This window comes from Agelaius tricolor, unplaced genomic scaffold (assembly GCF_023055355.1).
Source record: "Agelaius tricolor isolate 1412-34295 unplaced genomic scaffold, bAgeTri1.0.p SCAF_12, whole genome shotgun sequence".
Classification (NCBI taxonomy): domain Eukaryota; kingdom Metazoa; phylum Chordata; class Aves; order Passeriformes; family Icteridae; genus Agelaius; species Agelaius tricolor.
The window spans coordinates 5,848,776-5,916,592 of record NW_027269272.1 but is presented as its reverse complement, the minus strand read 5'-3'; the positions used below and the strand labels follow the sequence as shown (position 1 = coordinate 5,916,592).

Sequence of the window (67,817 nt, the reverse complement as noted above, 5' to 3'; positions counted from 1 at the left end):
TACAGGGAGTGGCTCTGTTATGGTGCTAATGGAAGGGAGGTACTGGAATAGGGTGAGTCTCATGACCTTGGTAGAGCCTCCACTACCTCTGGGTCACAATTAGTCTTTCTCAGAACTGATTGCACCAGCCTATTTTATTTTTATTCATAAAATCCCTCCCTGGTCACCTCCAAGTCAGGATCAGCTCTGGAGCAAAGCCAGAATCTCAGACAGTCACCATCAGTGCACAGAGACTTCAGAGCATCACAGATTTGCTACAGGTATTGGAAACAAGTCTGAAGACATGAGAGAGGCCACAGTGGTCTCTGGGATCCATCTGCAGCTGAGCAGGAGGAACAGGAATCAGTGTCCTTGGAGATCTCTGCTCATCACATGTTGATTTGAGGAGCTGGAGAGGGAACGTGCAGCCACTCCTGCGTGCCAAGAGCATGGCCTCAGACCCTGCACTTCCTCATCAGCTGTTCTCCCTCTTGCTCTGTGGATTTACTTGCCAAGGTGCTCCACTCCCTTCAAATACCTGCCTTCTTTATGAGGAAAACATCTCCTTTTCTCCCAAATCCAGCCTCTGTATTTCAGCACCCATTTCTACCCTTCAGCACCCAAATGCCTGGGTTTTGGAGGTTAATTCCTAGGGTATGTTGACAAGACTCTGGACTGAGGCATCTTGGAACCTCAAGCAAGCCCAGTTTTCTTTCCCAGGGCCATTGGTTGTACTCAATGATCTTGGAGGGGGTTTCCAGTCTCTTTGTGTCTGTGTCTGTTGGTGTCATGCAGAGCTGCAGGATCTTTGCCAAGAATTGGCTCAACCTCTTTTCCTGGTGCCAATACTACAGGGAGGTGATCCTGAGGATTAAGTCCCAAAGATAACCCTGATATTCCTTTCTTCCAGGGGCAGAAGCTGATTTTAATGCACAGCTGCCCGTGTGTTGGACAGGTCTAAAACTCAGGAGCATCATGAGCAATTACAACCCTTACAGGTTTAGGAAAGCACAGGAATTCAGCATCCAGCCTTGGGAACTGATCAAGCTGAGCTCCACTCCTGCAATCATGACACTTCCCTGGATTTAGCACCAGGAGCATGCTTATGAAGCAGCAGCGGGAGAGCAATGACCCCCTAGGCATCTCCAGGAGCTAATCCAGTCTCCTCAGGCTGATGAAGGCTCCCTCCTGTGCCCTGAGCTCTCAATCCTGCACAGTTCTACCTCACAGAGGGCTTGGGGGAGACTCCACATCCCACTGCCCCCCCAATCCCAGCACAGAGCTCACAGCCACTCCCACACCCAGACTAGGACATGAGAGAGCTGATGCACATCACACCAAGATAAGGCAGAGGCTGAGCTTGAGAGGACAGTCAGGACACCTAGAGAAGGTGAGAAACATCACCTGTGATTGCTGGAGCATGGCAGACCCCATACACTGAAAGCATTTCATCATGAGACCCTTGTAACTTAAGGAGTTTTCCTGTGTATTCCAAGGGTTTGAGCAAATTATAACAGGCAAAAAAAGCACAGAGAATTGACTCAAATGAAGCCACCAAAACTCCAGTTAGAGCAGGGAGAAGTATGGAAGAGTTTTTCGTAAATGTAGTGTGTGTACTGCCATCTTTCAGGGAACACAAGAGCCAAGCAGGTAAATGCACATTCCCACCACCCTGACAAGCTACAGAATCTTTTCAGGACATTTTTACCTCTATGGCTGAAACATATCCTGTGATTTTTATTATTTAGCTGCTCTGCACTCACAAAATCCTTGGAAGCTCTTAAAAAACAGCACAGCAGGAGTCATCCTTCTCCAGACAACATCTTCATCCTTCTCCAGACAACACCACAGAACTCAAATGGCCTCTGTTCCCCATGGGATTCACCAAAAGTATAATATTTTGCATAACGCATTCACAAAAAGCAGCTGGATCATGAAAGCATGAGTGACACCATGTCCATGGGAGAAGTCAGGGCTCTCCATGTTTTAAACTAAGTAAGAGATGTTTGGATTGGATATTAGCAAGAAATTCTTTCCTGTGAGGGAGGTGAAGCCCTGGAAGAGGTTGTCCAGAGAAGCTGCAGCTGCTCCATCCCTGGAAGTGTCCAAGGCCAGGTTGGAGGGGTTTGGAGCAATCTGAGATAGTGGAAAGTGTCCCTGCCCATGGCAGGTGGAGGGACTGGACAGGGTGATTTTTAAGGTTCCTTCAACCCAAACCATTCCATGATTTTATGGTTGGATGTCCAACTCCAAATTTGCTTTAAATTTAGTTGTATTCAGAGCATGTCCCATCTGGATTATGTTTTTCACCCATAAGTTTCAAAGTAGTGGGCAGCCCTTAGTTTAACAACCAGCAAGTCACACACAGCAGGGTCATTCCAATGAGGTTGCACCTGTACCACACAGCAGGAAGCTCCACTGCTGTCCAAGGTGGGATGAACTGAGAGCCAAGGGTGATCCCAGAACAAGCAGGGCCCTCACCAAACTTGGCACAGCCCCTCAGCACCCACAGAGCCCATCCAGTGTTGGCAATGGACTCCTGACACAACAAAGGGCTGGACCAGCCCAAAGCCCATCCCAAGACACCCCCCAAAAGATGGGACAAAGATAAGCTCAACCCAACACACATTCCAGCCCTACCCAGGAGAAAGGCAAGGCTGCAGGCAAGCACACCTGCAGCAGGGCCTGTGCCAGCAGCAAACACCCAGGTCTGGGCTTAAATGGAGTTCCTGAGCCCATGGGCAGCTGGGTGTGTGTGGGGCAGGGTCCCAGGTGAACCTGCTCAGGGCAGTCAAGAGACATCAGCACACTCAGGGCTCTGGCTTTATGCCAGGGCTGTCCACAATACCAGGGCTGGCTCCCTTTTAAACAGCTTCTAAATCTATGAAAATGCACAGAGAGCACTGAAAAGTCTGTATTTCTTATTAAAAACACACCTGGGCACTGAGAGCTTGGAAGATCATCCTGCTTCAAAGTGTGGCACAGAAATGCCTCTTCCTTCTCAGGAGCCCAGGATCCCTACCCAGCTTCTTGCCCTCCTTGCTATGAAGGACAGAAAGACAAGGAAGGAGAATGTTTCCCAGCTCAGCCTCGGGGTGCTGGGGGAGCAGCAGGAGCCTCAGCCTCCTGTCCAGCCGTGCTGGCCGGGCAGAGCTCCGTGGGTGCTCCGGGACCTCAGGCAGCTGCCGGTGACTGCAAAGACAGCAGCAGCCTCCAGTGGCCAGCTGGCAAACAGCACCAGCGTGGCAGCCTGGACAGTGTCCCCCACAAATGCCAGCATGGCCTCGTGGAGTGTGTCCCATGGCCAGCACCAGCGTGGTTTCATCCCCAGTGTCCCATGGCCTACACCACCACGGCCTTGTGTCCAGTGTCCCATGGCCTACGCCACCGTGGCCTTGTGTCCATTGATCCACAGCCAGAACCAGGGTGGCATTATGGCCAGCATGGTTTCATCCTTAATGCCCCACAGTCAACACCACTGTGGCCTTGTGTCCAGTGTCCCATGGCCTACACCACTGTGGCCTTGTGTCCAGTGTCCTGCAGCCAGCACTAGCATGGCATTATGGCCAGCGTGGTTTCATCCTCAACACCCCACAGCCAGCACCAGTGTGGTTTTGTGTCCAGCTGTCTTACAGCAAAGACCAGTGTGGCCTCAGACCCAACACTCGCATCCGAGGTCCCACAGCTAAAACCAATGTGGCCTTGTGTCCTATGGCCAACATCAGTGTGGTTTCATCCTCAATGTCCCACTGCCAGCACCACTGTGGCCTCATGTCCAATGTCCCATGGCCAATGACAGTGTGGCCTCACTCCTGATGTCCCACAGACATCCCACAGTCATCCCATAGCCACCAGACATGGTCTCATGCCCAGCATGCCATGAAAATGCCCGTGTGGCCTCGTGTCTGATCAGCCACAGCCAGCATCAGTGTGGCCTCACACAGCAAATACCACAACAGTGTGGTTTCATCCCCAGTGTCCCATGGTGAATTCCAGTTTGGCCTCACACCCAGTGGCCCAAGGCCACCATCAATGTGGGCTTGTGTCCAACATTCCCTGGCGAACACCAGCATGGCCCCGTTCCTGACATCCCACAGCAAACACCAACACGGCCTCAACAGCACCCCAAGCCCCACGGCAAATGCAGGTGTGGCTGTGCACCCTGTGTCCTCCATGTAGCATGTCCCCACCATCCCTCCTGTCAGATCCAAGCCCTCAGGGGCTTACAGTTTGCCCAAAGCCAGAAAGGTGTCTATTATTGAATCATGGAATCACTAAGGTTGGAAAAGCTCTCTGAGATCATCGTGTCCAACTTTTCCTTCAGCACTGCCAAAGCCACCACTGACCCATGTCCCCAAGTGCCACATCCACAAAGCTTTTAAACCCCTCCAGGGATGGGAACTCCACCACTGCCTTGTGTTAATGTTCCAAGGCTGGACAACACTTCTGGGGATTAATTTTTCCCAATTAACCAATCCAAACCTCCCCTGGTACAACCTGAAGCCTTTCCCTCTTGTCCTGTCACTTTTTTCTGGGAGAAGAGACCAACATCCCAATGAAACCATTTTAACCAAAAAGGCAGCTTTTTATGATGAAAGATGACTCCCAGTCCTCAGTGCCACTGTGTCACCAAGGCCCTCAGTGATCTCATGACATTGCTGTGCCTGCTCCAGGTCCCAGGTCTTCACCCTGGTTTTCCTTCTGTGCTGCACAGGAAACACCTTGCAGAGAAGGAGCCCACCCAGGTGCCTGGACAAGCTGCAAAAAAGGAGTGGATGAGCTGTTTTCTTGTTGTCTGCTTTCCCTGAGTCCTTTGAAATAATCACAAACACAGCAATTATTGCAAAGATAAAATGCCAAGGATTACAGAATCCTCACAGGCAAAGCTCCCCATCAATTAACTAAACCAAGGCTTGCTGTAAAATATAATCCACTACAAGAAGCCACAGCAAGAGAGAATTAAATTTTTTTTAAAAGGCACAACAAATAAATATTTGGGGAAGAAACTGATGGGAAGGAGAGAGGAGGGATTTTTGTCAGAGATCAGTATCATTTTGGGTGGTTGTATGTCACATGCAAGCAGCAAAAATATCTCAGTGTGGAGCAAGCCAAGGCACAATGTGAAGTTTCAGGTGCAACGGAGGGACTTGGGGATGTCGTGAGTTTTGGGGTAGCACACACAAAAAAGATGGGTCAGGGCTTTTAAAAGTAGTGCATAAAATTGGGTACTGAGTCCAGTTTAGGGACACAGAGCTGGAATAACTCTATGGGATCATCAAGTCCATCCTCCCTCATCCTCTCCTCACTCCCCACAAACCTTGCTCCTCTCCAGGGAGGACTGAGTCTGGGGGATGGTGGAGGGGCTCCTCCCCAGGCCCCTGCTCTGTCCTCAGGAACTGATTGAAGGAGCTGAAGCTGAAGTTTCTCCCAGTTCAGCCCCATTTCTCCAGTTATCATCATCCCCTTGGATCCAAATAATCTGCCAACCACTCCAGTGCACTCAGTCTGGGAGTAGAGGAAGCAGCACCCAAACCTCCTGCCACAACCACAGGCTGAGTGATTAATTACTACTTTAATTAAAGTTTTGCCTTGTAACTCTAGTCAAGAATCAAACATCAATATCATAGGATCAGAGAATCATGGAATGGTTTGGAAGGTTTGGAATTATGGAATGGTTTAAAGCCCATCTCATCCCCTGCCATGGGCAGGGATGCCTTCCACTATTCCAGGTAGCTCCAAGCCCCATCCAGCCTGGCCTGGAGCACTTCCAAGGGGAGATGTTGACCTGAAGTGAACACATATCCTCCTGGAGAGCCCAAAACTAACATACCTGGCAATGGTGGGCACTGGTGAGCACCACAGGGCTTTGGAGACACATCCACAAAAAGCTGTGAGGTCCTGTGACACTTGGGATTGCACCTGTATGGGAGCCATTTGGGGTGGATGTGCCATACAGCCTCAGCACCAGGTTGGCACCTGGAATAAGGATAACTGACCCATGTGTGACCAGATTTGGGGTTATGGCTCTGATAAGCCTCCAATTTTTCTTTTTTCTCCATTTCTCTGTCCTCTGCCAGTGCTGAGCACAAAAGCCCTCAGTACCGGGAGAGCCCTGGGCTCTCCAGGCAGTTACAGCCACATCCCAAACCTCCCCTCTGCTTTGTCTTCCTTTGGAAACCTCAAGCTCTGCTGCTGCAGCAGAGACAAACCATAAGGAACAATCAAAAAGGTGAACAAAAAAGTTGGAAACACTCTTAAATGACAGCTCAGGCTGGAAATGTGAGTCTTCTGTTTGTTTTTCTTTGTAGCCCGCTCTGAATATCCCTGCTAATTTTCTGACTATTGCTGGCATGTACAGAAGAATTGCTGATGACACATTTTCCTAACACACACATTACACAAAAGGAGATTATATTTTAGCCTCTTTTAGGGGCTATAAAATCAGATTCATCCTAACGAAACAGCAAATAAAAAGGGGTTTCCCTTTTCTTCCTCAATCTCTTGGCATTTTTCCTCCTGTGGTTTTATTCCTCTCCTCCCCCCCTCCTCCTTCTCCCCGTTATCTGTGTTTCCTGCTCATTCCAACTTGATGACATGTTGCTGGGACAACTAAGTCTCGTAACCTTCTTAACTTTGCCATTGTTACTGCCTGGAGTGTATTTAGGAGGAGTGTTTTAATTTCTTTTCGAATGCAGAGCGCCTGCCCCGTCGGAAGATATTAGAAACGGGGAAAGGGGGGGGAGAAAGCTTTTCTTCTCTAAATGTCTGCTATTCAAATCATCTCTTTTTTTATTTCCTTTAAACCCATCATTTGTATGCTGTAGGTCGCTACTTTAAAACCCAGCTCGCTGTTGCTGAAAGGATCACCCGTATAATGATGTCATCCATATTCAGCTGGAATCTTGGCTCTGCTGGAGCCCAGCGCTTCCCTCCTCTCCCGCTGGAAGCTCAGCCGCAGGCTCCCCGCTGCTGCTCCGCGCTCACCTGGAATTTCCCAGCGGGAATGAGCGGGCTCGGATGGGTATTGGTATTACCAACAGTGCAGACAGGACGTGCCTTGGCTTGTCTTGCCCCTGTGGCTGAATTAAATAGTGGCAACTGTGGTGTTTCACCCCAGAGACACTTTTGGCTGGCTGGGTGGGTGGTGTTTCACCCCAGAGACACTTTTGGCTGGCTGGATGTTGCAGATGGGCAGCACTTGGAGACAAGTCCAGCGTGCAGGAGCTCTGGTGGCTGCAGGATGGAGCTTCCTCTCATAGAGGGTCTGCTCTTCAGGTTTCCCTCTGACAGAGAAGATTTAAGGCGATGGTGAAGGAAAGGAGTCAGTTCCAATGGAGGGTTTTAATCCAGAGCTTTATTATGGCCCACAGGCCTCTGAATGCAGCAACAGCTCCAACAGAACTCCCCAAACTGCGTGGTTGCTTGTTCTTTTACCCAGGGGAGGGGAGGAGGGAAGGGGTAGGGAGCCCATCATCCTGCTCTGGTGGCTGTGGGATGGAGCTTCCTCCCATGAAGGGGCTGCTCCTCAGGTTTCCCTCTGATGGAGAAGATTTAAGGCAATGGTGAAGGAAAGGAGTCAGTTCTGATGGAGGGTTCTGATGGAGGTGGGAAGGGATAGGGAGCCACCAACCAGGTATAAAGGAGGAGATCTCAATGGACAAAGGACACCTGGATGGCCCAATGTCCCCCCAGGGGTAGAGGGCATCCTTTGTATCTGCCCAATCACTCAGTGCCCTTCTGGAATGCCAGGACTGACAGACAGTGCTTGGAAGGGGTCAGGGAGGGGAAAGGAGGGATGATTGACACACCTGGGAGGGATCATCGGGGAGGGGCCCAAGGTTCTGAGGTAAATCCTGAAATCACAACGCAACAGATGGGGATGGGGGAGGAAGGGGGTCCTGGCGGGAGGGACATCAGGCACGTGGAAAAACGCAATGATGTACAGATTATAGAGCAGGAAGCAGTAAAACCACCTGGCTTGGAGACCATCCTGGTGGAGGGTCCTTCCTTGGGGTCATCCCACACAGGAGAAGCACCTGCTATCACTGACATCACAGCAGAGAGAGCTGGGGGTGCTCACCTGGAGAAGAGAAGATTCCAAGGAGACCTCAGAGCCCCTTCCAGTGCCTAAAAGGGCTTCAGAAGAGCTGGTGAGGGATATTGGACAAGGGCCTGGAGTGACAGGACAAAGGGGAATGGCTTCCCACTACCTGATGCTAGGGTTAGATGGGGTATTGGGAAGGAATTCCTGGCTTTTAGGGTGGTGAGGCCCTAGCACAGGCTGCCCAGAGCAGCTGTGGCTGCCCCTGGATCCCTGGCAGTGTCCAAGGCCAGGCTGGATGGGGCTTGGAGCAACCTGGGATAGTGGGATGTGTCCCTGCCCATGGCAGGGGGTGGAATAGGATGAGCTTTAAGGTCCCAACCCAAACCATCCTGGAATTCTCTGACTGGTCTGTACTGGCTGTCCCAGCCCTGCCAGCCTGGGAAGAGCCAGGTTTCACACATGGAGCAATATCTCAAACCCACCTGGATGCCTCCTGCCCACTCTAGCTTGTCTTTATTAAAATCCTAATTGTACACATGTCATGCACAAAATCCCCCAGCCCCTTCCATGTCAGCCCTGATGTTTCCCTGACACACTCATTGTACCTGGATCAATGCTCTGTTAGCAACTAATTGATCTTTTATTAACATATAATAACTTACTTATTAAATAGAAATTAAAGACTTAATTGCAACACTTAATCTAGAGTGGCTCAGTATATCACCCTCATAAGCATAATGTATCATTTAATTAATTGACAGAGCTGATAATTGCATGTCATCTGTCACCAGTTCTCCTGACCTGGGAGCTGGTTATGCAGCCGGAGGTGTTTGCCATGGATACAAACACAGGGCTCTCCCAGGAATGCTACCATGGGATTTGGGATATTCTGGCTCATTATGCCCAGCACAGACACCTGCAGGTGATCCCCATCCTGCCAAAATGCACTCAGAGAATGTGGCCACTGGCCAGGATCATAAATCCATTCTGAGGTTTATCTGTGGAGAAGGAGAAAGCTGATGGGATGGACCAGCTCACCCCAGTGCTCCCCAGTGCTGGTGGGGGAGGATGCAAGGACATGGCTGTGCTGCCTCTCTCCTCCCTCCAAGCAGGGATTTCTCTCCAAAAACAGGACTTGGGCAGCATCCCCCAAGTGGGGAGGTGGCCCCACATTCCTTAGACCAACCAAACAGGGATTTATTTTCCCACTGGTCACTATTCCTTCTGTGCCAGCTAAAATTTGGGTCCATGCACCATTTTTCATAGCCAGGCACTTACATCCTGCTCCCCCTTCCCCATCACCATCTCCCAGCAATAAAGAATTTCATTTTAAAAACTGAAAGATTTAATTTAAAAATACAAAATGGCAAAGGGAGGGTTTTTTAAATAAAAAAATAAAGGTAAAGAGATGATGGTTGGAACAAAATGTTCTAGAAGAAAGCTGTTCCCTTGGGGTTTCTTTTCTTTAAGCTTTGCATATTACAATTTGAAATTTTTGTAAAGAGATCCCCATTTTATATTCACACTGGTAGCCTGAATTTAAATATCTCTCTCACCTGAGATTAATACAGGCTTCACCCTGAATTACTTCCCAGCTCTGAAGTACAGCTCTGGAGAGCTCAACTCTCCACAAATTCACTTCTCTTTTAGAAGCATAAAAGCTTATGAAATATATGAAATATTAAAATAGCATGTGTGCCAGGGCAGAGAGGGGGAAGGGAAGGCTGGGTCAGTGCAGGGGGGCTCCTTTGATATGAAAACACACTTTTCCCTCAAATGAAACCACGGATCTGTTAGCACAGGACAAGAGCCCCATTAAACATTGAAGGCAAAGATTTGAGCCCACAGGATGATGCTTTTCTTTATTTTATTTAATTATTAAGCCCTGCAATCTGTGTGGTGTGGAACAGAAATCATCATTCCCCTCTGCAATAGAAAATATCAAGTTTCTCTGGAGCAAAACAAAGTATTCCCTGCAAACCAGGTTATAAACAAAGTTGTAAATGCTGGCTCCTTGTCAGGCCAACTCAATAATAACCAAATCCACCTGAAGGAGGGAAAATACCTTGTTTAGATGCTGAGCACCCATTAGCTGATTGCCACAGAAATCCAGCAGTTTATAAAAGGATTTAACCCCTGGGGAGCTGTCAGGCTGGTGGGGGAGGCTGGCTGGCACAGCAGCAGGGTGGGCAGGAGGACATGCTGGTGCACCCACATGGATCTCCTCTCCTCCTGGGCTGTGGCATTCCCTGTCTGCTATCCTGATTTTACAGACTGGAGGATTGTGGTGCTGTAAAACCAGCCCCTGCTCACCCTGAGTTTCATTTCATCCTCTGTATCTACAAAGAAATCAACTCCATCAAATTTGGAGGGAGGTGATCTTTTAAGTCCCTTCTAACCCAAACCATTTCACAAAAATTAAGCTGTTTTCTTCTCAAACACCTGCTGGTCCCTGGTAGCCCCTTTTGCTGTCCCTATCTCTCCTTTTCCCTTCCTTGGTGTTTTTCCATGTCTTTTCCTCCCTGGCTGCCCCTGCCAGCCTGCACAGCCCAAAGCAGAAGCCCTGTCAGTTGGCAGGGAGGACAGGAGCCGAGACAGGTAGGGTGACACAAGGTGGGACCTCCTGGACACCCAACACTGCTCAAATAAATTCTCAGGAGCTGGAAGTCCTCTAAATCCCTGTTTCCTCATGACCCATGAGTGGGAGATGGTGGAATCACAGTCACAGAATGGTTTGGGTTGGGAGGGATTTAAACTTCATCCTCTCCCACCCCTGCCATGGGCAGAGACACCTTCCACTGTCCCAGGTTGCTCCAAGCCCCGACCAACCTGGCCTTGGACACTTCCAGGGATCCAGGGGCAGCCACAGCTTCCCTGGCAGCTTCTTTGTGCATCTGCAGTGAGCACCAAGCTCAGGAATTGGTGGCCCATCTCCAACTTGGGACATCCTGGATGTCCCCAAGGTAAATATGGTGGCTGCCAACTGGACAGGCACGTCTTAGGAGATGTCATGATGTCAACACAAGGTTTGCTCTTGATAGGATGAGAAGAAATAGTTTCAAGCTGAATCAGGGGAGGTTCAGGTTGGATCTTTTATTATGTCTCTCCAGCCTTGGCACAGCTGCCAGGGCAGTGGTGGAGTCTCCACTCCTGGAGGGATTTAAAAGCCGTGTGGATGTGGCACTTGGGGACGTGGCTTAAAGGTGGCTTTGGCAGCGCTGGGGGAGCAGCTGGACTCACTGATCTCACTGGCCTTTTCCAAGCTAAACCCTTGCATGATTCCATGATTCTACAGTGGTTTCTCTTCACTGCAGCATTTCCCAGGTGCCCAATGATCCATGTGAGCTGTTCCTGGGGAAGGTCCCCAGTGCTGTGGCACGACGACTTCAGTGCAGCTGCTCCATTCTGCCAGCTGCAATAAATTCCTTTGCTGGCGCTGCTCGTCTGAATCGAATATAGTTTATTTCATTTTAAGAAGTCCTTTTTCTTTTTTTTTTTTTTCATTTCAGGAAAATGAATGTTAGAGCCAGATAAGAAACTATAGTCTGCTTTCAAGAAGGTTACAAGAAAACTGCATCTTGCATTACTAATCCTTTATCTTTCATGTTAACAAAAAGATTACTGACATATTTTTGAATGAAAGAAAATAAAATAGCAAACGCATCTAAAGAACTGTGTAACTTTCATGCAACACACAAATCGGTTGTTAAACGGGGCAAAAAAAAGGAGGAGAATGAAGGGAAAATTCATAATACATTTCCCTTTGTAAAGTGAGCAAATCAACTTTCTATAATAAGAGAAAACTAGTGGAGGACTAGAAGATGCTCCTTTCATGAGCAGAAAACCATGCTATTTTTGCCAGAGGCTGGATTCAGGCAGCAGAGGAGGAAATCTCGCTTGCCCAGGTTTTCCAGGGAGGGGATCAGGAGATGCCAGCCCTGGCACAGCCGTCCTGCTGCATCCCACAGCTCCTTCCAGCAGCTCTGGCTCCAAAGAGCTGTGGATCTGCCCAAACTCAGAGGTGGGGGGAACACGTCCCACCACAGGGACATGTCCAGGACAGACAGCCATCAAAGAGAACCTGGATGGTGGCAGATGGAGCTCACAGCAACCCAACCTAGTGGAAGGTGCCCCTGCCCATGGCACGTGTGAATGAGATGAGATTTAAGGTCCCTTCCAACCCAAACCATTCTGGGATTCCATGATTCCATGATCTCTGTACCCCCTGCACCAAATCCACCCGGTAGGAGCTCTCTGGTGCTTCTCTCCCAATCCCAGCCCTGATCCTCAGCCCTGCTTCTCCAGAAGAAAACATCCTCCTGCCTTGGCACAGAGTGCTTCATTAGGAAACCCATAATTGAATTCCCTGACCATTCAGTTCTAAAACCCCTTTGATCGAGAATTAGTTAATTACATTGGGCCCGGTCTATTCCTTGTCACAAATTTTGCCCATGTCCCCCAGATATGCGGCGGCAGGATCCGCTCCGCATTGTGTCCTTTGAAACGCATTTAGGAGCCTTTGAAGCTCTCCCCCCTTAATGACGCATTGTTCCTTAATAAGTTGCCTGTAACGTTTCCCCATTAGGAAATAGCTGTCTGCGGCTCGCTTGGGCTTCAATGAGGAATAATAATCCAAATGTAATTGATAATGTTGGAGAATAAACGGGGAGAGGCGCTACCTGGGGAATGGGCTGGAGCGGGGCGCAGGGGGAGAGCGGGGTCCCCGCAGCCTCCCCGCCACCGCCCGACCTTGGGCGCGCTCGCCCCGCCAGAAAATCCGTTTGACTTTGAGACAGGGGCTCGATCAGGACTCAGGGAGCCTGATAAGAGCCGGGGAGATCACAGGTGGGGAGTCTGGGCAGCCGGCCCTGCCCCCAGCACGCTGGCTCTCCGGGAAGGTGAGAGGAGATAAGGAGCATCTGGAAGCGTGGCAGCAGGGGAGGCAGATCGGGAGATAACGCTGAGATGGGCAGATCGCGCCGCGCTCGTCTCGCCAAGGACGGCCTTAATGAGGCGCATGAGGGGCTCCGCAGAGGAAGGTGGGGACGACCCTTCCTTCTTCTCCTCTAAGACCAGAGCCCAGGTGTGCTCTCTCCAAGCAGCAGCAGCTCAACAAAAACGCCGCATTCCCAAAAAAATATCTTTTTTTTTTTTCCTAAGGTCGCACCCCGCAGCAGCAGCACTCCAGAAACCCCCAGAGGTGCTTCCTGGGGTGTCAGGTCCTCCTGAGCATCTTGCATCCAGGCCATCTGCAGCTCCCAGTCTCAGAGATTTGACCCTTCCCTTTGAAATAATTGTTGTTTTCCCCAAAAAAAGACGAGGTCTCAAGAGGGAATCTTCCAGGAGTGACTTCCCCCTGAGGCTTTGCAGATCCCCTGTCCTGGCTGTGAGGGCAGCTGTAGGATCATACTCCTGCCATGGGACATTTTCCATGTTAAACGTCCCTGTGTGACTCCAAAGAATTTGGACCCCAAAAAAAGCTTAAAAACCATAGGGAGGTGACCTGGATGTGTAGGAAATCCAGTTGGGAATACCTGCAGGGAGCAGGAACAGAGAGCAGGAGCAGAGCTCCTGCCCAAGCTCTGTCCCAGCTGCAGGAAGGTGGAAGGGGATGCTGTTCCCAGCTCTTCCCTGCTGTTTTCCCCCACAGCCTGCCGTGGTTTTCCCTCTGCAGGGAGGAAGGGAGCCCGTGGGCGCTGCCAGCCCTAGCCCAGCACATCCCTCCTGCCAGGGCTCAGGCAGCGCCCTCAGAAGGCTCCAGGCACACATGGAATTTGGTTTCCAAGAGAAACTGAGCTGGGCTCAGTCACACAATTAACCAGGTGGAACATAATCGGGGCTGGGAATTCTCAGAGCCTTCCCTCCCAGCATCATCCACTGGAGGTGCTCAGCCATGCAGCTTTTCATAAAAACTGACATCAAATCCAGAAAGTTTAAACAAAAGGGTTAAATATTTCCCTTTCCTTCTCCATCCAACCCCAAAGCACTGAATTTAGGAGTTAGGAAAGCATCGGTTTGCTTTAACTTCTTACCAAAATAACCTTTAATTGCTGGTTTGCTCCTTCAGCACCCGCCCCAGCCCTGCTGCCCGCACAGCGCTCCGGGCGCACGGTCCCTGCTCTTGCACATCCCTCAGTCCCTACATCCTCCTGCACATCCCTCCTGCACATCCCTCCTGCACATCCCTCCTGCACATCCCTCCGCTTCCAGGTCGCTCTGCCTTGGAATCTGCTCCTGCCGCGCATCCCTCGCAAGGTCTCGTCTCTTCCATTTGCTTCTATTGCCCTCTGCTGGGCTCTGGCAAAGGGAAGGATGGCGTCCTGGGAAGCGCCCTCTCCTCTCCTCTCCCTCTGCAATTCTAGGGGATCTCAGAGCCCCATTTGGTGTGCCAGCATCCCTCAGTGCACACAATGCTGGAGAGGCAGCTCCCTGCCGCGGCACCACTCACACGCTCACAGACACGGCCAGCCCCGCACCTCTGGGTGACAGGACATGTGACAGTGGCCAGACACTGATGGAGTCTCCAGAACATCTGTGTGGGACAGAGAGAAACCAGCTCCATCTCTCCCCGCCCAGATTTGGGCCAGACTTTCTCCATGGTGCCTCGGGTTTTAGCTTTTATATTTTTCCCATTCTGTGCTGCTTTAGTGTGTGGGTCTGGGCTTCATATGAGGGCATGGTGAGCTCTCTGCACAGAGTAGGGAGACAAAACAATTCCTTTCCAGCTGGGCACCAAGGACAAATGATCCAAATCTCAGCCCCAAGAGCACAAACTACATGGACTGAAGAGAGAAAAACAAGAAGGATGGGACTGCACGGGCTAAAGCTGGAATTGGACAATGAACTGCAAGATGCAAATGGAGCAGAACTGATCAAAGGGAGAGACCTCGTGCCCGGCCATGCATTTTGTGACCATTTTGGTTCATCTTATACCAGGGTGTAGCCCTGGCTGGGCCCTTGTGCTGCCCAAGATCCATTGAGGAGATCCTTTTAATTAATCCCTACTTTATTCTTTAACTCTGTGCAGCCTCTGTTCTAGGTCAGCCTCCACAAGGCATCATCCACAGACTCACAGGATGGAAGGAGCATCCTGAAACCACAGCTCAGCCAGGGCCAACAGGGAATGCACAGGGTGGGTCACATATAAAACAGAGGAAAAACAACACCTGGAAAGTGTTTTTGCCAAAACCAAAGTGGGGGCTGCAGTCATCTTCAGACTGCCCAGGCAGGGGCTGAGGTGGAGGCTGAATCCCTGATTCAGGGACTTGGGGTTCAGTGAGCAGATGGTGGGAAATGCAGGATCTGAAGTGACAGGGCTCCAAGGGAACCGGGTGGCAATGAAGTGCTGCCCTGAGTCAAGAATCATGGAAGCATAGAATCATAGACCATAGAATCATGGAATCATAGAATCATGGAATTGTGAAATCACAGAATTATAGAATTGCTTAAGTTGGAAAAATCCCCAAAAAGCACCAATTGTTTCCCCAGCACTGCCATGCCCAACCCTAAACCAAAAATCAAGAAAGTTTAAACAAAAGGATTAAACATCTCCTCTCCTTTCTCCATCCAACACCAAAACCATTAATTTTGCAGGTTTGAAAACATTGTTTTTCTTTAACTCCTACCAAAGTGGCCTTGAATTGCTCTGTTTTGCCACATCTCTGTGCCACATCCACACACTTTTTGAGCCCTCCCAGGGATGGGAGAGAAGGGACAGTGGTTCTCTTCCAGGAGTGATCTCTGCTGGCAGAACAAAGATACATCAAGGTGCTGACACCTTGAGACCAAGGAGCATCAGCAACACCAAGGGAAGACCCACAAAGCCCTGAGAACCTTGGTAAGAGGAGAGAAAATGGGAGCCTGGGCTGGTTGTGGTGGCTGTGTCCCACCATCAGGGCCTGGGAGCAGTTGGGGGGGAGCAGAGCTGAGTTTGAGAGTCCCGCTGGGGCTGTGCAGTAAATTCCAGGCCAGATACCAGAGCTGTGCTGCTCCATCTCAGTGACATCCATGCCCCACGCTGGGCCACCACCAGCCAGCTCAGGAAAGGAACAAATTGGCAGCACTTAGAGGAATATTCTGTAGGCACACAGTTTGTGGTGATTGGGAGTGGGGCTGATCCCCAATGAGCTACAGCTGTGAGCAGCAGGTGAGCAGCACTGACAGCAATGAGCCATGGAGAGCCCAGGGGCACTGCCCAACCACCAAAGGGAGCAGAGGGCACACAGGTGCAGTGCATCAACAGCAGGGGATAAAAGGCTGGGCTAAAGAGCAAGGAGGGCAGAGCCTTGCAGCCTTCTGATGAGGTAAGGTGTTAACTATGTTTGTGTTGAAGCTTTCTGAAACTGTGTGGTGATGCTCTGTGTATTGTGGCTGTCTCTGCTTGCAACAACATTCTTCATTTCCAAGCATATAATTTCTGTCCTCTGGCTAAATAATACCACCCCCCCCCCCCCCAGCTTTTGCATTTTGTCAGGCTGAACCCAAGATGGAAAAGGGAAGAGACTGGAGACCATTGGCCTTGGAGAGCTGGGGAGATTTCAGCAGCAGAGGGGTTGTGGGGGCAGATTGAGGCTCCCCTGTCTGCCTCCAGAGCTGGAGGGAATGGATGGGCCAGCAAGGACAGGTCAAGGAGCAGGAGAAAGGACCAGGATGTCCTGGAATCCACTGAGGATGACCAGCTCTGAGGGGGATGTTCTTTCCTCCTTCAACACAGTGCCACCTCCCACCATTGCCCCATCCCATCCAGACCTGCTTTCCCTTTCCCCAGCAGCTGGAGAAAAATTTTGGATGAGAGTGGCACGGGAAGGAAAAGAGGGAAAAATTACAGTAGGTCCTTGGGCACCAAGGGGATGGAAATGAAGGTGACTTCAAAATCTCCAAACCAGCTGGTGTCAGGCAAGCTGAGGTGGGGGGACAGACAGACAGACACCTGCCTGGAGGTCTCTGCTTCCAGAAGTCCTCACACACCCACTGGATTAGGGATGATGGAGGAGAGGAATGCCTTATACCAATTAATTCCCAAAGTGTAATTAACATCTGGGCTTGCTCCATGTGATCCCCAGCTGCTAATGAAGCATGGCACCGCTTTAATTCCTGCTACGCCGCACCATCTTCTCATTAAATCCAGGAGCAGGTTCCATCACATTTCCCTTAGAGGGAAAAAGGGAGAGACAGAGAAATGGAGCAGGATTTGTCTCAATGAAATATGATAGATTAGAGTTTGCTGGATAAAGAAAGTAGGGATGGGGGGGAGAGCATGGAATGGGAAATTTCATAGGTGTGTGCACGCGGGCATCTGGAAATTCTCTCTCCCCATGACCTCCTTACACCCCATCCATCAGCCTGGGGTTGGCTTTTTCCAAGCAGCAGAGCCTTTGCTCGTGTCTAACAGGCCCACCGGACACAATCTGCATGCCAATTACTGGAGCAGACCCCCTGATAGTGGGGAATGGAAATTAGCTGTCAAGGAAAACCCGGCATCAGCACGGCTGGGCTCACATTGCTGCGCTCCCCACTCATCTCCACAGGCACCCTGCTCTGCTGTGGCAGGGGAAAAATGGAAAAAGTCATCTAGAATAACAATAAAATAAAAACTAATGGTTAAAAAAAACCACCCAAGTAGCAGTTTATTGTTATTTGTGTCGGTTGGAAATGTTGAGGACACAACATTCACCCAAGGGCAAGAGCCTGTGTCACTGTGATATTTTATGAAAAATTCTTTTGCCAGGATTTCTTCTCCTGGCAAGGTGAGAAGCCTCAGCTTCTCCATGTTTTGCTCCTCTGGAATGTGATTTGGAGAATTGTTTGCCCAGCATGTGAATTGTTTTAACTTAATGACCAATCCCAGTCCAGCTGTGTCAGGACTCTGGTCAGTCACAAGTTTTTATTATTCATTCTTGTCTAGCCTTCTGATGTCTCTCTTTCTTTAGTTTAGTTTTAGTCTATTATTTCTTTTAATATAATATCATAAAATAATAAATCAGCCTTCTGAGAATTTGGAGTCCAGTTCTCATCTCTCACCTCATCCTGGGGACCCACAACAAGCCTGGAGGACAAGGAGAAGGAGGGAAGACTTGGGATAATTGGGTTTTAAAAGTGGGGACATCAGCAGTGAAAGGGTAGGACATGGGAAAATGTTACCTTAAGGGCAAACCAGATCCAGGTCTGGCTCCTCCAGTGCTGTAGGGTGGATGCACACCAGCAACCACAGAGCTGGAGTATCCCAAACCCATCCAGTGCAGGGCATGTGGGATGGGGACAGGGGCACAGTCCCCAAAATCAGGGTGGGAGTTGGCTAGAAATGCACTGGGTGGGGCTCCTACCTACAGATTTTCCATCACAACAGGGACAGCAACAGGCTCACTGTCAAAAAGAAAACAGGAGCCAGGCTGTGCTCAAACTGCTGCCCTTGGAGAGCTTTGCCAAGGGGAAAAGGGGAGCTGGAGCTGAGGGCTAGTCCTGGAGAAATAATATGGGGGAAAATACAGCGAAACCCAACTGTGTTGTTGGATCATCTGCATCCTGCTGCTCCATGAAGGTGAGGAGGGATGGAAGCAGGTGAAGATGCATCACTGTTTGCAAGGAAAGGCTGGACTGGGGCAGTGCTCTGAGGGAGGGGGTGACAGCAGGGAGAGGAAGAAGGGGGAAGGCGACTCCTCAGCTGATTTTTGTCCTGGGGGAAGTCCAGGGGGGCTGGACGTGGTGGCTCCTTCCCATTCCCCACCGGCAGCAGCTTTCCCAGGAGGTGGCAGCCCCATGGCTTGATGAGCATCCCTTCCCCTGGCTCCCCGCTCCATAATAACCTCACACATCAAGGGGAAGAGACTGCAGAGCATGGCTGGGAGGGCTCTGCTTCCACCTCCAGCCTCATTATCCCAAAGCCCCTTAGCTCCATGTGCAAACAGGCTGCAGCTCCCAGGGTTCCCAGGGGAAGAGTGCCCAGCCATCAGCTATTCCTGCCCGGGAGGCTGTGCCTGGGACCTGCCTCTCCTCTGGTAGCACCAGGCAAAGTGGGATGTTCCTGGTGGCTAACTGGGATAACTGGGAGCCCCCTCTACTCCCTGCACACCTCAGGTGTCCAGGGAGCTCTTCCTGCCCTTCAGCAGCCATCTCCCAGAGGCACTCACTGCCTCTATCCCACACCCAGCCCGCTCCCAGCTCCATGCGGTGCCCAGCCTCAGTTTAAGCAGCTGAATCTCTTAGCCCACACCTCCAGGGGACATCCTGTACCTGACACACTGGGCTGCCAGTGTCCCCAGCATTCCCCAAGGAGGTTATGGCTGTCCCCTTCCTGCTCCATCTGGGATCTCCATTTTTTCCCAGTCCTGGGAGGACAGAACTCATCCAGTACCAGGACAGCAGCTGCCTGCTCAGGGTGTCCAGGAGGACACATGGCAGTGACAAAAACCTCATCCCTTCTCCCAAACCACCACGGAGCAGCAACAGAGCAGGCAGGGACTCCATAGGGACATGACAGACCGAGGCACCCACAGCCATCACCGAAAACTGGAACCCAGAGATGTGTGGTGCCACTGCTCCATAGGGATGGCCAAACGCTGGAGCACAAACTCCAGCTTGGGAATGGCTTTTTCCTAAAGGATCAGAGGGGCAGGGAATGGGGAAGGGGGTGACAATCAGGGAGAGAAGGCTCTGCTCCACCCCAGCTCCCCCAGGATCAGAGGGGCAGGGGATGGGGAAGGGGGTGACAATCAGGCAGAGAAGTCTTTGCTCCAGCTCCCCCGGGATCAGAAGGGCAGGGGATGGGGAAGGGGGTGACAATCAGGCAGAGAAGGCTCTGCTCCACCCCAGCTCTCCTGGGATCAGAAGGACAGAGGATGGGGAAGGGGGTGACAATCAGGCAGAGAAGGCTCTGCTCCACCCCAGCTCTCCTGGGATCAGAAGGACAGAGGATGGGGAAGGGGGTGACAATCAGGCAGAGAAGGCTCTGCTCCACCCCACCTCCCCGGAGGCAGGACATCCCGCACGCAAATCCCGGGAATAAGCAGGACAAGGCGGAGCTGAGCGACTCAGTTGCTTTATTGGGGGGGTGTGGCAGCCCTGCCCGGGGCTGGCTCACTCGGAGATGCTGCGGAAGGACTGGACGGCGGGGCTGGCCGCGCCCCACTCCACGGGCTTGCGGTACTCCCCCTTGGGCAGCACGTACTGCCGGCCCCGGTAGTTGGGATGCTCGTAGAACACCCAGACGCCCTCCAGCACCCTGCAGGCGTGCACCTCACGCATGTGCCACTCCTCCATGATGGAGGGGCAGTCTTCGGTGGCTTCGAACATCTGCCCGCCAAAATCTCCCTTCTCAAACACCTGGATGTGGCCTCGGCCTCCACTTGGCTAGAAAAAAAAAGAAAAAAAAAAAAGTGTGGGGAGAGAAAATCATAGGGTCATGGAAAGTTTTGGGTTGGAAGGGATTTGAAGATGATCCAGTTCTACCTCCCACTATCCCAGGTTCTTCCAAGCCCCCTCCAAGCTGGCCTTGGACACTTCCAGGGGTGGGGCAGCCACAGCTTCTCTGGGTGACTTCATTGGCAACCAGAGCATTGGATGGAGGCACTGAGATGTCCCAGCTCTGACATGGGGGCAGAGTTTGGGCACAGCCGGACTCAAATCAGGTACCAACCACCCCCAGCACACCAGGACAGGGCTGAAATCTCCAAAAGCACAGGGAGAAGCAGCTGGGGTAAATTCTAACAGAGCATCACACGCAGAACAGTGATAAGCTCGAGTCAGCAGTGCCGGTCTTGCTATCCCAGGCAGCCTTGAGTCCCTCAGTGCTCCTTGTGAGCATCAGAGAGGCAGCCCCGCTCCAGTCCCGTCTCCTCCGGGGGGAGAGGAGTGCAATGAGCTGCTGAGCCCGGCGGGGCCGTGTTTTGCTGCGGAGGCAGCGCTGGGTCCCACCGGGACTGGAAGCGCTCCTTGCCTGATCTGCAGCTGCCCGGACACCTTCCCCAGCCTGCTCCCTCCTTGCCAGCCCCAGCCGAGCTCTGCGGGGTCTCCCCAGGGCAGGGGAAAGCCAGGACCAGGTGGATGTGCAGGATAAGGCTCCCACGTTTCATCCTGGTGGAGGAAGCTGTGCTGCTCTTGTGTCTCGCACGTGTTTTGGCTCCATGTCTTAAGCCAGATCAGTGCTCTGAGCGGGCTGGAAACTCTCCTTGCCCCATGCAAAGGGATTTAGACCCAACTTAAAGCCAGAACAGGCTCAGAGGGGCGTTAGACTCCCAGGCAGAAAAGCAGAATCTGTTCTCAGTGGTGAGATCTGCTCCATGCAGTGGGAATTCACAGCCATGCTCCAATTAATCAACCCGTGGATCAGCAGAATCTGCCCCACTACTGGAAAACCTCAGCAGCAGCAGCACCAACCCACACTTCATCCACAATCCCAATCTTAAAAGATGCTCCTCCCAATAGGCTTCCCAAAAGGATCCTTCGCTCTGTTCCTTTCTCCCACCATCAGTTAGGAGGGGATGAGCACACCTCCTGTGCTCTCCTCACACCAGGAGGCACCAGGCTGCTCCCAGCATGGCCAAGGAGGGCTCCAGGCATCCCTCCTGTTCCCGGGCACTCCAGGACTGATACTGGGCTTGGCTCTCCACACCCAGAAGGGTTTGGTGACACAGATTCAGCTCCCTGTATCAGAAGGGAGTCCTGGGTTGCTGGAAACTTCCCCTCATTCTAAATATTCCTGCAAAACCTATATTCCACTGTTACAGGCCTTGAGCTGTTGGATCAGTTGGTTACACATCAGGGAAAAATGAGAGGCAAACTCTGGAGCAGCCTGCCTGGACACAGAAATCCCTAAAGGAACATGCTGATGAAACTACCTATGGAAACTCACCCACACTCAAATGGATCTTTGTCACGGACATATTTTATAAAAACTCCTTTCCCTAGGATTTTTTTCTCCTGAGAAGCTGAGAGGCCTCAGAAACAAAATGTAAACAATGGTTATCTGCTGCTGTGGAATGCAACAGGTGCATCTGGGATTGGTCTCATGTGGTTGCTTTTAATTAATGGCCAATCACAGTCCAGCTGTCTCAGACTCTGGTCAGTCACAAGGTTTTATTATCACTCCTTTCCTTTCAAGCCTTCTGATGAAATCCTTTCTTCTATTCTTTTAGTATAGTTTTAATATAATATATATCATAAAATAATAAATCAGCCTTCTGGAACATGGAGCCAAGATTCTCATCTCTTCCCTCATCCTGGGACCCCTGTGAACACCACCACAGATCTGCCTTTTCCCACTGCAATCCAGACTGGGAAACCTCCACCTTCTCCCCACACCAAACACCTTGCTACTCCCAGAGCAGGACTGTGGGACCAAACCCCTGCAGCCCCCTCTCTGTGGCTCCCCAGGACACCACGTTCCCCTACATGAAAGCCTCCCAGGATGGGATAAATGGCAGCATCCCCTGGCAAGGGGTGACACCTACGATCTGGATGTACTTGCAGGAGCCCAGGCGGTCGTTGAGGCCCATCCAGTGGTGGTAGTCAGGGTACTCCCCGTGGGTCAGCACGTACATGTTCCCAGCATAGTTGGGCCTCTCGTAGGCCACCCAGGTGCCTCCATCCACGCGGATGGAGTTGCAGCGGCTCAGGTAGTTGTGGAAATCAGGGCAGTCGCTGTCGCACTCGTAGTAACGGCCCAGGAAGTTCTTGTCTTCATAGAAGGTGACCTGAAACGAGCAGAGGGGGCAGAGAAGGGAGGTTCCTCATCCAGAATTTCTCCATATTCCAGCCACATCACGGCAGGAAATATCTGAAAGCAGAGCCCTCGAGTGTGGCGTTCACATTCTCTGAAAAATCACCCAGGATTTTTCTCCTGGGAAGCTGAGAAGCTTCAGAGAAAAAGGAAAACAATTCTTATCTCATTTGATTCTCCTGTGTTTTGCTTATCTGGAATGTGTTTGGAGATTGTTTACCCACAGGTGATTGTTTCATTGGATTCTGGTGTGAGTTGTTTTCACTCTTTGGCCAATCAGGGCCAAGCTGTGTTGAGACTCTGGGAAGAGTGCCGAGTTTTCATTATTATCTTTTTAGCATTCTAAGTATCCTTTCTGTATTCTTTAGTATAGTTTAGTTTAGTATTCTTCAATATACTATAGTATCATAAAATAATAAATTAATCTTCTGAGAACATGGAGTCAGATTCATCATTCCTCCCTTCATCAGGGCACCCCACAAATACAACATTGGAGCTATCAGAAATCATCAAGCCCAGCCATGGAACGGGACCAACTGCAGTCAGTCAGACTAATTCACCTGTCTGGCCCCAATGCCTCCAGCTGCCACCAATGTTCTGCCCTTCCCAGACCTTTGTTCTGTCCCAGTCCAACGCAACACTCCCACAGAGAAGTCCCTGTCCTTTTTTCCAGCAAAACACCATCAAAGCAATTCCCTCCCACCTTCTCTAGATCAGGAGTTACTAAATTATGGCTGGAGAGCTGTGAGAAGTGAATGGAATTTACAAAGTAGTTTCTGGGGACATGGGTGGGTCTGGCAGCACTGGGTTGGCAGTTGGACTTGATGCCTTTAGAGGGCTTTTCCAGCCTTAACAATTCCATTATTTCCTTTATACTGACCTTCCAAGTGTTTGCAGCAAGATCTTTACTGATCTGAAGGGAGTGGAGAAGTCTCTTTCCTCCCAGATCATGTCTTCTAGCCCATCCTTGTTCCCACTTGAACAACCCAAAACTTCCTTTCTCAAAACTCACTGCGCAAAGCTGGACATCACACAAGCTTTGCCTTTGCCAGGAAAAACTAAGGGTGCATTCCATGTTCATGGCGGGGAGCAGTTTTATGGATATCCAAGGATTGTATTTGCAGTTGGCTCATTCTGCTTTGGTTGCTGCAAGTCCATGAAACCTCTGGCAAATTCACAATCCATCCCCGCATTTCTTGCCCAAGAGCTGCTCTATAGCCAGGCTGCTGATCCCAAAGCACTTTATCCTTGAACACAACCTGGCTTGAAAGGTCTTTGGAACTGATGAGCAAATCCCATTCCTCCCACCCAAGGCATCACCCACCCAGACAGCCTGGAGAGGAAACTCAGTTTTCCTCAAAAATCCCTTCATTAAAATATTGCAAGCCCTAGACCAGACCAGTCCTTTCTCCAGCCCCATTTTTAGATCCTTCCAGGTGACAATTACTCATCAAACGTTGCTCTTCTCCAAGAGGATTTCCAAACCATCACATCTATCTTGACTACATCCCTTGCTTGCTCACAACGCCAGATGGTCTAGAGAGAATCTTTCTAGCCACACCCAATCCATTTTCCCATGTTTTTTTTCCATAGTTTGATTATTAAGACACCCCCCCCCCCACCTGCAGTACTTCACCTACAGTGCTTTGGCCACTGGTATCGATGTAACCTCCCTGCTCTTCAAAAATCACTCATTGTCAGTGTTTCAACCCAAATGCAGGACAGCTCTCTCACTTTTTATTTTTAATCATTTGTTTTGTGCTAAAAGTTAAATTAGCCAGAGTTTTCCTGGAGCTGGTTGGTCAGTGTGCCCCACCAGCCTGACCAAGGGATCTGGGGAGTCAGACTGATCATGCCAGAGGATTCATGCTCTTGATTTTGTGGCCTGTTACTGAACATTTATTAGGATAATGCTATTTTCCTTTTAATTTCAAGGATTGATTTGCCATCACAAAGCAGTTGGTGCACACAAAACAACCTGTCCCCTAACATCCTGAGCAAGCTCTTCCCACCTTCAGTGGAGAGCTGGGATCACTCTGACCTTTCCAGCAGTGAATAAGGGCTGTGAAAGGAGAGCAATGAAATGCCCAGCTCCTGTTTTCCCATTCTTGGGCAGTTAACCACACTGGCCTGGTCTTCCTGGCCACAGCCCACTGCCTTTTCCACATCCTACTTCTGGATCATTGTCCCTAAAGGTATCACCCAAAAAATCTGCCAGCCTGACCCAAAGGCAACACCGAAAGCTCTGCTCACTGGGTTTGGCAGTCATGCATCACCAGTCACCCTCTTCTTGAAGGCACTGGTCAAGGAAGCCACAGCACCCCTGGAAAAGCCTCTGCAGGGATTCATTTATTCCCAGTTCAGCATTATCCTCTGCTGGGATGGCTGATCCCTCTGTCCAATATCTGTCCCCAAGCTCTGATCCTGTCCCACTCCTGTCCAACATGGTTGATTATGAACTCTGCCCATTGTGGATCTGCTTTCTGGGCAGAGGGAACCTGGCAGTGTCCAAGGCCAGGCTGGATGGGGCTTGCAGCAACCTGAGATAGTGGAAGGTGTCCCTGCCCATGGAGGGGGGTGGGACTGGATGGGCTTTAAAGTCCTTTCCAACTCAAACAGTTGTGGGATTCAGTGATGTTCCTTCCCCACCCAGCCTAACACAATCGAACTGGAGCCTGATGTTTCCAGGGGGGAATTTTCCCTGTATTTATGAAACCACAAAGCCAAAGAAATCCAAAGGCTTGGATATATATACACATTAAGGATTTGGCTGTTCCTAAGTCCAACCTAAGTGCTGCTCCTTGGTTTAATTTCAGAATTTAAGGGATCCTCCCCACCCATTCTCCAGCACAGCCCTTCAGACACACCCTCAGCTCCTTTCAGACCTTTGCTTCCCAGCTTTCCTGCATGGATTCAGGCTGATGTTTTCACCCATAGAATAATTGCAGATTCCATTTCCAAGATTTGCAGCTTTGTTTCTGTCCCCTCTCACTTGCAGGGAAATCACTTTCCTTCAACCAAACCCTGCAGGAGCTCTGCTCCCAGCACTCCCCTGTTAACCTCTCCATGTCCAACCTTGCCTTTTGGGGGTTATCAGGCACATACCACATCTGCCAGAGCAGATCTCCCTTACAGGAATGTAAAACACTCACTTTGGTCACCTCACCTGAGTTATCACATATTTGTTTTCAACAGCAGCTTAGCTAGAAGGAAAATCATAAAAAATATCCATTTTTTACTCATAAAAAAGTATCCAACTCATAAAAAATATCCACTCCTCTATAAGGAGGGATCCCTTTCCAGGGCAGATCACTCACCGGGGCTGTGAGAAATGGTGTTTAATTCCCTATTTTGCCTTTTTCTTTTTCATGGAATGTGCTAAACAAGAGCACAGCATACAGAACTAGGAGATAACTCCTCCTGGCCATCTTGCTGCCCTCCAGCAGCACAAATTCCATTAATTCCCAGTGGCACACTCCGGGGGGACACAGCTGGGGAAAGGCAGAATGTGCTCAAGGCTTTCCAAGCTGATAGGAGACTCAAGGATGGAGCAGTTGCAGTTCCCCAGCACCTTTTTTAGGTTTAGGTACAGAAAATTTGCATCCCAGGATCCAGGAGCCACCAGCACACCCTCCTTGGCTTCCCAGCCCAACAGCCAGAGAGCCACAGAGCTGAAGGACACGGAAAAGCCAGGGCCAGATCTCCCATGGCACTGCCCAGTGCCTCCAAACCCACGGTGCCTCCAAAGCCCCTTGGGTCTCACAGCCTCCACAGGCTGAAAGAAATCCAGCCCAAAAGCTAAACTCAGATGAAGCTCTTCCTGCAGCCTCCTAACAGTGTTGGATATTCCATAGAGGACACTGGCCCAAGTCCCCACCCTCCTTTCCCTTTCCCAGCTGTTTCTCTCTCCCTGCCCAGTCCCAGACTCAGTACAAGTTCTGTGGGATCAGCCAGCTCAGCTCTGCTAAACCCAAGCCTGAGGTGCTGGATCCCCACCTGAGATGTCTCTCCAGCTGAAGCTGAGCTTCCCAACCTACCTCCTTCTCCGATTTCAGTTCGTCCCTGCCAACTGCACCAAATCCCAAGGCCGGTGTGCATCATCCCTCAGGGAACACGATTCCCTTCAGTGCCATGGCCATCCATGGAGCCTTTCTGTCCCAGCACACCTTCTGCTCCACCATGGAAAAGGGATGTGGCAGCTCTGCTGGTGCTGGCAGTCAGGCTCTCTCCAAGGGACCTTTCCATGAGACCCTGCTCTGCAAGTGCAGTGATTCCCAGCTGGCACAGCCCCTCCACCCCCAATTCACAAGGCATCAGACCCTGCTGATTTAGAACCATTTCAAAATGCCTCTCACCAGTCACTGTGCTTCACTCCATCCTCTGGCAGAGCCACACCTAGAGGGACCAGCCAAAATCTGGGAAAATACTTGGGAGGGCTCTGCTCCAGTTTCCCTCCACGTGAGGAGGGATTTCAAGCATCTCCCCCTGCCCACACACTGACAGAGGGGGAAGCTGTCAGCAGAACAAAAAAAAACAAAGTTTCTCCAATTCATGCCTGCAAAATTCATGAATACAAAAATCATGAATACACTGCAAACAAACTTACCTTGGTTCCAGCTCTGGACATTTTCCGTTCCAGCCAAGCTCCCCTGTGCCGGAGGAATGTCAGCAGCTGTTACAAACAGCCAGGATCCGAGGTGCCCTTTTTATAACGGGCTTGTTTTAAACCAGACAGCCGCTTTGTCATGAGAATAGGATCCAAAAATTGAGTCAGTGATTCTGAGGCTATAGCCGATTTCCAGAAAAGCAAACAGGATTATGGAATAAAGGAAGGCTTCGCCATCCTCCCTTTGTTACCATTTGCTGAGTCAGAACACCAAAACTCTGCCAAATGCACTCAAAACACGCAGCCCCCTGCCAAGGACAGGTGGTAATTTGGCTGCTCCCTCCCTTCCAAGCTTGTTAAACAAGAAGGAATCCTTGTTGGCCCTTAGAGACCCACCCCATTTGTAAGGAGGGCACATGGTATTCATCAGGGAATGTTCAGGTGCAGTGAAGGATGCAGTTAAGGAATGACAACGTGCTCAGAGCAGACAGCAGAGGATTGCAAAGACCAGCTCTGCATTGGAAGCTCTCAATGGAGACATCCGTGCAGCAAAGAGGCTGCAGATTTTCCTGGGACACCCTCAGCTGGAGCCACACCACTCCAAATACCTCCTGACTTAGAGGGAAAGAAGGAAGTGAGGCCACCTCCCCACTCCCCACAGAGTGATTTCACACATCCAACGATGCCCAGATTTCTGTTGTCTCTTCAAGTGTCACAAATTCAACCCCAACTCTCAGCCCAGCACCTGAGGCTGGAGCAGAGGAGTTTTCCCTTCAGCCACACTCCGGCCCTGGGAGCGGGGAGGCCGAGGATCACTGGCTTCCACAGCCACCCCCCCGCCAGTGCATTATGAAAAACCACCTCTGCAGCTATTCAGAGCCCCAGCCCAAAGGCTTAGTGAGACAAAGGGACACGAATTTGGCACAGCAGCGCCCGAAACACGCAGCCCCTCTTTCAAATCTGTCAGGACAAGCACTCTCGCAACAGCAGCTCTGTAAATGCAGGCAGATGGGAGAGCCTGGGGCACACACAATCAGCAGCTGCTCCTCTTCCCATTTTAGGAGCCTTGAATCACCCAGAGCTGTTGCTCTCACTGAGGCCACTTGGATTGATTGAGTTTTTAACTCCTGAAGATCACAGTTCAAGCACAAGCTGGGTTCTATCAGCACGTTCACAGCTCAAAGCTGTGGTCACTTTGCACATCCCTCCTTCAGAGGTTGGTTAAATACAATAAGCTCATCTTATATAAATAGAATAAATATAATAAACTCACCTCACCTGCCTGCCCAGGAGCCAAGGAGACCTTCAGAGGAATTCTGAGGCTGTGCACTCAAGAGCACTGTGCCTTCCCCTCACTCTCAGCTTGGAGAGCTCTTCCCAAGGCACCACCAGCTGCTGCCTCCACTCATCCATGCAATGCCTTTGCCTATTTTCCAAGCTTATTTAAGTGCTCAGCTATGAGCACATCTCCCCAAAACACATCCCACCAGCACATAAGAATGGTGCTTATTCATGCTGATAATCTTTATGAAAATTATGAGAGATTGGAATAGGGCTTGTATCAAAACCTTGTGCCAGGGCAGCCTTCAGCTGCATGGCTGAAGTTTACAGGAGTTTTACTTTCAGCCTGGTAGGACTTACATTCTTCTTTTATCCCACTTTCCCCATAAATTAGCAGTTTCTCTGTCTGACAGGTTCACATTTCATTAAGATAAAAGATGCTGTGTCCCCCTAAGACCAACTGTACATGTAAAACCCCTTCCCCAAGACACGTGTCAGGTTTATCCAACAAATCTAGTTTATTGACATTTGTCAAAACAATGCAACCATATACAAAAAATTTATCTTCTAAAAGTGCCATCTTCATATTAAAAAAAAACCTGTTTGATTTCATTCATAAAAAAAATTAAACATTTCTTTTTCACATTTATTAAAACAGCACCACTGGTTTGTACCATGAGGATGCAGGTGATGCCCAGGGCCTGCATCCAGCTTTGTCCCAGGAAACCTGGTGTGTTGGACACTATGGACTGCTGTGACAGCTCTGCAACAAGGCACACTTCACCTTCCCCAGTGCCAGGCACCTCTGAGTCACCAACAGGATGGCTCCAGCACATTCCTGGCAAAGCACCAATGCTCAGGAATCCTACAGCAGCCAGGCAGTCCCATCCTCACCAGGGCTGGCTGGCAGATCCAGTGGGTGCAGGTGGGATGGCACAAAGTCTTAATGAGAACTGGGCTGAGTGGATCACTGGCTGTTCCCAGAGCTCTGGAACAAAATAAAAGGAGACAATTTTACTTCTAACACCAGCAAAGAAAAAAAAAGGAATTCAAAGGCTAAATAAAAAATAAAACAATTTTCTAATGGTTTGAAACATGCCATGGCAGAAGAGCACAATAAGGGCAGGTCTCCAGCTCCTAAACCACTTCTGTTTGGGAAAAGTAAGTGAGAATTATCCAAAGTCTTATTGTAAGAACTACCCAAAGTCTCACTGAAAGAACAACCCAAAGTCTCATTCAACTCTCTTTAGCAAAAAGGGAGATGGGTGGACATCAATGCACAGAGTTTCTTTGAAAGAGCAGCTATTCCAATCAGTTTTATATCACATTATCTGCAATTTGCCCATCTGCCTTACAGATGCCTCCAACAAATCAAACTTGGCAGCAAGGCCAAGCTGAGGACACAGATTTCAGCTGAAAATGGGTTTTGACAGGAAAGTAGGAACTAAACCCAAATGCCAGGCTCTTGTGAGAATATTCCCTCAGACTCCTGCTTCTCCTACCTCTGCCTTGGCTGTGCACACCAACATGGGACAGTTCCTGGGGGGAGAGAAGAAGCAAGAGAAAGAGGCCATTTACTCACCTCCCTTCCTTCTGCTGCCCAGGAATGTTATCCTGGCCAGGAATGTTATCCTGCTGCCTGCTTGGAGCCCAGGGCAGGAGGCACCAGGCTGTCCAGCTGCTGCCTGTTCCCTGTCTGAACCAGCCACTCATAGAATTTGTTTTCTACCACAGCCTGGAACTGTTTCCTCTGATCCCTGAAACAGACAAAGCAGCAGGGAAATATGGAAAAATTCACATTTATTCACAGTATTATACTTCTACCATGTCTTCACTATCCAAACAAGCCTCCAGATGGATCAGGAAGAGCCAGGCTTGGTTCCTGAACCTTGCAGAGGCAACCAGAAAAGGTTTTTACTGAGTTAATGTGATGCTAATGAACCCCAAAGGCAGAACCTGGAGCACTTGGAGAAGTCATACAAAATTCTCTATCCCACCACCACAACCACCCTGCTCCAGGGCTGCCTCCACTTTCCCCTCAGGGCACAGCTGAAAAACTGTCTGAAAAGGGAGAACACTAAGGTTAGCAACCAGTGCTTAAGCACTAAGGACATGAAATTCTATTCTGACAGCACCAGAGAGGATGGAGATCAGGGAAAAAAATGCACCTATAAACACACCTCACATCATTTTCTTTTTGGAGTGTTTTTGGCAAGCCTAACAGGGCAGGCCACTCAGCTCAGGCTAACTGGCACTGTCAGATGCCCAAAATCATCTCCAGAACAGCATCCCAGTCCTCTGGGATCAGCTCACATCTGGAATTTCTTAAGCCAAAGGTGGCACAGGTGTTGAGTAGCTCCTGATGGACCTTTTCAAGCAGTTTACACAATTCATTTCTGAACAGCAAATATTGGGAAGGAATTCTTGGCTGTGAGGGTGCTGAGGCCCTGGCACAGGGTGCCCAGAGCAGCTGTGGCTGCCCCTGGATCCCTGGCAGTGCCCAAGGCCAGGCTGGACAGGGCTTGGAGCAGCCTGGGACAGTGGAAGGTGTCCCTGCCCATGGCAGGGGCTGGAATCTGGTTGGGTTTTTAAGGTCCCTTCCAATTCAGGCCATTCTATTCAGTTTTGTCCCACTCACCCTCAGACAGGCTCCATGTATCCACACCCTTTTTTCAAGTTAAGGCTGCTGTCTGTATGTTCTCTTCCATTTGAGCCATTCCCCACAAAGCAGGGTTTTGGAACACAAACTAACCCAAATTCCTCCCCAGTGAACACAAAGGCAGCCACTTCTTTCTTCCCTTGTGGATTTATCTTCTCCAAAAGCTTTTTCTCTACCTTGATCTGCTACCGACCCTGAAAGACTTTCTGTCTGATACGCTCAGAAAAATGAATAAACAGGATTTTATGCTTTTGCAAGTTGTTCCTCAAGCTGTCTTCTTGGTCCTGTCTTACGGGGGTTTTACTTTCAGCCTGGCAGGATTTACATTCTTTTTTTGCCCCACTTTCCTCAATCAGACAACTTCAACTTCTTGAAAGATGTCTTCTTATTTCTAACACTCTCTTTCACCTCCCTGCTCGAGCACAGCAGCTTTTTTCTTTCTACAAGCCTGATATCCTGTTTGCTCTAAGCTTCCTACTTGTCTCCCTTCTTGTTTCCCTGCCTGCAAGAGACAACAGACATTTTCCACTGTCAGCTGCCCACTTTCTTTTCAACAAGCTTCTAAACTTGCCAGAATTTCCCCCCTTTTATGGAATAAGCAGGGAGCTCTTGCCTCCTGTGACTGCAGCAGATGATGGCAAATCTAAGCACATCATCCCCTATTTCCTCATATTTCTTTCACAGGAAGGTTCTGACAGGTCAAACTCCTTCCCAAAACTGTGGAGGGAAGCAGCAGCCTGGGAAGAAACACAGATATTTGAAATGGGGTTTTATCCCCATTCTGTGCTTGCCAAGGAAGCTGGGCAGAGGATTCCATGTGATCTGCTCCAGAGGAATTTCAAAGCTACTGCCCCAAGGTGATCTGCTGGCTGCAATGATGCACGTGCACATTCCCAGCTCACCTCAGCAAGGGCTGGGACAGCCATTGATAGCCTCAATCCCAAGGGGAAGGCTGGGCTAAGAGGGACCCCAGGCAGCTCAGGGTGCACACCCAGCCCTGGCCCAATCCACGGCCAGGGTGGATCCCTCACCTCAGCAACATCTGGGAATGCTTTTCCTGGAGCCTCACAAGCTGGGAAAATGCAGCCATGAGAAAGCACCTGCTCAGCAGCAGCGTGGGTGAGGGAGGGGATTGTCCCCCTTCACTCCACTTGGTGAGGCCCCACCTGCAGAGCTGCCTTCAGCTCTGGGATACCCAGCACAACAAGGATGTGCTGCTGCTGCTGCTGCTGGAATCCAGAGGAGGCCACGGAGGTGTTCCAGGGGCTGAAGCCAGGCTGGGAGGGCTGGGGGTGTTCACCTGGAGAGGAGAAAGCTCCAGGGAGACATCACAGCACCTTCCAGTGCCTAAAGGGGCTCCAGGAGAGCTGGAGAGGGATTTGGAGAAGGGACTGGAGTGACAGGACATAGTGGAATGGCTTCCCACTGCCAGAGGGCAGATTTAGATCAGATATTGGGGAGAAATTCTTCTCTGTGAGGGTGGTGAGGCCCTGGCACAGGGTGCCCAGAGAAGCTGTGGCTGCCCCATCCCTGAACTGTTCAAGGCCAGGTTGGACAGGGCTTGAAGCAACCTGGGATAGTGGAAGGTGTTCCACAGCACAGGGTGGAACAGGATGAGCTTTAAGGTCCCTTCCAACCCAAGGCATTTTGGGATTCTACAGCTCTTGAGCTATGCTTGTGAGCATTAGTCTTCCCCCATCCCCAAGCAGAATCCCAGGATTGCTAATTACTAATGCTCTAGGACTGGCCTGCAAGACAAGGCTCCCACAACCCAAGCCATCCTTCAAGGATTTCTGTGGAATCCCCATCAAACAACCCTCTGTCCACATGGCTGAGGGGACACTCACCTGCTCAGCCCTGCCTCCTTCACCATGCGCTGCCACACCTGCACCTTCTGCTCCCGCTGCCTCAGCACCTCCTGGTACTCCTGGGGAAGCCCCCCTGGGGTCTCAGTGGTGTCTCCTTCCATCTCAAAGGGAATCACAAAGGTGTAGAAGTCTGAGGGGGGCAGGAGCCGGAAGACGCTGGTGTCACCGCTGTCCCTGCACACCAGCATGGGGCTGTCCCAGTAGTTTGGCAGAGTGGCCAAGCCCACCTGAGCCATGTGGTCTTCCAGCATGGGATAATGGGTGTGGAAAGGGGCAAAGCTGACTGCCTGGTTCCCCGAGAGAATGAGGGGCTGCGTGGGTGTGAGGGTGTGGAAAGTGCAGCCCTTGGTGGACGAAAGGGACAAGCGATGGCAAACAGCGATGACCTTGACGTTGTCACAGCTCTGGACGTGGACTGATACCCCCACAGGGCCCAGGACAAAGGTGCTGTTCCGGCACTTCTCGATGGTCACTGATCTGCCAAGGAAATACAGAACCATCAGGGCTGGAAGGAACCTCCATCCAGACCAAGGCAGGGGCACTGTCACGGACGTATTTTAGGAAAAATCCTTTGGCCAGGATTGTGGTGGTGTTTGCAGGGGTCCCAGGAAGAGGGAAGAGATGAGAATCTTGATTCCATGTTTCAGAAGGCTGATTTATTATTTTATGTTATATATATATTATATTAAAACCATACTAAAAGAATGGAGAGAAAAGGATTTCATCAGAAGGCTAGCAAAGGAAAGAAAAAGAATGATAACAAAATCTTGTGACTGACCAGAGAGTCCGAGCCAGCTGGGCTGCGATTGGCCATTAATTAAAAACAACCACATGGACCAATCAAAGATGCACCTGTTGCATTCCACAGCAGCAGAGAACCATTGTTTGCATTTTGTTCCTGAGGCCTCTCAGCTTCTCAGGAGGAAAAATCCTAAGGAAAGGATTTTTCAAAAAAACATGCCTGAGACACAGGATTTTTTTCTTCTGAGAAGCTGAGAGGCCTCAGGAACAAAATGCAAACAATGGTTCTCTGCTGCTGTGGAATGCAACAGGTGCATCTTTGATTGGTCCATGTGGTTGTTTTTAATTAATGGCCAATCGCAGCCCAGCTGGCTCGGACTCTCTGGTCAGTCACAAGATTTTGTTATCATTCTTTTTCTTTCCTTTGCTAGCCTTCTGATGAAATCCTTTTCTCTCCATTCTTTTAGTGTAGCTTTAATATATAATTTTCTTTTAATATAATATATATTATAAAATAATAAATCAGCCCTCTGAAACATAGAGTCAAGATTCTCATCTCTTCCCTCTACCTGGGACCCCTGCAAACACCACCACAGGGTCACCTGCAGCAGGTGACATAGGAATGTGTCCAGGTCAGTTTGGAATGTCTCCAGAGAGGGAGACTCCACCTCTTCCCTGGGCACCTGCAAAGGAAGGAAGTTCCTCCTCATGTTGAGGTGAAACTTGCTGTGGTTTAGTTTATGGCCATTGCTCCCTATCCTGTCACTGGCACCACTGAGCAAAGCCTGGCACTACCTGGAGATCTCTGTATGGATTGATGGGATCCCACCTCAGTCTGGTCTTCTCCAGACTAACCAGGCCCAGCTCTCTCAGCCTTTCCTTGTCAGGGAGATGCTCCAGTCCCTTCATCAACTCTGTATCATCCACTGGACCCTCTCAGGAGCTCCTTGCCCCTCCTGAGGAACCCAGACCTGAACACAGCACCCCAGCTGTGCCTCACAGGGCTGAGCAGAGGGGCAGGATCACTCCCTGACCTACTGGGAATGCTCTTCCTAACACCCCCCAGGATCCCACTGGCCTCCTGGCCCCCAGGACACACTCATGGTCACCAGGAGTGCAGCTGTGTCCCAGGAGAAGCCAAACTCACCGCAGAGGGGACAGGAGGTAAATGAAGGAGTCGTTGCAGCGATAGATTCTGACGTGAGCCCCCACCAGGGTGTCTGAGCTCTTGGCCAGGGTCTGCCTGTACACGTGGCTCATGATCACCAGGGGGGACACCTCTGGCACCACCCGGGCACTGCAGGCAATCCTGGCTCTCCTGGTTGCTCCTTCCACTGCAAAACAAAGCCCACACAAGTTCTGGGTGCAGCAACCCCTCAGGAAAAGAATCAGCCCCAAAGTTCAAGGATGGTAAATCCCACAGCAGTCACACATCCCTGATGCCTCCTGGGCAGGTCAGCAGCAAGAGGCACCAGAAGTTTCAGAAACTGAGAGACAATGAAGGACCAAAACCACTTAAAGATTACTTAGGAGCAGTCAAAGCCCCCCACAAGCTCCAGAATCTCCAGTTCCACAGGCCTGTTGCTGAACACAAGACTCAGCTTAGCAGGAAGATCCTGAGGGTGAGTTTTAAGCAGGAATTGTGTGTTTTAAAAGGGGAAATGCTCCCTCTAGGATGCAATCCTTAAGCCCTTCCCCATCCTCCCTAACCCACTGCCCCTCTTGGGATCCTGCAGTCAGGGAAACAAAACACTGAGATAAATTCCTTATCCTATGGGGGAAAGTGCCTTGGCTCCACTGCCATGTCCATGAAGGAGAGGGGCTGGATTGGACACAAGGAAACCTAGACCAGATCCCACCCCACTGCCAGATCCCTGGTCAGCAACAAGAGCTGAGTTCTCATTTCTGGGGTTATTTTTCTTAAAATTTTATTTATACTATTTATCTAGATTTATTTTGCTGTATTTCTAAATTGATTTCTGTATTTCCAATTTCCTCTATTTGTATTTTTTGACTTATCTACACTTTTGTAATTCTATTTATTTCTCTACATTTTTATTATATTTATATCTTTATCATATTTATTATATATAAATATTATAAATTATATATATTATATAATATTATAAATATTTATATATTTATTATGTTTATATATTTATTTTTATATATTTATTTCTATATATTTATTTCTATATTTCTGTGCACTTCTGCTTTTGTTTTTCCATACTCATACTTACCGTATTTCTGTATATTTCTATATATTTCTATTTTGTTCTCATATTTCCATTCCCCCCCACATCCCAATGTCCCCCCAAACTTTTGTAATTCTATTTATTTCTATATATTTTTATTATGTTTATATCTTTATCATATTTATTATATTATATCTATATATTTATTATATCTATATATTTATTTATCTTTATTTGTATATATTTATTTCTATTTTTCTACATTTCTGTGCACTTCTGCTTTTGTTTTTCCATACTCGTACTTACCATATTTCTGTATATTTCTATATATTTCTATTTTGCTCACATTTTTCCATTCCCCCCCACATCCCAATGTCCCCCCACATCCCAATGTCTCCCCACAACTCCATTTCCCCCCATATTTCTGTCTGTCTAAGAACACCTTCCCAGCAGTTTTGCCCACCTTGCTGTGCCCACGCAAGCTTCTTGCCAGCCTTGACACAGACAGTTATTCCCAGGGGATTGGCAGTGAGGGAGGAGCGCAGCCAGCTCTCCAGCTTGTGCAGGGAGAAGGTTCTGGAGCCTTTGGAATACCCATTGTGGCCATGGCAGGGCTGCCTGAGGGCCAGCTTGTGGAGGGGACGGACGGTGCCCGAATTGCTGACGGTGCCCTCCAGCAGGAAGCTGAGGGCACACACAGCTTCAAAGGACACCAGGCTGCTGCAGCTGGAATGGGAAGAGGCTGAGAGCTGCTCTGGCTCCAGCAGCAGCTCCAAGATATCCAAGAGGTGGCTCTGAACAAAGGCAAGGTGCTCCTGGTCGTCCCAGTTCTGTAGGGGCAGGAAAAGACATGAAGGAGTTAGTTCTCCAAGCTGCTCCATGGACATCATATATACAAATCCTTGCTTAGAATCCTTCCAGAAGAAGGAAAGCCAGTCAGGTACAGTGCTCATTCCTGCTGCTCTGCTCTCACAAGGCTGGAAGACAGCCCCCCCCAAAAACTCAAAATAAAGCATTTAATTCCAACTCAAGTATCAAGTATTTCCTTCTAGAGAGCAGCACCAGGCTCTTCTACAGCCCCACACAAACCCAGGCCACTGCTGTTGGCATTCAAAGGGAGGACACAAATCAATAACTGACACTCAAGGTCCTGGAGCTGCTCCACTGGAAAAACCCCTGCAGCCAGGATTCAGTGCCAGGATAAAAAGCAGAGGATCATTTCTCCAATAAACCAAACCCTCTGAAAGAATTCTTATTTCAAATTCTAAAGGGCTGCAGCCCAAAAAAAGGAGACTGCAATTCAGGCAGAGATTAATAAAGGTGAGTTTTACTGAAGGGACATAGGGTTGTGATTACACCTTGTCCTCACCACTTTTGTTCCACGTTTCAGGATAAAATTATCCAGTTCCTATTTTTAATCATTTCAGCTTGCCCCAAGCTACATTTCACCAGCTTATCCCACTCACAGCAGCACATCTGTGCCAGAATTCCAGAGGTTGGCATGGCCTTACACAGGGTTGCAAATTGTAATGCATTCTCGCACACAGAGCTGCTCACAGGACACATCCAACTCACTCCTTCCTAAATACCTGGCAGTATTTTAAAAGGAAATAGCATTTCCATGCAGTTGATCTACAGCTGAACAACCAACTCCCCTCTCAGAAACAAAATATGATGCCCTGGAATCCAAAATTCCACACTGGGATCATGGGAAAGGCACTATGAGCATGAGGAGAGCTCCCTGTTTGACTAATAAAGCAAAAAAGGCTGTTGCTTCTCAAAAGGAGACTTGCCAAGACTCTCGGGGAATATTCAGTTGGGTTTGGACTCCAGGAAAGTCTCATGGAAAACTTTAAAAATCCATTTTCTAAACTGTAGAGATCACAACAACTTCACTTAGTTTACTATGGAACAGGAGTTGTGAAGCTGGAGCTTTGCTCAGAGGCGAAACCCTCCCGGGAACAAACCAGCCCCTTCCCCAAGCCCCCTCAGAGCAAAGAGGCTCCTGCACACGGGCAGTCCCGGAGGTACGAGTACCTTATTCTCGGTGCCCAATTTCCCTGACAGGCTGGGAGACTTGGTCCTGGGGCTGGGCCACTCGTCGCCGAGCAGAGAGCGCCGCAGGGACACGTTGTGGAACTGCTGCACGTACAGGAAGAGCAGGAACTGCAGCGTGTCCACGGAGAGCTGGAGAGCACGGGAGAGACAGAGAATTGTCAGCCTGGGCCGGGCTCCCCTTTCGGCGGGGTTGGGGCTCCCCCTGCCTTAGGCCGGGCCCGGACTCCCCCTGCCTTAGGCCGGGCTCTTGCCTTGCTCCGCTCCCACTCCAGCTCCTCCGCGCTGGTGCAGGCCGCCTCAACCTCGGCCCAGCGCAGGCGGAGCGGCGGGGAGGGCCCGCGGAGGCCGCGGAAGAGCTCGAAGTAGAGCCAGGCGATCTCGGGGCTCAGCAGCAGCTTCCCGCAGGCGATGTGCCGCCAGCTGGACCAGCTCAGCCGCGGGAAGCAGCCCTGGTCCGCCCGCGCGCGGGCGTAGGCGGCCGCCTTGCGCAAGTAGTGCGGGGTGAGGCGGGCGGGCGGCGGGGCCGGGAGCGCTCCCACCAGGAACGGCTCCGTGCGCACCCACAGCCGCACCGGCCCCGCCGCCGCCATCGCCGCCGCCGCCGCCACTTCCGGGTTCCGCCGCGGGCACCATAGAGACGGCCCTTCCCGCCTGCCGGGAGCCGCCGCCCATTGGCTGAGACTGCCAGCGCGAGGGCGGGAAAAAGCGCTGCGCTCGATGATTGGCTGTTCGGAAGGAAGTCACCCTGGAGGGGCGGCGGGGCGTGACCGGCGGGCTCGGCGGCGACGCTCCGGCAGGCGATTGGCCGGCGGCGGTGAAGTGTGAGCAGCCCATTGGCCGGCGTTGAGCGGCGGCGCGCTCGGATTGGCTAGCGTGGAACACCCCGCGCTCCCATTGGCTGGGGCCGAGGCGCTGCGGAGCCGCCGGGACGCGCCGCTCCCGCCGCTCCCCCTTAGCCGGCAGGGCCGGGCCCGCCATGGCCCCCGCCTGGATCGGCCGCCTCTGCCTGCTCCTGCTCTGCCTCTGCGGGGAGGCCGCCGCGGGGTGAGTGCGCCGGGCCGTGCCCACGGGTCTGGGGTTCCGCCTCAGCACCGGCCTTCCCCCTCCTCAGGCTCGGCGGGCGCGGCGCTGACGGGACCCCGCTCCCTTCCCCTCATCGCTCTCCTGCTCCCCCTCTCCCCTCTCCCTTCCCGTCTCCTTCCCATCCCCGTTCTTCCTCACCCTCTCCCCGCTCCCTTTCCCTCACCTTTTCTCTCCCCCCCACGACAGGAGAGACTTCTACAAGATCCTGGGGGTGTCCCGCGGTGCCTCCATCAAGGACATCAAGAAGGCCTATCGCAAACTGGCGCTGCAGCTCCATCCCGACAGGAACCCCGACGACCCCCGGGCCCAGGAGAAGTTCCAGGACCTGGGCGCTGCCTACGAGGTGAGGCCGGGAGCCGGGAATGTCCTCCCCGGGCTGGGAAGGGTGGATGGGGCTCGTAGTAAAATAAACCAGGCTGGATCTTGGCCATTGAGACTCGTGAGGATTCATCCTGGAGCGTTCAGGGGATGGGAAAGGAGGTTTGTGGGGAATTAAAGGCTCTTCCCTAAGGTGCAGCTGGAATCCGTCCTTCCCCTGTTACCATGTGAAATTCCATCTTCCCCCTGTTAATACAATGAATTCTATCCCACATCTCTTATTGTCACAGAATCCCAGGATGGTTTAGGTTGGAAGGGACTTAAAGATGATCTCATTCCATCTCTTCACCATGGGCATGGACACCTTCCACATCAAATTTCCTTTATTCCTTCTCATCAATTTCCATCCTCCCCCTATTACTACACCAAATTCCATCCTGCCCCTCTTAATACATCCAGTTCCAGATACTCTCCCAAATGAAAACAGAGATCCAGAGCTTACCAAGTTGCTTTATAAGGGTCACCCAATTCTGGTTCCATTTCACCCCAAACAACCAAATCAACTCACTGTGTCCCACAGCCAATTCAGCAGAAGGATTTCCAAGCTGTCCTGGCTAAACACAGATAAAGACCTTGCAATGAAGGGCAGGTTGCTTTCCCTCCTATTACTACACCAAATTCCATCCTGCCCCTCTTAATACATCCAGTTCCAGATACTCTCCCAAATGAGAAACAAAGATCCAGAGCCTACCAAGTTGCTTGGAGAGCTGCTCCTGCCAGAGGACAGTCCAACATCCCTCAGCTCCCTCAGCCAGGAGGAAGCCAAGGCACCAGCTTAAAGTTCTTTGGAATTTATTCCCAGTTCCTCAGGGGAGGAGGGGAGGTGCAGCAGCTCCAAGTGTGTGTAGGGCCTGACTGGGATTAGTCTGAGCTGATGGGAAGTGAAAGGTGCTGGCCTTGGGTTTAGAGCATATTAAGTGAGAAAAGTAGTTGTGGGACACAGCAGGATTCCTGTTATTCCATGATAATGTTGTGGCATGCAAATGATCCCCCACACCAATAGCCCAGTGCATTAAATGAATCAAATACAGATCATTGTATTGCCCAAAGGTGTGAAGGCAAAGCCTGCTTTCCTTAGCTGTACATAAACAGTGATGGAATGTTTCCTCCATGTTTTCTGTCCTTTTTGTTCTCCTTCTGTCACTGTTGGACTCCATCTGCCCCTGCTCCCCCCTGTGCAGCAGAGAGGAAAATGATGCTGAAAAATTCCATTAGCAAAATTTCCTAGCAGTGAATTCCTCTTTGGGTGGGAGCTTGGAGTCTCCTTTGGGAAGAACCCAGCTGCAGGTAAAAGGATTTGTAGCCTGGCTCCTGCTTCCATCCCTGGTGCTCCTCAGATATGCAAATATTCCTCAAAAGAGGAAGTGAGAGAACAGCTGGCATTTATTTCTTTGTGTTGAGAAAGAAAAATCTTCACTTTTGTTTTCTCTAAAAGCTGGGACCCCTTTTTAGTTCTGCCTTATATAAACTGGCTTTATTATCACAGGGAAAATGAACATAAAGACATTTTTTGTGGAAAAAAAGTAATCCCCTATCATCTGCAGCACTTCAGGATTGATGCACAGGGAGCTGTGAGCTTGGTGCTGCTTCTGTGAGCTGGGATCTTGTTGGCACTTCCTGCTGGCAAAGGATTTCTCTGCCTCTTCCTCGAGTTCCAGCTGGTTTAAGTGTTTGCCAGCAGCTGAGATTATTCTCTCTATTCAAAAGCTGAGTGAAAAAGTGTTTGTAAAATGGAATCAGAAATCCAGTCTTCGTGTGTGTGAGGTTTGGAGGAAGCTTTTGATGCCCTCCCTGCCAGGTCTTCATCTGTGTTTAGCCAGGACAGCTTGGAAACCCTTCTGCTGAGTTAGCTGTGGGACACAGTGAGTTGATTTTTGGGCAGAATGGAACCAGAATTGGGTGTCCCTTATAATGCAGAATTTTCTTCACCATAAACTCTCTGTTAACAGCACTGCTGCTCAGGGGGTGGGTAGCTGATTATGGCAAAGCTTTCCCAAAAAAATTGAGGGGAAAGTAGGTTAATGAACCTGCTCAGTGTCTTCGTTTTCACAGGCTCAGTGATTCCAACCCAGAGCTGTGTGCTCTGAATTCAGCTGTTTGAACCAGGAAAGAGACTGATCCCAGGAGAGGGAGTGAGACTCTTCTGCAGAGCCATGAGTCTCAGGATGGATTTGGGAGGAGTTTCCATGGGAATCTCAAGTGGCAGAGGGGCAACTGAACCCTTACCTGCTGGGTGAAAGTGGTGAAGTCACTGCTAATTTTCCCTTGTTGATAACATTTATCAGTGGTTATGATTCCACAGAATCTTAGCATGGTTTGAGTTGGTAGGGACCTTAAAGCTCATCCATTTCCACTCCCTGCCATGAGCAGGGACACCTCCCACTGTCCCAGGTGGCTCCAAGCTCCATCCAACCTGGCCTTGGACACCTCCAGGGATGGGGCAGCCACAGCTTCTCCAAACACCCCAAATTCAGCAGGTTTTCCTCTTTTAGCTGCTTCTCCACCTGTTGAGTTGCTTCTCCATCTGTTCCCACTCCTTCTGAAAGCCAACCTGCCAACTCTGGCTTTTCCAAATATGATCAGTGAGGGAGGAAGGGCAAGGAACACTAAATGTGACCAGAGACTTCTGGATCTCTGAGGCGGGAAGAGCAAAGATCAAAACTTAGGAAATAAAATCAAAATAAAATCAATGCTTAAAAGTCATGGCTGAGACACAGGGATGGTGGTATGTGATTATTTGTCTCAGCATGTCCTGCTTTGTAGGATTTGAGTTATTCCTTGTGATTCTTTTTTTAATATTTAAGATAAACTCAATGTTTATGTTTTCCAGTCTGCTCCTGCTTTTTTAATGAATGAAATGTGCTTTTTATGGGCTTAACTTTTCCAGAGAGCACAGCAAGCAGGGCTCCTGTAGAGTCCCCAGTGACAAGTGCTGAGAGGGCCCTCAGAGCCTTGTCTAACACCTCCCCTCAGCTCCAGATGAGCCTTTCCTCCATCCTTGCCTTTTCCAGGTGCTGTCAGATGAGGAGAAGAGGAAGCAGTATGATGCCTATGGAGAGGAGGGCCTGAAGGATGGGCACCAGAGCTCCCATGGAGACATCTTCTCCCAGTAAGGAGTTTTAACCCCTTTGGGCTGTCCTGCAGCTGCTGCTCTGATTCTGTGGTGCTCAAGAACCCTTTTGAGGGGTTTTACCTGGCCCAGGGTCTGATGTGCAAGTTGAGAATTTGAAGAAATACGTTTACATGCAATTTCCAGTTTTGGTGTGCCCCACTCCTTGCTGCAAGCAGAAACCAGTGGAGACTTCCCACGTGGGCACCTCTGGGCACTGTGGGTGGTTTTTCAGGTGCAGCACCTGCTTCAAACATGTGGAAACTTTCTCAGGTTATCTGGGTGTGATTGGGGTTTGACCTGTTCTCTCACACCACTCTGGGGACACTTTTCTTTCTGCAAAGCAATGCTATGGTTACTTGCACGGCCCCTGTAGAATTTGGAGCATTAAAAACCAAAGGCACTTGCACATTGCTTGGACAGAACCTGATTTTCTGCCCCTTTGGATAAATTTCCTAAAATAATTCCAGAAGTTGCTCAGCTCCTGTAATCCTGGGTGAGGACTTGCACTCCTGCTCTGCTCTGTTCTGAGGGACAATATGCAGAATTCCTAGGGAGTTTTCCTCATCCCTCTTGTCCTCAAACTACTGAAAACCAATCTGCTAGCAGTGACTTGCAGTGCTACTCAGAGTTTACTCCTTTTGGTGGTGGCAGCTGAGCAGCAGTGCAGTGTGGAGAGGTCAGATTTTGAATGTTCTGCTCCAAATTTTGTTTTCTTTAGTGCCGAAAACTCTTCCAAAATGGCTGCTGTGTTTGAAGACTTTAGTTATGTTCTGCAGGAACAAAAAGAGGTTCCTGGGTTTACTCTGGAGCTTTAAGATTGCTTCTTTTTAGTGGAGTAGAAGCATTTGCCTAGAATTCCTTCTTCCTGAGCTAACCATTGTGCTTAACTCCAGTTTCTTTGGGGACTTTGGATTCATGTTTGGAGGAAGCCCTCGCCAGCAAGACAGGAATATTCCCCGGGGAAGTGACATCATCGTGGACCTGGAGGTCACACTAGAGGAGGTGTATTCAGGAAACTTTGTAGAAGTAAGTTTACTTGTCTCAGTGTTTCTTGTGTTCCCAGGTTTGAGGTGCCCGACCAGAGTTCAGAGTATCTTATCCCAAAAAATTAGAGCTGAAATAGATGCTCCTTTTCTGGGTCTGGCAGAGGAGGATGTTGTGGTGCTATTTCCTGTAGTTTACTGAAGAAACCACACATTTATTCATCTTTTGCATCTGGCACTGTCTCCATAAAGTGTGATAATACTGATTTGTTGGCTGTCAGTCAGCAGCTCAGCTTGAATAGTGCAGCAGCCCAGTTGAAAGAGGTGTAAATTGTCCCTCTGTAGAATTTAGGAATATTTGAGGGGCTGTTGATAAGCTTCAAATCCACTTTGCAATTTTTGTGAAACCACATTGAGAATTTTTCAGTCTCCTTCTACAGCTAAACATGTCACTGCAAGTTTCCAGATTATATAACTGAGAAGAGTATGTGGAAAATTATTATTTTCTTTTAAGCAAGCTCCATCTCTGGTGCTGACAATCCCTCCTGTCTGCTGGTTGGCTTTCCAGTGGTTGATTTTTGTGTTGGGGCTGTTGGGGGAACTCCAGATAATTTCCCCATTGTGTGGGACAAGGAAGTGTCATAACCAAAGTGTGGGGTGTTCCATCCTAGTGTTATCTTTCCTGTGTGGAAAGAGAATGGCAATAGTGATGTCAGAGAGAGCTTTTTTGGTGTTTAACGTGTGATCACAAGGTGAAAACTTGTCATTGTTTTGCCAAGGCCACATTTGGAGCTATTGTGGCAGCACCACACCACAAAACGTCCCTGCCTGTGGGACAGGGCTGGAATTAGCTGATTTTTAAGGTTCTTTCCAACCCAAACCATTCTCTGTTCAAAGAAATCCAGACCCTTATGGAGACCCAGGAGCACTGATATCAGCCTCTCCCTCTTCCCTTCAGGTTGTCAGGAACAAGCCAGTGGCAAGACAGGCCCCTGGCAAACGGAAATGCAACTGCAGGCAGGAGATGAGAACCACCCAGCTGGGCCCTGGGCGCTTCCAGATGACTCAGGAAGTTGTTTGTGATGAGTGTCCCAACGTCAAGTGAGTTTGGTGCTCGTTCCTGCTCCACAGAATCCTAAATTCCATGATTTTATGTAGGGACATCAATATAGTGAGGTTTATTCCAAAACCCACCGCTAGATGGGGGAACGCGCCTGTGTTCCCAGGAAGAGCTGGGGACTTTGGGAAGGATTAACACCGGGTTCTCATTTCCAGGGAGCCACTCTCGATTCTTGTATCTGTTGGATGCAGAGCTCCCCAGTTTCCCCTTCCAGCCTTTTATTCCTTGCACAAAGTTCCACAGCTAGATCTGAAAGGGAAGCACACAGCTGGGAACAGCTGGATATGGAATGCCATGCTGAAATGGAATGCCATCACACCCCCTGCAGCTGACTGTGTGTTTGGGAGCTTTCAGCTTTGCCTCCTCTACTCCCTGAGTCTCAGCTCACCAGAAAGGCAGCTCTGACTCTCTAGGTTTAGATGTGAGCAAGGACAGCATGTGTGAGCTTGTGGGGGTGGTCTCCTTTCCCCAGGGACACAAATTAAAAGTTGAGATGAAGTTGAAATAAATAAATAAAGTTTCAAGCTGAGTGCTGGGTTGCTCTTCCCCTTTTCAGGCTGGTGAATGAAGAGAGGACACTGGAAGTGGAGATAGAGCCAGGGGTGAGGGATGGCATGGAGTATCCCTTCATTGGGGAAGGTGAGTGTGTGCTCTGCTCTGAGCTGCTCCTCCTCCATGATCCTCTGGCACATGGTTCCCATGTGGTGGGAAGTGCTGTGTTCTCTGCATGTGCTGAAATCCAGGAACATGTTCCTAAGTCTGGATAACACAGTTCCACTCCCTTAGCTGGAGTGGGGACAACACCTGAGCAGGAGCATCTGTTCCAGGCTTGAGCCTTTGGAGGGATCCCCTCTGCCCTTCAGTGGCTAAAGGATTTCATTAACATGCAGACAGGTCTTCCAGAAAAGCAGGGGTGACCTTGCTGAGGCAGCACTCAGAAAGCCCTAAGCTCTTTAGAAGATGTTTAAGCAGAATTTTGGTCATCTAAAGATCAATTAGTTGGTTTTGCTTGTTTGTTTTTTTCCCTTTAACTGTAATATCCTGCTTGTCTCTCCACTCATTCCTATTTCCTTTCCTTTAAACAAAACTTTGCTTTCTCCCCCACAGGTGAGCCCCACGTGGATGGGGAGCCAGGAGATTTGCGCTTCCGAATAAAAGTTCTGAAGTAAGTCTCTGGCCTAGCTGGGCTCTTGCTTGGCCAGATGGAGCTTGTCCTTTAGCAAGGCAGGTGCAGGACTGGCACTCAGGGCTGTGCAGGATGCTCAGCCCTCGTGGTGCTGGAGGAGTGGACTTGATGCTGTTAAAAGTAGAATTATCAAAGTATCCTATTTTTTTTGGCTTGAATTCACCATGTGTGATTCAGAATAAATATCTCCTTTTCCCTAGCACACAATCTTGCTATTGTAAGGAAATGCACTACTAAGAAAATTGCTGTGTGAGTCAGGACTTCTTGCCACACCTCACCACTCAGTGCCCTAGAAATAGAAAAGGCATTTATCAGTGCATATCTTATACAGGAAAATGAAGCTAAATTTGATTCATTCTTCACTTCCCCTCCTATTTATGATTTCTCCAAACTCCCAAATTGAAGGAAAGAAGCTCAAGGACCTGTTTCCCCTCTGGGGAAGGAGTAAAGTTCAATGGCTCTTATTTCCACAGGCACCCAGTGTTTGAAAGGAGAGGAGATGACTTGTACACAAACGTGACGATCTCGCTGGTCGAGGCACTGACAGGCTTTGAGATGGATATTGCCCACTTGGATGGGCACAAGGTGAGGCCCAGGGTGTTGTGTGCATCCCAAATTCACCTGCAGCTCCATGCTGAGGATTGGCTTGCTCAGGGTCTGGGTATCTACAGTATTCCTTCTGTTGGAGCATTTCCAGGCCAATGGACTCTCTATGAGAAGTGCCTCACTTCCAGGCTGTCCCAGCAGCAGGGGGGTGGTGTTAGTTCTGGCATGTGTCCAGTGAAACAGCCTGGGCCCATGGGATATCACTGGTTTTGGCAAGGAATCAATGCCAGTTGGAGTTTTCCAGTGGGTTGGAAACAGAGTGTTGGAGTATTGGGGTGCACACGCAGAACATGGACTGCCCCAGGAGGTGGTGGAGTCCCTGTCCCTGGATGTGTCCAGGGAACATCTGGATGTGGCCCTCAGTGCTCTGTTCTGCTTGACAAGGTCAGAATCAGTCATGACTTGGACTCAATGATCTTGGAAGTCTTTCCCAACCTCAGTGATCCTGGGATCTTGTAACACCACTAATGTTCTCACTTTCCTTTTCTCTCCAGGTTCACATTGTGCGGGATAAAACCACAAAACCCGGCGCCAAGCTGTGGAAGAAGGGAGAAGGTCTTCCAAACTTTGATAACAACAACATCAAAGGCTCCCTAATAATCACCTTTGATGTGGAGTTCCCCAAGGAGCAGCTGACGCCGGAGCAGCGGGAAGGTGCGTGCCCAGAGCCCTCAGCCTGACCCTGGCACAGCTCCTCCAGGGGCTGGAGCAGTCAGGAGGGGCTCTCCTGTCCCTGTGCCCCTTGTCCAACATAGCACAGTTGGCTGGTGGCCCCTGATGAACTCCCACTTCCCTTGGAAGCAAGGAAGCTTGGCTGCTGAGGTTGGGATGTGCTGCTGCTGGAATGCAGCTCTTGGCAAGTTTGCAGGTGCTTTGTTTTGGTGCTGCCCATCTGTCTGACCCCACAGCCTTGCTGGGCTCAGCCTCTGTCTGCTTTGCCTCGGCTGGAATGGGATCACAAAGGGTTTTCCAGCCCCTGCTGCTACTTTCTTGGAGGCAAGACTTGTGGAAATCCCTCTGCTGCTGAGGGTAAGGAATGTCTCACTGTGTCAGGAGAAGAGTTGTTCCTTCCCACAGCTCCTTCCAGCCTACTCCCTCTAGGACAGATCCGCTGCTCAGCTTCAGATGGAAACCTGATGAACCATGTAGGAATCCTAAAATTGCCAGGAGGGTAAATCCTTAAATCCTATACTCCCAGCAGGGAATTCTTTGCTCCAGCAGCCTCTGTGGTTCTGCTGCTCCACATCAGAGTAGGAATCAAGGGCCTCATCCTCTGTCATGGGACAAAGATATTCTTGGCATGTACTAGTGCAGCTCTTCAGGAAATTCCCCAGAACTTCTTCCAGGGCTTCTTCTGAAGTGGATTTCCTGGACTCCTCAATTTTGTAGTGGGAAGCCAAGCACCGGGTGGGTTTTGGCCACACTGCTGCCCTGTGCAGTCCAGCTGGTGGCTGCAGCTCCAGATGTCCCAAGGCTCTTCCTGCAGCTCTTTAAGCTGGGAGCTCTGTACCTGTGGGCTGGGCTTAGAGTGATCCTGCTTCATGGTTTTATCCCTGTGCTTTCCCTCTTGTTCCAAGAGTATTGTACAGGGCACAATGGCCTCGTCACTGTGGAGTCTCAGTCCAGGCTCTGCTGCCCTTCCAGAAGCTTCATCAGGCAACAGCAGCTCTGAAACACGTGTGAGGTTATTCCAGCTGTTGCTCTTGGCAGTTTAGAGGACCCTGGTCAAGGAGCAGTGACAGAAGCCTCCATGTTTTTGACAGAATTGCTCACACACCTCTGCGGATATCCGGGAGCAGAGAGATGATGGCACTGGCAAGGGTGTGTTCAGGCACAGGGCCTTGGGTGTTTCTCTCCCTCCCAAAGCAATTACACATTTCCCAGGGGAAGGTGACTGGGCAGGCAGTCAGATGCCTTTCTGTGTGCTGGGTATCTCCAAACATCCACGATATCAGGAGTTTTATGAGGGAATAGGTCTATCCCTGCGTGTGGCAGCAGCTCAGTGTACACATTCAATGGAAAACTGTGGGCTTCAGAATTCAAAACATCCCTTTTTTCCTTATTGTTGGCAGTGCTCCTCATTTCTTATCTCCTGACCACATATCCAGCTCCTGGGGCTGTCAGAAGATACTCTGGCTCCAAGAGCACCACCCCCACCTTTGGAGTCACAGAAATAATATCCCTTCTTTCCTGCAGTGGGACTTGATCACTGCTGATCAGGGCTTCCTCTCCCTCTGTGCTGTAACCTGTCACTTCTTGTTGGTATCAACAACATTTCAAAGGAAAAATTGACTTCAGGCTGCACTTCAGGGAAGTGCAGTAGCACCAATTGTTAGGATTCCTGGTTGGAATTCCTGATTTTACCTTGGGTACATGTTGAAATATCCTGTGCACTACTGGGGGTGCTCTGCCAGAGGTGTGGGAGCTGCTGGGAAATGAGGTGTGGGATGGTGCTAATCCCAGTTTTTTTCAGGATTACACCTTTCTCCAGCTACAGCCTTCCTTTCTAAGAACCAGACATCCAGGAGCCACATCCTCTCACCCACCAGCTGGAAAGTGACTTGAAGGCTCCTCAGGAAGTGAATTTGCCTTGGAGAATGACCTGTTCTAATAATGAGCAGCTCCTGGATGTGTGTTCACTTTGTCCTGGTGTTCCTGAAAAAAGTTCAGGAATCTCTGGCCATCAGGCAAGGAACATGAGAAGTTCTTGCCTGGCAGAGAGACATCCTGCTTCCAGTTACTACTTCCAGGGCAGTTTTCCAGTATTTTAACACAGCTACTGTGACCCTTATGCATCCCATCACTGGTTTTCAAGGACAGTAGAACGTGTAGCCAAAAAGGTTTAAGGATAGGCAAGCAGGACAAGGGTTACAGGGAGACAAACTGGTTTTTAGAAGGATTTCCTGAAGGATTTGCATGCCTAAAGGTTGGAATTTTCTTCTGTACAAGTAAATTGCTTGGTTTCATTACTGATAGTCAGTCTAAACCTCCCCTGGAGCAACTTGAGGCCATTTCCTCTCGTCTGTCCCTTGTTCCCCTGAGCAGAGTCAGACCCCTCACCTGGCTGTCCCCTCCTGTCAGGAGTTGTGCAGAGCCAGAAGGTTTCCCCTGAGCCTCCTTTTCTCCAGGCTGAGCCCCTTCCCCAGCTCCCTCAGCCTCTCCTGGTGCTCCATTCCCTTCTCTGGACACGCTCCAGCCCTCAATGTCCTCCTTTTAGTTATTTGAAGGTTGCCCACGGTGTTGGGAGTTTCCCTCTCTTTTGGGCTCAGTGGTTTCTGAGGCTGCTCTGAGCTGTGTCCTGAGGGGTTCCAGGGCAGTGAGTGACCAGGCTGACTTCACCAGAGGGGACTCCCTCTCTAATCTCTGGAAAAACAGTGACACATCCACCCTTGCCACTCTGCTTCCTCTGCTCCCTCTGGGCTTGCCCTTTAAGCAGCAGTGGAGACCTGCCAGCCCTTCCCTGTCGTGCCGTGCCGACCCCAGGAGATGAGCTATTATGGATTTAAGGGCTGACTCACTCTTTAGCCTGTTTGGTAAGAATTTGATACTGCCAGATCCTTGAACTGCCAGTTCCTTGGAGTGTTTAGTGTATGGGATTTCAGGAATGGGGAAGAAGTGCTGGAGAAGTCATCCTGTCATCTTTGCTGTGCTCTGCGTGTGACGCTCTCCCTTCCCTTGCAGGTCTCAAGCAGCTGTTGAAGCAAGGATCAGTGCAGAAGGTCTACAATGGATTGCAGGGATATTGATGTGTGGAAAAATTGGACTTCCCTGGAAATGCAAAGTCAGATTTGTTTGCAGTCTTTTCTCCTGCCCACTGTAGAAGGGGGAAGAGGGAGGGGGGCGATGGTTGAGGTTTAGCTCATCTTTGGTTTGTAAATTATGGAAGTGCTCAGAGTTTGGGGAAATACTTTTTCAGGACATAACTGGTGCTGCCTATCATGTTCCACGTCCTGGAACAACAGAGATTCCTTGAGCAGGAAAACAGAGGTGGGGGAAAGGAGTTTTAAATTCCACACAGATTGGAATTTCTGGTTTTTAAATATATTTTGATGTGACTTTTCTTGGCCATCTCAACATATTTTCATAGCTGCTCCTGCTTTTTATGTCCTTTGTGTAAATTTCTTCCAAATTCCTGTTGTTTTGGGGTGATATTTTTAATCCTAGCCCTTCCTCCCCTTCCCTTCTGAGTCCAGAGTGTGGTATTGGTTCAGAATCTGGTTTTGGGGCAGGAATACTGGTGCTGTTGGAAGTGCACTGGGCTGTGTCAGGCCCTACAATTGATGAGGAAAAGATTCTTTCAAGGCCTCTGTGGGCTCTCCTAACTACCACATCCCAAAAATTGGTCAGAAATTTGAAGTTGCATCAGCTTAGCAAGGACTCCTTGGTCACAGTGGAATTTGGGAATGGCTCCTCATGGCCTTGGTTGTCCCTTGTTGCCCCCACATGGAACCAGTCTGGAAAAGCTCCCTCCCCTCCTGCGCTCTGTCCTCCGTGAGGACGGGTGAGGCTGATGGGAATAAAGTGTTTGTTGGAGTTGGAATGGCAAAACCTCCCTGGTGATGTGTTTCTGGGACAGACCTGGGCTTCCCTGTGCCAGGCAGCAGCAGAAATCATGGAATCAGTAAGGCTGGAAAAGCCCTCTGAGGTCAAGTCCAACCATTCCCCCAGCACTGCCAAGGCCACCACTGCCCCTTGTCCCCAAGTGCCACATCCACATGTCTGTTAAACTCCTCCAGGCATGGGGACTCCACCACTGCCCTGGGCAGCTGTGCCAGTGCTTGACCACCCTTTTAGGCAAGGGATTTTCTGTCATACCCCATCTAAACCTCCCCTTGAACAACTTGAGGCCGTTGCCTCTTGTCCTGTCACTTGTTCCCTGGGAGAAGAGCCCAGTGCCACCTGGCTCCACGCTCCTCCCAGTTCCTTCAGGAATCTTGGGGGCTGTACAGTGGGATCCTTCCAGCTTCTCCCTACCCCATTCCCTCTTTGGGAAGTGGATGGGCTCTGGTTTGCCTCCAGGGAAGTGTTTGCTGGGGAGCAGCAGATGCAGCCTCGAGGTAGTTTTGTTTTCAGTTTATTCCCTGGGAGCAGGAAGCAGCTCGAGGTGGGCACAGCCCCTGTGTCCATGCTGCCCTTGGTCCAGCAAGTCCCACCCACCCCTGCAGCTCCAGGGCAGTGACGCAGGGGAAGCAGCAGCCCTGGGAAGATTTCCTGTTGGATCCTGTGTACATTTGCCTTGGCAGAGCACAGCAGGGGCTTGGGGAGCAGCTGAGACAAACCCACAATGCCAAACTCCTGCTTCTCCTCAGAATCCATAAGGGTAAAGTGGTAACTCCAGCTGAGGCTGCTTCCTTTGCCCACGATGCCCAGTTTTTTCCAGGTGCTGCCTCTGCTCCCCCTTAGTTCAAGTTTCTAGGAAACCTCAGATTTCAAAAAAGTTCCTTCCCATATCCCTGTTCCTGGGGCTGTTTCCTGTTATTCCAGCCCCTTGCAACCCTGTTCACCTGTAGGAATAAATCCAAAAAGCCAGGATTTCACCCCTAAGCTCCATTGTGTAACCTCTCCTACCTGCACCCCCAGCAGCAGCCTGCAGGTTTATTTTGGGCCTGAGTCCTCGTTCCCACTGCTGCTTTTCCTTTCCCTGCTAATTCCTTTCCTTCCTGTGGTTTGTTTTTATTGCATTGTGGGGCCAGACTCTTTGGAGAACACAACAATGGCTGCAGAGCCCCAGCTTGCACACCAGCAGGGAGAAAGACAGGAAAAAAAGCCCCAAATTCCAACCAAAACTCCCTGCTTCCTTCCACCCTTCCCCCATGCTGTGGGGTGTGTTCAGAACCAGCTTCCAACACCTTTCCCACCTCCAGACAAAGCTTCCAGGGTTCCATGCTTTTGCCCAGCAGCAACAGCAGTGCTTGCTCAAACTTTCCCAGTGGTTTTGGTTCTGGCCCACTCACAGTGTGCTTGTTTTAGGATCATGGAATATTTGTCCTCCAAGGACTGGGGGTGCAGAGAGTGCTGGGTGTCCATGGCATTCCCTGTCCCCTTTTCCTGTGACATGGAGCTGGTGGAAGCAAATTATGGCACACATGGATTCCTTTATCCATAGAAATGCTTCCCACGAGGTTTAGGTGTTCACACCTTGGTCTGGCACCAAACAAGGATCCTGACTGAACATCCAGGTTGGGAATTCTGTAATGCACAGCTTGAATTTCCAGTCCTTTCTAAGCAATGCCATTCCCAAACTGGAACAAATAAACACAAATTTCCTGGGCCTCTTTTAACCTAAATCCTTGGAACGGTGAGGATTGTGAGGGCTCAGATGAAGGCATCTTGTTCAAATCTTCTAGGAAAACACTTGTCCTTGGAATGCACTCCCAGAAGTCCCTGCTGCTTTGGGAAGGCCTGGCTGAAATGGGGTCCTGGTTTATTCCTGAAGGGAATGGTTTTCAGCACCTCCAGGGGCTGTGTGTGTTCTTTCAGGGCCTCACCACAGGCTGGCTTTTAGATGTCATCACCTCCATCAGCTGTGTTCCCACCCTTTGGCTGTATCCCTCCCATCCCAGGGGAGGGGAAGGAGCAGATGGGATGAGAATTCCATAGCAGGTTGATGATGGGAGGGAATACAGGGCTCAGATCCATCATGCCCTGCAGCCTTGTCTGTGTTTTCTGTCCCTCCACAGCCTGGGCTGGCTGCACCTAGAGCCACATTCCCTATCCCAGACTGGAGGGTGAAGTTCTGGGGCTGCTCCAAGGAGCTGGTGTGGGGGTCTTGGGAGGAGAGCTTTGCTCCCAATGGCCTCAGTCACACTGAAGGCTGCCCCCAACTCTGGGAAGTGGGTGAAAGTGTTCCCAAACAGCCATTTTCCCAGGGAAACGTCTCTGAATGCACAGTGCATGCAAGCTTGGGCTTTTCCAAAGAAAAATCTTGTTTATTCATATCTTTATCTCCTTCTGAACCTTTCTGCTCCAGGGCTGGGCAGTGGAGGAAGAAGGGAGAAGGGACTGGTGCCAGGAGAAGTTTATTCTGTTTGGAGTGGGAACCTCCAGCTGGGAAAGAAGGTGAAGCAATGATTTTTCGCCGGAATCTTGACTGTGATTCCCAGCCAGGAGTCCCCATCCCATCCCTGCTCGCCTGCATTGCAGGAGCTGGTGGAGCAGCCTGGCCTGCTCCGGAGCAGCCCCCAGGGGCAGGGCAGAGGTGTGGGATGGGTGGTACCGCTGCCACCTATCCCTGCTCCTGGCCAGCAGCCGGCTCTCTCCTCCCCTTTCCTCCTGCTGACCTGGGAGGTGAGCGGGAAGGGAGGAGGGCAGCGCTGGGCACCGCGAGGAGGGAGTGGCCAGCACGGCCCTTCCCTGTGCCGAGAGGCTTCTCCAGGGAGCTGCTCCTTTCCATGTGGGAGCAGGAGGCTGCTGGGAAGCAAATCCCCTCGCCCCCAATGCAGTCCCTGGTGTTAACAAGCATGTCCCAAAGTCAGGAATTAAAACATCTGTGGCTGTGACACCGTGACCTCTGAGAATTTGGAAGGATGGGGTTTGTTTAGTCCTGAAAAGCCACAATGACACCAGTGCAGGCGCTGAGTGCGTAAGAGGTCTTTACAGGGATAGTCCCGCTTCCTTCCAGATGGATCCCATCAGCCCCACTTTCTTCCCCCCTCCCACCCCAGCAGGCAACAGAGCCCATCCATCACTGGTTTTAGGCAGCTCCTGGAGCCATCCAGCCCTTTGTCCTGAGGCACAGCAGCTCCCAAAGGACACGGGTGGAGATACCGGCCTTGCAGAGGGAGCTGATGTCCTAAAGGAAATGGGGTGACCTGCCCATCCCATCCAAGTTCCCCATGGGATGGGTGAAGGAAGGAGCTGGTGCACAAGGACATTGCCTCACTGGAACAAGTGAGGATCACTTGTTGGATCAAGGCTAGGGCAGATTATCTGAGCCCTTATCCAAGACAGCAGCAGCAGAGCGGGCTGATGGAAACCATGCATGGAAAACAAAGCCTTGCCTGGCAAACCCTGCAGATAACAGGGATGGGTCACTCTGGGAGCTGGTTAAAGCTGCCAGAGGCTTCCATGCAGGTTCATTCACCCTCCTGCACAGCACAGAAGTCCTCCAAGGAGAAAATTGAAACCACCCCTCGCTGATGGGATACGCACTGGCGCCCATCCCGAGCTGTGATCGGAGCGGAAGAGCGACCAAATTTGGGAAAGGGTGAGCCGTGCATGTGGCTGCTGGCTGCCAGGAATCTGTGTTGGAGTGGTGCTGGAACAGGAGCCCAGCTCCCAGTTCTGAGGCAGCTGGGCTACTGTCCCCCAGCTGCCACACCCAGCCAGGCCTTACCATGAGACACTTGAGGGTTTTGGGGAGAGGAAGAGAAATTTTTGGATGTGTTGGAGGTGGATGCTGCTATCATAACCCTTTGCTGCTGGTCACCACATCCAGGACGGACACTGATGTCACCTCCAGGGAGGTGCCTTGGGATGGAGGTGCCAGGTTGGGTGCATTGCCCATGGACACCAATGGAGATGAGGCTGTTCCTTGGGGTTCTGCACTTTTAGGGGATCCCCACTGCCCAGTCCCTTGTGGAAACTCAAGAGCAGCAGCAGAGACAGCTCCGTTCTGGAGCGTTCTCCAGACACACACAGGAAAAAGGCTTTTCTGGAGCTGTGTGAAGTGGACAAGCTCAGACTTGCTCATCTGTCCAAAAGATGACACATTTCTGGAGCAAAGCAAGTTCTGCTGTTCCAGGCCTCCCCCCCAGTGTTTGCCACCTGGGTCTGTCAGTCCCGGGTGCCATCTCCACTCCATCACAGCCACGGGCATCCCACAGCACCCACACTCAGCCATCCCAGCCAGAGCAAGGAGCTGCAGCCCAGGGAGAGGGGACTGAGATCAGGAATCACTCCAAGTCTTGGGGACCACAGTGCAACATCTGCAGGTAGCAGAGATGCCCCGAGTCTGAAACTCAAAGCAGAGCTGGGAATGCAGCAGTTTGTCCCAGCTGGAAGGGATTGAATCCCTTTGCAGACAGCAGATGCAGCACGTGTGACCTTGGGCACTGCCCTGGTGTCCCTGGATGGCCCTGGAGCACTCAGCCCACAGCAGAGCTCCTGCCAAGGGCGCTGCTCCAAGGGCTGAGCCGTGACGTTCCCAGACCTCGGCTGTGTTGTTTTGGATTCTCCAGCCTCTCGGAGCCCGCCAAGGGTGGGGAGCACCCCAGCCCCTGCCCCAGGAGCCTGGGGGAGGTGTGGGCTGCTCCAGGGGTGGCTGGGGGCCAGGGTGATGAGATGTGGCCTTTGGAGACCTCCTCCTCCTCCTCTATCCCTCCATGAGGACAACCCCTAAGGTCATCTTTGCATCTCTTCTGTCCCTCGTCTCTTTTCCCATCTTCCCTCATCCCACCCTCTCTTGCTCGCAGGGTGTTTAGAAGCTAATCCAGGAAAGCCTCTCTCCTGTCCCCAGCCATCTCCTGGCTCCCTTCCTGCTGCCAGAGCAGTGGAGATGCACAGGAGAGCTCAAAATCCACTTTTGGGTGAAAGGGAAACGTGGCCAAGAGTTTCTTATCGACACAATCAAAGTTTAAACAGGCAGAGTGGAGGTTTTAGCTCAGATTTGGATTGTGGAAAGCTGTCCCCTCACAGCTGTGTATACTTGACCTCAGCATCTTACACTGAGCAAGGTAATGAAAAACATTGAGAAAATTACTCAGTTGAGTCAGACCAAAGCTGGGAGAGGGTTGAAATGAGTTCAGGAAGTGCAAACACCACCAGTGTCTTTCCAGAGACCTGGAAAACTTAGCACACAACCCAAGGTCTGGCACAGGGGCTGGCAACACCAGCGAGCCCACCCAGCACCAGCAGCCATGGGCCAGGATGGATCCACAGCCCCACAGCGGTGCTGCCAAGGGGAATAAGAGCAGCCAGAGGCGTGGTGGGAGCTGATGGGTGGTTTTATTACACAAGGTGTGACATCCTCCCTCCATCTCCTCTGGAACAGGGATGAACGAGGGTTTAACACCATCCTTTTAACCACTCCATGGCTGTTTCTCCTGCTGCTTTCCCCCCCACTCCTCTCCCCCCCATTTTCCCATCCATGCCCAGTGTTTCTGTGTGGAGCCTCAGTGCGTTGCTGAAGTGAGGGCTGTCCACAGGGCTGGGGGCTGCTGGAGCAGTCAGCCCAGCTGGGACAGGACTGGGAAGCCACCAGTGTCCTTGGGGAGCAAAGCCTGTGGCACTGGGGACATGCATCCCTTGTGAGGGATGGGCTTTCATCCCCCTCTGTCTCTATGCAGGGATGCTGGATCCATCCCTGCCTCCTCAGGGTGATGATGGATCCATGGAGAGTTGCTGGATCCTTGGGAGGATGATGGATCCATCCTTGCCTCCTCAGGGTGATGATGGATCCATGGAGAGTTCCTGGATCCTTGGGAGGATGATGGATCCATCCCTGACTCCACAGAGTGATGATGGATCCATGGAGAGTTCCTGGATCCTTGGGAGGATGATGGATCCATCCTTGCCTCCTCAGGGTGATGATGGATCCATGGAGAGTTCCTGGATCCTTGGGAGGATGATGGATCCATCCTTGCCTCCTCAGGGTGATGATGGATCCATGGAGAGTTGCTGGATCCTTGGGAGGATGATGGATCCATCCCTGCCTCCTCAGGGTGATGATGGGTCTGTCCCCTGCCTCCACGGGATGGTGATGGCTGCACAGGGAGATGGCAGGTGCATCCCCTGTGTCCATGGGGTGACATGGGACAGCTGCCCACGCTAGCAGCTCCCTCCTGTGCACAGGAAGATGCCCAGGGCCATGCCCAGCAGGCCGAGGCTGCCCAGGACCAGCCCCAGCACCAGTGGGGTGCGCGATCGGCTGCTGACTCTTCCTGCAAAAGGCGAGAGGGACAGAGGTGACAACTGGGCCAATTCACCACGTCCCCAGCCCCAGCCCCGGCCCCAGCACGGACCTGTCCTGGCGCTCTGAGCCTGCAGGAGGCTGACACAGGTGGTGTTGAGGAAATACTGCAGGTCCTGGGTGGTTATGGGGTATTTCATCAGCTGCTGCTGGGCGAAGGCGGCCACCGGGAGCTCTCCGGGCCAGCGCCGCTCCCAGGTGGCGCTGGGGACATGGAAGCTCAGGAACGCCGTCCTGTTGAGGGTCACCTCGTAGAAGCTCTGGGCTGTGCCGTTGGGGTAGAGGCGGCAGCCGAGGTGGCAGCACAGGTGATGGGTGACTGCGGGGACAGAGGGAGGGGACAGGGTCACCACGCTCTCGGTCTGAGCACCAGCAGCAAACTGGGCACGGAGTTCGCACAGCCTCAGCACCACCCACAGCTTTGATTCCCTTCGGTTTGAGCATGGCAGTGACCGGGATTATTTTCCTTCCCTTATCCCCACCCAGCACAGCTCCGGTTCTGCAGAGAGGGAGGCTCTGGGCACAGAGCTGCTCGTGGCTCTTGTGGATGGAGCGAGACACCGGGACAGGGACACCGGGAGGAGAGGGACGGGTCATGCCTGAGATTCCGGGGTGACACCCGGCTCCCCAAGGGTACAGAGCATGGGGCTGGGGCAAAACCGGTCTGGGAGTAACCAAGGAAAGGAAAGGAAAGAGCACTTTGGGCAGGAGCAGCAGAAGCGACAGGGCTTGTGGGCAGAGCCAGCAGGAGCACGAAACCATCGGCAGCAGCGTCCCACAGCTCCCACAGGCTGCTGGATGCAGGCAGGGTGCCAGTGGGATACAGGTGGGATGCAGGCAGGGTGCCAGTGGGATACAGGTGGGATGCAGGCAGAGCACAGGCAGGAGCAGACAGGGTTCCTACACCTCACCACCCCACAGGCTGCAGCCCCCAGCCCTTTTCCTGAGGAGCAGCAACAGGTTGAGCATCATCCCGTTCCCAGGGTGTGCTCCGGGTAAGAAATTCCCGGCTCCACAGAAGGGCTCCCTTTGCCCACAGGGAGGTTTTGCACGTGGCTGTGTCCCCATCCCTTTGCCCATCTGTCCCTGCAGAGCCACCCCCGGGCCTGGCAGCACGGAAGAGGCTCCCATTCCCCAGGGCACCCATCCCGTCCCCCGGGCACCACTCACAATCGGTGGGTCTCTCCTTGTTGAAGAACATCACCAGCTTCCTGAAGTTCCCCAGGTAGGTGATCACCTCGTCCTGCCGCCGGGCCCAGGCGTCCGCAGGCTCCAGCGGGAGCACCTGGGTGACATTATTCCCTTCCAGGACATGGCTGAGCTGCCCATTCAGGCTGGCGTTCCCCCGGAACATGGAATTGCCCTTGTAGACGCGGGTCAGCTGGAGCATGGTGAAGGCGAGCGGAGCTGCGGGACACGCGGGACATCAGCCACCGTCACCCGCCGTGAGCCCCGTGTGCCCCCACGCCAACCCCGCTGTCCCCAACCAGCCTTACCTGCCTGCTCAGCCCCGCAGCCCAGGATCCCGCCGAGCAGCAGCAGCCGCAGCATCGTGGGGACGGGAACCGCGCTGGGGACACGCTGCTGTCCCAGTTTGCAGTTCAGCCCCGGCACCGCGCTGGGGACACGCTGGTGGCCCCGCTGCTGTCCCGGCTCGCAGTTCAGCCCCGGCACCGCGCTGGGCTCTGTTGGCGCTGCTGGCCCCGCGGCTGGCCCGGGCGATGTTAAGCGGGCCGGGGAGGTGGGGCTGTGGGGGGAGGAGAGCGGGACTCCGGCCAGGTCTCTCCCATTTCCTTAACCCGAGCCACCCCTTCCCTGCCGGATGTGCCGGGCCCCGCGGTGCCTGAGGATGCAGGATGAGGCTCCAGCTCCTCCTGGCACAGATGGAATTGGGCGAGCTGCCAACACCTGACTCAGTTTCCCCATGGGCAGGCCCCTGTCCCACCCCCCTGGGGGACGTGAGAGAGCAGGGGGACACGGTGATGGGGAGCATTGCCAGGGAATGGGGAGTATTGGAGGGAGCAGCCTCCCAGCACCACACTGCACCCATATGGATCCCATTCCCTGAGGGGTGCAGGGTCCCATGGGGTTCCCCCCGCTCAAAGGGACATCTCAGGGTCACCTGTAGGATCCCATTCCCAGTGGAGAGGGCATCCAGCAATAGGACCCCCCTCCCTGGAAAGAGGTGACACTCTGGGTAGCTGAGATGGGCAGTGGGGATGAGAAATCAAACCTCCATGAGTTTGTTTTTTAATTAAATCTAAAATAATTATAAATTAAACATTTTAAAATGTGAAATTTCTGCTAAAAGCTCCAGCTCGTCTCATCAGCACAGCATGGCACAGCCTGGGGTGGCACATAATGGCATCCATGCCATGGCATGGAATACTGGCATGGAATGCTCTGGGTGGGCAGGGATCTGAAAGCCCAACTCATTCCATCCCATTCCATAGGCAGGGACACCCAGGTGGCTCCAAGCCCTGTCCAACCTGGCCTTGGACACTTCCAGGGATCCAGAGGCAGCCACAGCATCACTGGACACCCTGTGCCAGGGCCTCGGCACCCTCACAGCCAAGAATTTCTTCCCAGTATCCCATCTGAACCTGTCCTCTGGCAGTTTGAAGCCATTCCCCTCTGTCAGGGCCCTTGGGAATATTCTCTCTCCATGTTTCTTGTTGGCTCCTTCAGGTACTGGAGGGCCACAGTGAGGTCACCCCACAGCTTCTCCAGGCTGAGCAATCCCAGCTGTGCCAGCCTTTCCTCCCAGCAGAGCTGCTCCATCCCTCTGCTCACCCTGGTGCCTCCTCTGGACTCTCTCCAGCAGCTCCAGGCCCTTCCTGTGCTGGGCCCCAGGGCTGGGGCAGCTCTGCAGGTGAGGTCTCACCTGAGCAGGGCAGAGGGGCACAATCCCAACCCCTTTCCTGCTGCCCACCCTGGGATCAGCCCTGCACAGGAGGGTCCTGGGATGGGGCATGGCCAGCCCTCACCACCTGCAGCCCCAAGTCCTTCTCCAGGGGCTGCTCCCTCTGCTCATCCCCAGCCTGGATTGATCCCAGGGGCAGCAGCAGCACTTGGTGCTGTTAAACCTCAGGAGATTCCCATGGGTCCCTTCTGGAGCTTGTCCAGGGCCCTCTGGATGGCCCCGTCCTTCAGGAGTGTCACTGCACCCTCAGCCTGGTGTCACCTGCCAGCCTGCTGAGGGTGCCCAAACCCTCTGTGCCAGTGATGGAGACCTTAAATATCACTGGTCCCAGTACAGACCCTGGGACACCACTGGGCACTGATGGCCACTGTGAGCCACTGACCCTCTGGATGTGACCATCCAGCCAATCCCTAATCCATCTGACAGTCCATGCATGGAACCCAGCTCTCTCCAAAGCAGAGAGAAGGATGTTGGGTGGGATTGTGTCTAGGCTGTCTAGAAATCGACATAAATGTCATCCATAACCTTTCCCTTGCCCACTGAGGGAGTGACCCCAGCAGAGAAGGCCACTGGGCTGGTGTGGCAGGACTTGCCCTTCGTGCAGCCGTGCTGGCTGTCCCGGGTCCCCTCCTGTCCTCCCTGCCCCTGCCTCAGCAGAGCTTCCAGGAGGGCCTGGCCCGGGATATTCCCGAGCACAGAGGGGAGGCTGACGGGCCCAGGCTTCTGCTTTCCACCCTTTTTGAAGATGGGGACAAGGAAAAACTCCGTTTTGTTCCAATCACCTGGGACCTGACCGGACATCCATGACCTTCTAAATATCCTGGAGAGCGGTTGGGCAGCTCCATCAGCCAAATCCTTCAGGACTCAGCGACGGAGCTCCCGCAGGATGTCCCCACTGTCCCGCACGATATAATAGCGCACCGTGCCGCGACACGGCGCGACGTGTCTCGCCGTCTGTCGCTCCGTGGCGGCGGCCGGGGCGTGTCCCCTGTGTCGGGGCGTGTCCCGGGGCGTGTCCCCTGTGTCGGGGCGTGTCCCGGGGCGTGTCGCCGGTCCGTGCGTGTCCCGGGGCGTGTCCCGGGGCGTGTCGCCGGTCCGTGCGTGTCCCGGGGCGTGTCCTCGGCGGCGGCGCCGGCACCGGGAGCGCAGCGATGGCGGCGGCGGAGCTGGAGCGGCTGCGGATGGCGGGGGCCGGGATGGCCATCGCCGTCCTCACCAGCGGCGGCGACGCGCAAGGTGCGCCCGGCGGGGCGGGGGGCTCGGCCCGGGCCCGCGGTGTCCCCGCGTGTCCGTGCCCGTGATCGCGACCGCCCGGGGCCGGAGCCCGCGGCCCGCGCTGCTCCCGGGGCGGGCGGATGGGGACCCCCCTGCCGTGTGCCCGCCCCGCTTTCCCGTCCCCGGCACCCTCGGGCCGTGGGAGGGCAGGGGCCCCACGGGGGGAGCCCCACGAAGGGGTGTGCCCGTCCCTGTCCCCATCCCCGTCCCCGTCCCCCCCGGCATAAGCAGCTCGGTGGCTGCCGGGCAGTTTCTCGTCCCCAGCTGTGCGCTGAGTTTCCCCGGTCTCAGCCCACGTGGCTCCCCGCCCACTCAAGGGGACACCTCAGGGTCATCCATCGGATCGCATTCCCTGTGGGGTGCAGGGTCCCATGGGGTTCCTCCCGCTTGAAGGGACACCTCAGGGTCACCTGTAGGATCCCATCCCCCGTGGGGCGCAGGATCCCATGGGAATGCTCCAGCTCACAAATCACTTTTCCAGGCATGAACGCCGCTGTCCGCGCCGTCACCCGCATGGGGATATACGTGGGAGCCAAGGTCTTCCTCATCTATGAGGTTGGGGTTTCCCCCCCGCTCCCCATCATGGCCGGGGGGATCCACCCCCCCTGTGCCAGGGTGCCTTTCACCTCCACCCTCTGCTTCTCTGCAGGGCTACGAGGGGCTGGTGGAGGGAGGTGACAACATCAAACAAGCCAACTGGCTCAGCGTCTCCAACATCATCCAGCTGGTGAGGGCCACCATGGGGCCACGGGACTCCAGATCCCAGCCCCCCCAAAGGTGTGTGACAAGCCACGTGTCCCGTTCTGTCCCCAGGGCGGGACGGTGATCGGCAGTGCCCGCTGCAAGGCCTTCACCACGCGGGCGGGCCGGCTCCGCGCCGCCCGCAACCTGGTGGAGCACGGCATCACCAACCTGTGCGTCATCGGCGGCGACGGCAGCCTCACCGGAGCCAACATCTTCCGCTCCGAGTGGGCTGGGCTGCTCGAGGAGCTGGTCCGAGATGGTGCGTGAGCCCCTCTTTGGGGCTGGTGGGGTCCAGAGGGTCACCCCAGTGCTGTGACCCCAAGGAGGCCTGGGCTCCAGCCCCATGATGGTGCCCTGAAATAACCGGCGTGGTGGCCGTGACCCCCCTCCAGGGCAGATCAGCGAGGAGGTGGCGAGGAAGAACTGCCACCTGAACATCGTGGGGCTGGTGGGCTCCATCGACAATGACTTCTGCGGCACCGACATGACCATCGGCACCGACTCGGCGCTGCACCGCATCATGGAGGTCGTGGACGCCATCACCACCACGGCACAGAGGTGAGGGGGGCGGGGGCTGGGGGCTGCAGCGCCCTGGCCATTGCATTCAATGCAATTCACCCACCCACCTCCTTCTCTTCCCACCCGTGTCCTTGCAGCCACCAGCGGACGTTCGTGCTGGAGGTGATGGGTCGCCACTGCGGGTAAGTCCCTGTGGGTGGGGAAACCATTGGTGGGGTGGGATGGGATGGGATGCCACATTTTGGGCCCAGTGCTGCCACCTCCGTGTCCCCCCAGGTACCTGGCGCTGGTGTCCGGCCTGGCCTCAGGCGCTGACTGGCTCTTCATCCCTGAATCCCCTCCAGAGGATGGCTGGGAGGACCTCATGTGCGAGAGGCTCGGGGAGGTGAGGGGGGATTCCTGCCATCCCACCCCATCCATGCTCTGTTCCCCCCAGGGAGTCCCCGTGGGGGCCCGGGCTGAGCCCTGCAGCCGTGCCCAGCCCCTGTGAAGCTTCAGGAGCTGCCACCATTTTCCCTGTGAGCCGGGGCACTCAGCCAAGCGCAAATCCAGCCCTCGCGTACCAGGGGCAGCTCTGGCTTGGGGGCTCAGCTGCCCATGACCTGAGCCAGCCCTGGGGCAGCACAGAGGGCAGGAAGGGGAGGGCAGGTGCTCACACACAGCTGAGCCGTGGTGGCCGTTTGTCCTCCCCTCGTGGCAGACACGCAGCCGGGGCTCGCGGCTCAACATCATCATCATCGCCGAGGGCGCCATCGACCGCAGCGGCAAACCCATCTCCTCCAACTACGTGAAGGACGTAAGGGACTGCCCCGGCACCACCCTGGCACCCACGGACACCGGCGGGTCCCCAACGTGGTGTCCCCTCTTCCCCACAGCTGGTGGTGCAACGCCTGGGCTTCGACACCCGGGTCACCGTCCTCGGCCACGTGCAGCGCGGAGGGACCCCGTCCGCCTTTGACCGCGTGCTGGTAGGTGCAGGGGAGGACACAGAGAGGGGGAACCCTGCTCCTGCCATCCCTCTGCCCAATGGAAAGGGTTTGCAGCTGGGGTGAGGCTCAGGTGGGCTCAGCCCTGCTGTGCTGGGCAGAGCTGTGCACCCATTTCTCCTCATTTACTCCAAATTTCATGGATTTTTAAATAAAACCATCAGCTTTCCAGCAGTGAATCAGCAGCCACATGGTTTCCAAGCCTGTGGGAGCATCCCTGAGCATCCCACCCAGCTGGCACTGGTGGGCCCAGTGTCACAGGTGCCCCTGTCCCTTTGCAGAGCAGCAAGATGGGGATGGAGGCGGTGATGGCGCTGCTGGAGGCCACGCCAGACACCCCAGCCTGTGTGGTCAGCCACTCTGGGAACCAGTCGGTGCGGCTGCCGCTCATGGAGTGTGTCCAGGTGGTGAGTACCAGGGAAGCTGGCTGGGGGTCTCACTCCCCTCCCTGTGAACGTGGGTGTTATGGTGCTGCATCTCTCTCCCTCCTCAAGACAAAGGATGTGCAGAAGGCCATGGATGAGAAGAGGTTTGACGAGGCCATCCAGCTCCGTGGAAGGTGAGGAGCCGGGACCAGGACCGGGGGACACATCCCTCTTGGACAGGGGCTTCTTCTGGGGAAGCTGTTGGCTCCTGCAGCCAGAAGGGTGTCCCCAGTCACACCCCAGGGGCACTGGGGAGACTTCCTCTTCTCCCAGACATGCCTTGGGGACACATCACCATGTCCTTGCAGGAGCTTTGAGAACAACTGGAACATCTACAAGCTGCTGGCGCACCAGAAGCCAGCTCAGGAGAAGGTGAGGGGTGACGGGGAGCAGCAGGGTGTACCATCCCTGCCCTGGGGACATGTGGGGATGTGCTGTTCCCATCTGTGTCCCCGCAGAGCCCCTTTAGCATGGCCATTCTGAACGTGGGAGCACCGGCCGCCGGCATGAACGCTGCGGTGCGCTCGGCCGTGCGCATCGGCATCTGCCAGGGACACACCATCTATGTGGTCAACGACGGCTTCGAGGGCCTGGCCAAGGGGCAGGTAAGGGGCACCTTGAGCCAGGGCTGTCCTGCAGGATGGGGTTGGGCTTGGGGGAGGGGGGCTCTTCCCAGCCCTAACCTGTCGCTGCTGCCCGCAGGTGCGCGAGGTGGGCTGGCATGACGTGGCAGGATGGCTGGGCCGTGGCGGCTCCATGCTGGGCACCAAGCGGTGAGTGCAGCTCAGGGGATGGGGACATAGGGAAAGTGTGTCTCCAGCGTCCTCACCCCACTGTCTGCCCCCCTTCCCCACCACAGGACGCTGCCCAAGACCTGCATGGAGAAGATCGTGGAGAACGTGCGCAAATTCAACATCCAGGGGCTGCTGGTCATTGGGGGCTTTGAGGTGCGGCGGATCCTCGGTTCAGTGGGAACCAGGGTGACCGTGGGCATCCCAGAGGAATCTTTCTGGGATGCAGACCTGGCTGCAGAGCCAGCATTTCCCAATCCCTCGGCTGCTTGCAGGCGTACGAGGGGGTGCTGCAGCTGGTGGAGGCTCGTGGGCAGTATGAGGAGCTCTGCATCGTCATGTGTGTCATCCCCGCCACCATCAGCAACAACGTGCCCGGCACCGACTTCAGCCTGGGCTCTGACACAGCTGTCAACGCTGCCATGGAGGTGAGGGACACCAACAGGGACAACCATGCTCCACCACCTTCCATCACAGCCTGGAGTGGCCAATGTCCCATGAAAGGTGGCTTTCCCTGGTGTGACCTCCCCTTGTTTGGGCGCAGAGCTGTGACCGCATCAAGCAGTCGGCCTCGGGCACCAAGCGCCGCGTGTTCATTGTGGAGACCATGGGGGGCTACTGCGGGTACCTGTCCACAGTCACTGGCATCGCCGTGGGCGCCGACGCTGCCTACGTCTATGAAGATCCTTTCACTATCCATGACTTAAAGGTGGGCGGGCAGGAGAGGCTTTCTCTGGCTAAAATGAGAAGAAAAATCGGGGAAGGGAGGGCTCCAGGGCAGGAGCTGGAGGACATGGCCATGCTGGGCTGATGTCAGGACAGGGCGGCTGCAGGATGGCTGCCGGCATCTTGGTGTTGATCTTGCAGGCCAACGTGGAGCACTTGACTGACAAAATGAAGACAGATATTCAGAGAGGGCTGGTGCTGCGGTGAGTTGGGGGCACTTGGGGACAATCACTGCAAACCCCAGCCCTGTGGCAGGGAGCAAGGCTGGAGCTGAGCCCTTCCCATGACCACAGAGGGGTCCCGGGCATGGTGAGGTTTGGCACTTGGCCCTGGAGACAGTGGGTGCCTCTGCTGCCATCCCACCCCGGCCCCAGGGTCCTCTTGGGGACACAGACTGGGACTCTGGGCCTCAGGGAGAACAAAACACCTCACAAAAGGAGTTATGGGAAACAAAGGGGGACCCTCTGGGCATGCCAGGGGAAGGAGGAGCCCCCCAAGCCCTTCTCTCTGCTCCCCAGCAATGAGAAGTGCCACGAGCACTACACCACCGAGTTCCTCTACAACCTTTACTCCTCCGAGGGCAAAGGCATCTTTGACTGCAGGATCAATGTCCTGGGCCACCTCCAGCAGGTACAGAGGTACAGGGGACAGGGTAGCATGGGCCCTGCTGGCCCTGAGAGCTGGGCAAGGCCTGACATCCCCATTTCTTTGTCCCCAGGGGGGAGCCCCGACCCCCTTTGACCGGAACTATGGGACCAAGCTGGGAGTGAAGGCGGTGCTGTGGATGTCAGAGAAGCTGCAGCAAGTCTACAGCAAGGGTGAGCTGAGGGCTGGGGATCCCACAGGGGGTCTGGAAGGCTGGTGGCTGCTGCTCCAGGCTTCCAGGCTTGGCCCCCAGTGAGGTGGCCAAGGTCAGAAGTGTCCCTTTCCCAGGACGCGTGTTTGCCAACTCTGGAGACACTGCCTGTGTGATCGGGCTGCGGAAGAAGGTGGTGGCCTTCAGCCCTGTGACAGAGCTCAAGAAAGTCACGGATTTTGAGTAAGTCCCCATGCCCCAGCAGTTCACCAGCTCCTGGGGGAATCTTCCTGGGGTGTCTGCTCTAGAGCTGTGTCCCCTGCACAGGCACAGGCTGCCCCAGGAGCAGTGGTGGCTGAACCTACGGCTGATGCTGAAGATGCTCGCCAACTACCAGATCAGCCTCACCGAGTACATCTCGGGGCAGATGGAGCACGTCACCCGTCGCACCCTCAGCATTGAGAAGGGCTTCTAGTCCCACCAGCCTGGCCCATAGCCCCCGCCGTGTCCTCCCTGTGCCCACATGCTGCTGGGGGAGCACTGTGTCCCCTCTGTTCTCAGTAGCCCTGTAGCTTTGCCATCGACCCCTTACAGCAGGCAGAGCCTGGTGCTGTGTCCCAGAACGGCACAATCACTGCTGCGGGTTCTGGTCCCTGTGCGGATGCAGAAGAGTTGCTTGAGCCCAGCCGCGCAGCCCAGACCCTTAATCTTCCCTTAATAGTTTATTCTTATTTAATCATGGGGTATTTTGAGTCCTTATTTAGCGGCCTGACCGCCTGAGCCAACTGCTGCTGCTTGTAGTCGCCTGCCCCACGTGCGGGAGGGGAGTGAGGAGGGTGCGGAGCCATCCCAGAGTGGGTCGGAGCAGTTCCATGGGGCTTCTGGGTGCCCCCGTGGAGCTCCATCCCCTGTGGGGGTCTCGAGGGCTGAGCACGGGGGTCCTGGCGAGCCCCTGTCCCCTTGCATGACGCTTGGCTGCGACCGTCACCGCGTGGCTGTGGGCGCCGTGTCCGTCACCTCACCGCTGCTCCGTGACCCCCGCATCCCACGGCGCTGCTCCTCTCCTCTAGAGATAAAACCTGCTGGAGCCAAACCTGCCTCCTGGAGTGGT

At 52.6% G+C, this 67,817-nt stretch overlaps 5 protein-coding genes across 5 annotated transcripts; 2 read left to right on the top strand and 3 right to left on the bottom strand.

Annotated features, from left to right (window-relative positions):
- Nucleotides 1-20,041: 20,041 nt before the first annotated feature.
- Nucleotides 20,042-27,529, bottom strand: CRYGS (crystallin gamma S). The gene is made up of 3 exons (XM_071437327.1): nucleotides 27,343-27,529; nucleotides 22,468-22,710; nucleotides 20,042-20,368 (listed from the first exon to the last, which is right to left on the bottom strand). Exons 1-3 carry the CDS (start codon nucleotides 27,361-27,363, stop codon nucleotides 20,096-20,098), a joined length of 537 nt encoding a protein of 178 aa, XP_071293428.1. The 5' UTR covers nucleotides 27,364-27,529; the 3' UTR covers nucleotides 20,042-20,095.
- A 1,593-nt stretch (nucleotides 27,530-29,122) lies between these two features.
- TBCCD1 (TBCC domain containing 1) lies at nucleotides 29,123-38,756 on the bottom strand. Its single transcript, XM_071437326.1, has 7 exons — nucleotides 38,396-38,756; nucleotides 38,124-38,273; nucleotides 36,550-36,916; nucleotides 35,039-35,225; nucleotides 33,130-33,627; nucleotides 30,206-30,380; nucleotides 29,123-29,611 (listed from the first exon to the last, which is right to left on the bottom strand). The coding sequence occupies exons 1-6, from the start codon at nucleotides 38,732-38,734 to the stop codon at nucleotides 30,251-30,253; spliced, it is 1,671 nt and encodes a 556-aa protein (XP_071293427.1). The 5' UTR covers nucleotides 38,735-38,756; the 3' UTR covers nucleotides 29,123-29,611; nucleotides 30,206-30,250.
- A 290-nt stretch (nucleotides 38,757-39,046) lies between these two features.
- On the top strand, nucleotides 39,047-50,672 carry DNAJB11 (DnaJ heat shock protein family (Hsp40) member B11). Its single transcript, XM_071437325.1, has 10 exons — nucleotides 39,047-39,188; nucleotides 39,414-39,570; nucleotides 42,617-42,714; nucleotides 43,611-43,743; nucleotides 44,659-44,801; nucleotides 45,377-45,459; nucleotides 45,928-45,985; nucleotides 46,480-46,591; nucleotides 47,107-47,266; nucleotides 50,294-50,672. The coding sequence occupies exons 1-10, from the start codon at nucleotides 39,121-39,123 to the stop codon at nucleotides 50,356-50,358; spliced, it is 1,077 nt and encodes a 358-aa protein (XP_071293426.1). The 5' UTR covers nucleotides 39,047-39,120; the 3' UTR covers nucleotides 50,359-50,672.
- Nucleotides 50,673-56,694: 6,022 nt separating this feature from the next.
- PROCR (protein C receptor) lies at nucleotides 56,695-59,233 on the bottom strand. The gene is made up of 4 exons (XM_071437037.1): nucleotides 59,018-59,233; nucleotides 58,692-58,928; nucleotides 57,574-57,840; nucleotides 56,695-57,492 (listed from the first exon to the last, which is right to left on the bottom strand). Exons 1-4 carry the CDS (start codon nucleotides 59,070-59,072, stop codon nucleotides 57,380-57,382), a joined length of 672 nt encoding a protein of 223 aa, XP_071293138.1. The 5' UTR covers nucleotides 59,073-59,233; the 3' UTR covers nucleotides 56,695-57,379.
- A 2,274-nt stretch (nucleotides 59,234-61,507) lies between these two features.
- On the top strand, nucleotides 61,508-67,799 carry PFKL (phosphofructokinase, liver type). The gene is made up of 22 exons (XM_071437323.1): nucleotides 61,508-61,680; nucleotides 62,201-62,274; nucleotides 62,369-62,446; nucleotides 62,533-62,722; nucleotides 62,856-63,021; nucleotides 63,120-63,164; nucleotides 63,259-63,367; nucleotides 63,683-63,778; nucleotides 63,858-63,950; nucleotides 64,250-64,375; nucleotides 64,463-64,527; nucleotides 64,702-64,765; nucleotides 64,852-64,998; nucleotides 65,096-65,166; nucleotides 65,253-65,340; nucleotides 65,460-65,612; nucleotides 65,729-65,893; nucleotides 66,052-66,113; nucleotides 66,429-66,540; nucleotides 66,629-66,728; nucleotides 66,844-66,949; nucleotides 67,034-67,799. Exons 1-22 carry the CDS (start codon nucleotides 61,596-61,598, stop codon nucleotides 67,179-67,181), a joined length of 2,343 nt encoding a protein of 780 aa, XP_071293424.1. The 5' UTR covers nucleotides 61,508-61,595; the 3' UTR covers nucleotides 67,182-67,799.
- The last annotated feature ends 18 nt before the right edge of the window (nucleotides 67,800-67,817 follow it).

Coding starts and splice junctions, on each gene's coding strand:
- TBCCD1 (XM_071437326.1), bottom strand. CDS start 38,734: ATGGCGGCGGCGGGGCCGGTGCGGCTGTGGGTGCGCACGGAGCCGTTC. Junction 38,274..38,395: donor TGGAGTGGGAGCGGAGCAAG/GCAAGAGCCCGG, acceptor CGTGCTCTCCAG/CTCTCCGTGGACACGCTGCA. Junction 30,381..33,129: donor AAGGAGGCAGGGCTGAGCAG/GTGAGTGTCCCC, acceptor TGTCTGTTTCAG/GGATCAGAGGAAACAGTTCC.
- CRYGS (XM_071437327.1), bottom strand. CDS start 27,363: ATGTCCAGAGCTGGAACCAAG. Junction 22,711..27,342: donor TGTCCAGAGCTGGAACCAAG/GTAAGTTTGTTT, acceptor TGCTCGTTTCAG/GTCACCTTCTATGAAGACAA. Junction 20,369..22,467: donor CCTGCAAGTACATCCAGATC/GTAGGTGTCACC, acceptor TTTTTTTTCTAG/CCAAGTGGAGGCCGAGGCCA.
- PROCR (XM_071437037.1), bottom strand. CDS start 59,072: ATGCTGCGGCTGCTGCTGCTCGGCGGGATCCTGGGCTGCGGGGCTGAG. Junction 58,929..59,017: donor CTGCGGGGCTGAGCAGGCAG/GTAAGGCTGGTT, acceptor CGTGTCCCGCAG/CTCCGCTCGCCTTCACCATG. Junction 57,841..58,691: donor CAAGGAGAGACCCACCGATT/GTGAGTGGTGCC, acceptor CTGTCCCCGCAG/TCACCCATCACCTGTGCTGC.
- DNAJB11 (XM_071437325.1), top strand. CDS start 39,121: ATGGCCCCCGCCTGGATCGGCCGCCTCTGCCTGCTCCTGCTCTGCCTC. Junction 43,744..44,658: donor ATTCAGGAAACTTTGTAGAA/GTAAGTTTACTT, acceptor TCTTCCCTTCAG/GTTGTCAGGAACAAGCCAGT. Junction 45,460..45,927: donor GTATCCCTTCATTGGGGAAG/GTGAGTGTGTGC, acceptor TCTCCCCCACAG/GTGAGCCCCACGTGGATGGG.
- PFKL (XM_071437323.1), top strand. CDS start 61,596: ATGGCGGCGGCGGAGCTGGAGCGGCTGCGGATGGCGGGGGCCGGGATG. Junction 63,368..63,682: donor TGTGCGAGAGGCTCGGGGAG/GTGAGGGGGGAT, acceptor CCCTCGTGGCAG/ACACGCAGCCGGGGCTCGCG. Junction 64,766..64,851: donor AGAAGCCAGCTCAGGAGAAG/GTGAGGGGTGAC, acceptor GTGTCCCCGCAG/AGCCCCTTTAGCATGGCCAT.